The 72089-nt window shown below is 36.2% G+C and overlaps 1 protein-coding gene and 2 non-coding genes across 3 annotated transcripts; 1 reads left to right on the forward strand and 2 right to left on the reverse strand.

Annotated features, from left to right (window-relative positions):
* Positions 1-40974: 40974 nt before the first annotated feature.
* Positions 40975-41081, reverse strand: LOC145128097 (small nucleolar RNA R71). The gene has a single exon (XR_013716698.1). It is a non-coding gene; the product is annotated as a small nucleolar RNA R71 (small nucleolar RNA).
* A 23205-nt stretch (positions 41082-64286) lies between these two features.
* On the reverse strand, positions 64287-64393 carry LOC145128048 (small nucleolar RNA R71). Its single transcript, XR_013716650.1, has one exon. It is a non-coding gene; the product is annotated as a small nucleolar RNA R71 (small nucleolar RNA).
* An 886-nt stretch (positions 64394-65279) lies between these two features.
* LOC145127128 (uncharacterized) lies at positions 65280-67598 on the forward strand. The gene has a single exon (XM_079062381.1). It carries the CDS (start codon positions 65280-65282, stop codon positions 67596-67598), a length of 2319 nt encoding a protein of 772 aa, XP_078918507.1.
* The last annotated feature ends 4491 nt before the right edge of the window (positions 67599-72089 follow it).

The raw sequence follows: 72089 nt of genomic DNA on the forward strand, positions 1-72089 counted from the left end.
CCCATCCTTAATATCTTGCAGATATTTAGGGCAGCTTTGTTTCCAGTGGCCCTTCTGGTGGCAATAGAAGCACTCTGCTTCCTTGGGGTCAGAAGAGGGTTTAACAGAACCTGCTTTGGTTCCACTAGAAGAGGAACCATCTTGGGTTTTACCCTTTTGGTGGCTCTTAGAAGGAGCCTTCCTCTTTTTACCCTTTCCTTGGCTAATTGCCAACACAGGAGCAGCTACAGTAGAGGATGATGCAATAAATTTGTCCTTGAGGTTGCTCTCAGCAGTCCTCAGGAGCCCTTGAAGTTTACTCAGGGTGACCTCTTCCTTGTTCATATGGTAGGTCATTCTGAACTGGTTGTAGCAGGAAGGCAAGGAGTGGAGAATGATGTCGATAGCCAAATCCTCATCAAATTTAACATTAAGTTTGAGAAGACGATCAACATACCTTTGCATCCTTTGCATATGAGCGGTTAGGGATTCTCCACTCCCCACCCTAGCGGTGATCATGTTGGTAATGATCTCATAGCGCTCTTGCCTCGCGCTTTGGTGCTACATGTCCAGTAAATCTTGATGCATCTCATATGGATACATGTCCTCATAGGACTTTTGGAGTTCGAGATTTATGGTGGCCAACATGATGCAATGAACTTTCGTAGCATCACGCTCGTGGGCCTCAAAGGCAGTCATTTCTTCAGGAGTAGCAACTTCTGGGTTGATCTTTTCTAGTTTATCATCGAGGACATATTCTTTGTCCTCGTAGCGAGTTATCATGCGAATGTATCTCATCCACTCGTTGAAATTCGACCCATCAAATGTCACCTTTTGACATAGGTTCATCAACGAGAATGACCTAGAAGCGTTGTTGTTTGCGTTTTCGTTAGACATCTGAAATAGAAAGGCACAAAGTTTGATTAGAAATGAATCCCCAATTAAACACGCAAATGAGAAATTAGGACTAGGATCCAACAACATTATTTACAACTTAGAAAATGGATGTCGTAATCTAAAAGTAAATAATTTGAAGGTAAGTGAATGACGATTCACTAATTTTCGCCATGAAAAATGAAAAGAGATTAAGTTTTAAATGTATTTGAAAATTCCTAGATTTCTTGTGAGATTCATCGAACATTTCAATGGCATGTTTAAATCTCGATATGCACTTCAAATTTGCGACTGGGATGCCGAGGATCGCAAACAAGTTGTGAATAACCATGCGAATCAACATGGTGCACTCAATGTCTCTATCACCTAATCAATGTGCCGGTTAGCCACGCACGCTGCATTGATCTATGATAAACATCGAGCCACCCTTCGCCACCAATGTCAATCCCAAATTAGTATGCCAGTTAGCCACGCACGCTCCACTAACGTTTGACAAGGGTACAAAGTGTAATTCCATGGAATAGCATCATTTTCACATTTTACCCTAAAGTAACTAAGATTGGGAATTTATAAAACATTGTAGTTACTTTATTATTTCCATTATACTTATAATGAGGCATTAAGTGCCCTATCCTATCCGTTCAACTAACGACTCTCCACCAGTCAAGCAAGCGGTGGGTGTGAGTGTACACCCATTAAGCGCCATTTTATAGGCAGCAACCTTATACCCACCTTATAGACCGGCTTCGTGAATGAGACCTACTAGCGATAAGACTAGCTTATTCTTATACATATATAATAATTAATCTTATAATAGCATAATTGTATAAGGGTGTATTTTAAACATTTCAATATACTAGTGTTTCAATCATATTTAAAATTTTCGAAAATTTAACTTTTTAATTTTAAACTTTTAAACATCAAAACTTTGATTTAATAATTATCCAAAATTAAACAATTAATTTAAACTATTAAATCTTGAAGGATTATCTTTAAATTAAACAATTAATTTATCGTAATCCCATTATCCCCTAGATTTCGAAAATTATGGAAAGGGATAATTCAAAATCTTTAATTATCTAGTTTAAACAATTAAATTGATAATTACAAAGATGGCATTATCCAAATCCCTAAAATTTTGGGATCTTATCTTGGGGACATGTGATTTTCGAAAACCCTAGGGTTTCTTAACCCTAATTTCAAAAATATGGAGGCAAAGGAAAAAAGGTTTAAGAACCCTATCAAAAAATCGCCAACTAGGGTTTTGCAACCCTAATTGCGAAAATTACCAAGCCTTAGGGTTTACTAGCTATAAACCCTAATTTGTCAAGTTCATATTATGTATCAAATTCAATTGAAAACAAAACCAAAGGCTCTGATACCACTGATAGGTTTTATACAAACAATCCTATGTGTGCATGCAACCCTAATTGGATCTATGTTTTCACTATAAGACATACAACTTTATGAACACATAAGGAACCCTAGCATACTTCTACTATTTTCGTAAATCATATAGAAGAGTAGAATACATACCTTTGTTGTTATATTGCAATAACAACTAATTTCCTTGATCTCTTAGACTTTTGGAAGCAAGTACCACAAATGTAGTACCTCTAATGGCTCACAAACACCAAGAAGCAAGAAGGCAATTATGAGAGAGGAGGGAGGATACTAATTTTCGGCCCTAGGGTTTCTCTTGGAAGCAAGTGGCCGAAAATTGCAAGCAAGGGTCTCTATTTATACTGTAGGCTGCTAGGGTTTCAGTCTAAACCCTAATGGATAGCTTAGCCACCAAGCAGCCCACGGAACCTTCTGGAATAAGGCCTTGGATGAAAATATGATGATCCTTCATCATAATTTCGTTCTTCCTTAGTCCATTAGGTTTCCCAGCCCAAAACTCAGCTATCACACATTTGACAGTTTAAGCCCCTTTATTTAATTAATCTCTTTTAGTCACCAAATTAATTCTTAATTAATTTATGACTAATACTAATTAAACAAATATGATTTCTCCTTTAATATATTATTCTTATAATATATTAATAAACCATAATATCCTCTCTCTCTCTCTCCTTAAATTACCTTATCAAGTTGCTTTGGTGAAGGCAACCCAAAAGGACCATGCACAATCGGGTCAAGTACATACCAAATATAGTTATGGACTTAGACACTAATCCAACAACCAAATTGTACGTTGCGCGTACACAGGTTGAGCCCTGATGCCTCGGACCTCGAGTACACCCTGTGCACATCCGAAGTACGCCCGATGTAAGGGGCCTAAGCTGACTCGGCTAAGTTGACTCGGTTGGGTTGACTCGGTTGACTTGTTGATTTTGACTAATTTTGACCATGGGTAGTTTTGGAAAAACTTTATTAATTTTGAATGGTAAATGTTTACTATTTAGGAGTCGGGTTGAGCCTGTTGTCGAAGCCGAAGTTTATTTAGATTGCATTCAAATTTAAAGGTGAGTCTTCCTCACTATACCCGTGGGTCGAAGGCACCAATGCCGACCCACTAGATTATTTATCCTGGTTAGGATGGGAGTATGCTAGTTTGTAGCTGAATAGTAGACCTGCATGATTATATGTATTCGATGGCTCTGTGTTCATGTTTATCTGTTACATATGTAAACATATTATATTGGGTTGAGGTTGTACTGCTTTGTAATGTAGCCAACAAACCTGCAGCAATCCATACCTTTGCTAAGGACCTTGTAGGGGTATCCTAAACATAGGTTGTGGGCTCTATGGAAATCCAGATTTGAGCTAAGGGCCCGAATGGCATGCCAGAATCATACTGTGGTCTTGAGGAGATTTTTAGACCTATGATGAGGACCTTGTAAGGATATTCCAAACATTGGATGTGGACCCAGTATATGTTGTTATTGTTGGATTAATGTCTAAGTCCATAACTATATTTGGTATGTACTTGACCCGACCCGGCATGGTCCATTTGGGTTGCACTTCACCGGTACAATTTATATGGATAGTCTTTTGAGAATAGTATATTTATGATTTATATTAATATATTATAAGTTCTAATATATTAATATGGAATCATATTATTTAATTAGTATTGATCAAGAATTAATTTTTTAAGTGATCAAAAAGAACTAATTAAATATGGACTCTTATATATCTGGAATGGGCCAAGTTCATTTAGGTTGGGCTAAGCTTTCATGGATGGTCCATGGAGCTTTTAACCCATGGATCCTATGTAAATGAAAGGTCCTGGGTATTAGGGTTTACATGGATGTAACCCTAATCCTCCATAATATATAAAGGGGTCCTTGGCTCACAAAATTGGCAGAAGTGTGTGAAAATAAGAGTGGGCCGATTTTAGTGTGCATACATATTCTCTCAAGTTCTTCCAAGGTGTTTTGGTGATTTGTGATTCCATTTGAGGCTTCCACACTATTGGGGCTAAGCTCCTAAAGCTTGAAGACATCAAGCTACATCAAAAGGTATGTCATCTAACTAGAACTTTGTAGTATAGGTGCTTCATAATATGCTAGTTTGGATGAAACCTTGGAATAGTTAATATTTCCATGTATAATAGAGAAAACATAGATCCAAGGTTTATAGGGTTGCATGTACACCATAGGAGTGTTAGAATGCTGAAAACCCAACAGTGGTATCAGAGCCATGGGTTGTTTTCTGTTATATTGATGCAAATGTTTTATTTTCAAGTTAGAAAAAAAAGGAAAAAAACATGACGTTTGTCAAATTTTAAGATAATTACTTGTTTTGTGAAAAACGAATTATTTGTAAAATTTAAATCATTTGTTATATGAGTTGAATTAGGTCAAATTTAGTAAAAGATAAAATGATATGATTATTTTATTAGTTTTAAAAGTTTGATCTAAATGTTTTAAGGAGTTACATATTTTGTCATAAAATTTTGGAGCTCAAAAGTTTTTTTTAAAGTTATGATCTTAAGGGTTTTTGAAACTTCCATAAGTTATGCATATGAAAGTTTTTTTTTAAAAAAAAAATTTGATTCAAAGTTTTTATGGAGTTACAAAATTTGGTGTTAATGTTTTAAAGAATTCCATAACTTGTTCTTAAGTTATGGAACATGGAAAGTTTCATCATAAAACACCATTAATTCCATAAGTTATGGAATCCAAAGGTTTTTAAGAATTCCAAAACTTGCCCTCAAGTTTTGGAATTTGAGAAAACTTTTTTATGAAAAAAAGAATTGAATTCTAAAACTCTTGGGTTCATAACTTAAACAATTAATTAAATGGTTTTAATTTTGAGTTTAATAATTGGAATTATGATGTTTTGTTGAATAGTTCAAATTAACTCTTATTGACTTTATTAATAGTTAATTAAAGCGTTTAATTAAAAGAGTATTATTAATCCATAAATATATGGTTTGAGTTTAATTAAATTAAAAGTCTAGTTTAATTAATAGATTAAACCACCAAGTATTTTAAATGTCTAAAATACACCCTTATACTATTATAATATTAAAAGTTTAATATATTATATGTATAAGAGCAAGTCGTCTTACCATTAGTAGGCCTCATTCACGAAGCCGGTCTATAAGGGGGGTATAAGGTTACTGCCTATAAAATGGCAGTTTAATGGGTGTCCACTCTCACTCACCGCTTCCTTGACCAGTGGAGGGTCGTTAGCCGAACAGGTAGGACAAGGACTATAATTCTCCCTTCATTATAAGTATAATGATAAATACTAAGTAACTAAACACTTATAAATTCCCAATCTTAGTTACTTAGGAAAATGTGAATAAGGTGCTAATCCATGAAATTACATTTTGCACTTTGTTTAAGCTGTTAGTGGAGCGTGTGTAGTTAACCGGCACACTAACCTGGACTTAACAAGGTAGGCAAAGGGTAACTTAATGTTTATCATAGTATCGTTGGAGCGTGTGTGGTTAACCGGCACATCGATTGAGGGGTAAATATTAAGGGTACCAAGTATATTTGCATGGTTACTTCACACCTTGTTTTGTGATCCTTGGCATCCCAGTCACAAAACCTGAAGGGCACACTCGAGATTGAAACATGCCATTAAAAAGTTCAATGAATCTTAAAAGAATCTACGAGTTTCAAAACCAATTAAAACCTAATAATACATTTCGTTTATCTTGGTGGAAATTGGTGAATCGTCATTCACCTACCTTCAAATATTTTATAGCTTGGATTACGGCATCCCTCTTCCAAGTTATAAAATAGTTTGTTGGGTCCTAGCCTTAATATATCATATTGGGTGTTATATTAAGGACTTAAATCAACTTTACGTGAATTTCTCCCATTGTTGATGTCTGGTTTAGACAACAATGATCTTCCCAAACCAAGCTTTCCTAATGAATATGACTTCCCGAGTTTGGCTCATGGAAGTCATACTTCTCTTCCTCCACCTCCTCCAATTATTCTCCCTAACCCACAAGTTCAAGGTCACTCAAGCCCTAATGGAAAGCAAGGTCTATGTGTGATCACATCTTAGAGATGAAGTCACATATTGACAAGCCGGGAGAGTTGGGTGTCAAAGTCTTGAGAAAGTTAGATGTTTAATTACTTTCTAAGTCACATAGTGAGTTCCTTTGGGACTACTATGAAACAGACTACGACATGAACCTTAATAATCATATTTATTTGCTTGGTGCTGCTGAATCAGCAATGATTTGGAACGATAGTAAAGCAAATTTGATTAGAAGATCAACTTCCCAAAAACTTTATGGACAGTGACAATGGTGACACTGGAAATCCAGAAAAAGCATTCTCTTCCCAATGGAAAGGGATTGGACATAGTCAACCCGGTTGACCAAATGGTAAAGAGAAAGGCTAAGTCTGAGATAGTCCCATTACCAAAGGGTCCATATGTTTATTTTGCCAAAGGAAGGGGCGTTGATTGCAAAGCTGCCAAATTTACCTAAGGATGTTAAAGTCAATAAGTTTGACTCCACATCAGGTAGAGCCCATTATCTAACTCTGTTAAGTTCTATTCTGAGATCCTCATTACATGATGTGACTAGGTCACATGTTGATGTTTTAAGAATCAAAGAATAGAGAGAAATCTTAAAGGAAGTATATGATGATTCTGATCGCGAAGGTGGATTTCGATCGCATCAGAATTTTGAGCAGTTGCTTAAGAAGTTATGATATATTGCTAAGGAATAGATAAGAACAATTTTCCATGTGGATTGTAAGGATAAGTTTTTCCGCAAAGTTTTAAAATAAAAGAAAATTGTTTAATTTTATTTATTTGAAGTATCCTTGCAATGGCATTTGTGGAAAATTGTTGCTTATATGATTCCACTGACAGCAATATTGGAAAATGGAATTGATTCTTTCATTTGTGGTAGTGTCTAAATTTACCAAATCAGGAAAGTTCCTCATCGCCCAAGTTTCAATTGGACCGAAACTTGGAATCATGCAAGTGGAATAGTATGATGAATGAGAACTTTCAAGCATTGGAAAATCAAGACTAATTACTTATTCACATGGATGTGTGAGTCAAGTGAAGGACTAAAGGGATCGAGTACACATTCTTGTGCACTGGTCATGTCCACCACAAAGCTCGTTAAGACTATTTGATTTACTAAATTTTAGTAAATATGGTTGTACTTACAAGTTTAAGTATAATTCTGAAACGTTGGAAAAGTGTCAATGTATGGCAGAACGAATGGGAAGAATCAAATTAGGCAGAAAGATAAAAGTTTCTCAAATCTGAAAAGATGGGAGAGTACTTTAGTATCATGTTTGTGATCATCTTAATGACTTAGAAATCATATCACAATTAGTCCTCTAAAGGTCATCTTAGTGCATTCTTATGACTAAGAAGAGGAGTCATGAATTGCTGAAATGGTTAGATCAGGAAGATGAGTCATACTTCGTTCCAAAACAATTCTTAGAGTCATACTCCAAGATTGTAACTTGAGTGACATATCTTAAAGAAAGGTTTAAAACACTTGTCAAATGTAAGAGTAAAAGTGTCCTACTCTTGTACATTTGAAATTGGTAAGTTGTGATGTTTTGGATAAAACAAAGACCAACTAAGGCCAATTGTGTGAAGTGTTTGTCTTGATAAAGAATCCGCACTATCTCTTGAATATTTGGCAAGATAGTCTTATATGTCAAGAGGATAGTGGGAGTCTTAAAGATCCTAAAAAGAATTTCAAGAACTAATCAAGAATAAAACCTGAGGTTCTTCACTAGCACACGACTTGAGGTTTATAACCTATCGTGTTGACATATTCTGTGCCCATTCCAGTTAAAGTTGGCTTTGCATAGGAGTTCTGAAAGTTCTCAATTGGTTGCATAACAACTTGGAAGCAATGGCAGGCCCTGTACTGCCAGGTGGCAAAAAGTTAAGATTGCATAAGTTCAGTCCATATGAGTTTGGATTTGTCATTATCCTTGTCTTGTGACTATGGTTTTGACGATTTACATGAATCATATGGATAGGGAACACATACACCATAAAATCTTAGGGTCATAAGGTTTCTCTCCGATTCATGAAAATGATGGTGAGGAAACACTTCCACCAAGTAGATTTGAAGCAGATGGCAAAAGGTCTAAACAATTGAGACTATGATTACGGCATCCCTTTTCATAGTTCTGAAATTGTTTAGACACACATGCATGCTATCTAAGGAAAGGTGTATGATTTTGATAAAGTTTTATCAAAGCATCTCATATCAGAAATCTGAACTTTGGTAAGAAAGTCAATAAAGTATTGATTTCTAGAAGTCCAGCTGATTTCTGAGTACATGTCAAAGCTAGTGGGAGCATAAGTGTTATGCTAATAATCATCATGTAAGTGGGAGCATGATAATTATTGTTAGTGTTGCAAGTTAGCAATGTTAATTATAGAAAACAAAAGTTTCAATTTGTGAGGCTGCAGGGATTGAAAAAGTTGTTTTGCTATAATTAAGGGAGAGGATATACTTCATTTTAGTTCTAAAGGCTTAGATTGAGACCTTAATCATCTTTAGTCAAGAATATATATATATATATATATATATATATATATATATATATATATATGAATTTCATGTTGGATTGGTTCAACTTAAGGAAATTCTATATATTGTGTTCTCAAAATTCGATTATGATTACGGCATCCCTCTTCATAGTCAAATTTTGAAAACATGGCAAATAAAAATATTGTTGCAAAAGACTGGTCTAGAATCATGTCTTTATGTGAGACATCATGAATCGTGTACCATTTGCTTTGGGTACATGATCAATTGCATGTGCTATAATATTTGTCATTTCTAAATTTTTCCAAATGCCCAGAGGCATTAAGAAGGGAAAAGGTCTAGAATTGGATATGACTAAAATGATTAAGCAATTGTCGAGGACAATCTGAGGTTTACCAAAGATTGGTTGCTCAGGGACAGTTGGAAGTATATTGCTAATATTGGAAGGACCATATTGACATATTCTGAAAAGAGGCATCTTTTATTCAGAAATGATAGTCAAAATGAGAATATGGAGTTGTCTCCATAGGTGGAAGTTATCTGTGTAAGATTAGAAAACTTAATGCAAGAAGCATGTCCAAAGCAATGTACTTTGAATATGAGACTTAGTTTCCATGGAGTTGATCTCCATTGGAATACCTTATAATGACTGTTGACAAGTCTTTATGACTTTGTACATATTCATTACAGGAGGGTCAGTGCATATAAGTTTAAAATCTAAACAGATTTCGATAAATGATAGGAATTTGAAATTCTCACATTTTTCGATAAGGATTTGAGAGTGTGAAATTAGAATCATTGAAATTATGTTCAATTGGTTTATTTCACAAAGTAAGGATCATAGACAAACATAGAGTGCATACTTGGTGTATGGCAAAGCTATTGTTTAAGAAAAACATAGTGTACATGCTTGGAGCATGGGACAACTAGTGTTTTTAATTCAAGTATAAAGTTGATAAAACCGAAACAATGAATAATGAGTAATCAGTATGGTGATAAATAAAAGTGTTTATTTATATTCATAGGGTTTGATACCATATTTGATTCATTTATTCTTGTGTTTCACTTTGCATGTTTTGACTTCCAGAATAACTAAGTCGCTCTTCCTGAATGATTAAGTTATTCAAACCATCCACAGTCGGTCATATGTTGGAAGTAGATATGAATCAAGACTGTCATGGGTTGGTTTGTAGAGGTCCAAGTTGGTGGACAAAGTGGTGCTACAACACTCATGAGTGCTCATATGTTCTGAGTATTGGATTCAACCCGCGCTGATTTGAATCACTTCATGGATTTTATCATGAGTGATCATGAGACGATAATATCTTATATTCTTCAAACCTAGAGATATGAGTTGTTACTATGAGTTGGTTATACATTGATTGCACGAAAACGCATTTGGTAACTCGATGTTATAAAACGTGCCTTTGTGTATGATTCAACAAGTAGTAGAACAAGCCATATGAGTCGAAGTTTATCCATTCCTTTTACCTTCGGGATAAAAGCGATATCTGTGGGCCCCTCGATGATTTAGCGATGACACATGTGAGTGCTTGGCCAAGCCAGGACTGATTTGATTTGTTCAATCAGTCAGTCATCATAAATCGAAAATCGGGAAACAACAAATGGACAGAGAGAATGATTATAATCCATGTCTCAGTCCATATGATATCTAGAATGGAGGAATATATGATCCCTTATCTAATGGACAAGTCATTGACAAGGTCAGAGTTCGTCAGCGGCTTTAAGAGCTACGATTTCCAGTTAGCTTTTGAAGTCATACTCAATAATAGTTTTAGACTTATCCAAGTGGGAGACTGTTGGATTAATGTCTAAGTCCATAACTATATTTGGTATGTACTTGACCCGACCCGGCATGGTCCATTTGGGTTGCACTTCACCGGCACAATTTATATGGATAGTCTTTTGAGAATAGTATATTTATGATTTATATTAATATATTATAAGTTATAATATATTAATATGGAATCATATTATTTAATTAGTATTGATCAAGAATTAATTTTTTAAGTGATCAAAAAGAACTAATTAAATATGGACTCTTATATATATGGAATGGGCCAAGTTCATTTAGGTTGGGCTAAACTTTCATGGATGGTCCATGGAGCTTTTAACCCATGGATCCTATGTAAATGAAAGGTCATGGGTATTAGGGTTTACATGGATGTAACCCTAATCCTCCATAATATATAAAGGGGTCCTTGGCTCACAAAATTGGCAGAAATGTGTGAAAATAAGAGTGGGCCGATTTTAGTGTGCATACATATTCTCTCAAGTTCTTCCAAGGTGTTTTGGTGATTTTTGATTCCATTTGAGGCTTCGACACTATTGGGGCTAAGCTCCTAAAGCTTGAAGACATCAAGCTACATCAAAAGGTATGTCATCTAACTAGAACTTTGTAGTATAGGTGCTTCATAATATGCTAGTTAGGATGAAACCTTGGAATAGTTAATATTTGCATGTATAATAGAGAAAACATAGATCCAAGGTTTATAGGGTTGCATGTACACCATAGGATTGTTAGAATGCTGAAAACCCAACAGTTATATGTATGTGTGTGATTGGTACTTTGGGGGATACTCACTAAGCTTTAGCTTACAGTTTTTGTTTATGGTTTTAGGTACTTCGGAGGATCATGGGAAAGCGAAGGCATGACAGGGCACAACATCCTGATTTATATCACTGGGTCTTGGGGAAACTCTAATTTTGAAATAATGCTTTTAAGACAATGACACTTTTTGTAAAAAAAACGTTGATTAATGGTTGGTATTTAAAATTTTAAATTTATTGTGATTTTTGGAGTGTCACAAGTTGGTATCAGAGCCTTGGTTTGACAGAATTGGATGAACATTCGTGTGAATCCAGACTCAAGCTAGGGAACTGCAAATGTTTTTTTTAAGCTGATTTCAAAATTGTTTTCAAAAGTAAACAAGGAAATATGCGATGTGTATGATCAGTTGGAGCAAGAAAGTAAACCCCAAGTTACCCACAGTGTTATTTAATATTATGTTTATGTTAGAACAACATGCTAGTGATAGGCTAGGCATCTTCAGGAATTGCATGATAAAATTGCCTAATATATGATGGCTGATAGCCTAGGGTTATTTCTTGTATGAAATTGGCATCATTAATGTAGTTGCTTAGTGTATGCATCATAGTTGTACATAACGAAGATCTTACAGCCTAAAAATGTTTGGTTTGGTTTTATTTGTTGTTCCTTGTTTGGTTGTGGGCTTACGGTAGAATAGAGTATTCGACTATCTATGGGATCCAGCATTACGTATGACTAGAATACACGAGTGCTATAGGGTTGGTGGAGGTTTCATGGATGGTTTTGTGTGCGAAAAACCGGCAATTTGAGGAACATTTAGCTATTCTCTAAGCAGTGAAAATAGGATGTATCTGTATTCTAGTGTATGCTATTAGGGTTGTTGTGATGATCCTTTGAGACAAATTGGAAGCACAAGACCTGTACGCGTAGGAGGGAATTTACAACCCCTAGGGTTTGGTTATTTAGAATAGCTCGTATGGTATAAAATGTGCTTTATCTGATATTTTCTGTTTTATTTTCAATATCGTGTTCACGAGGTGATCAAGATCAGGAGATGGAGCGAGTGGCCAAGATAGGCCATGGTTGACTGAGGAGGAGATTAGGACATTTATTTCTTCTGAGGTTGTGTTTTTCATTCAGGGGCAGATACCGGAGTTGTTCGGGTCTATCAAGACAGCCACGATTGAGTACTTTGATGACCATTACGCTACACTTTTGGATGTTGCTGTTGTTGTAGCTACCACGACGTTGTAGCCACTAGGGTTCGTGGAGAGCAAGCCTTCCAGTATCTAGACTTCGACAATACGAAGCCCATGATGTTCGTTGGGGTTCAGGATCTGATCGTTGCCATGAGGTGGTTATCTGATGTTGAGGGATGCTTATTTACTTGCTCCTGACCAGCTGACCAGAAGGTCAAGTGCGCCCTGAAACTTCTCTGGTTGGGGGAGAAGGATTGGTGGAGATGGGTTAGTAGCTCTTATACTCCAGAGTAGAGGGTTTCAATATCATGGGAGCAATTGTCTGAGATGTTCCGCACGAGATATGTTCCATTGGTTGAGAGAGAGAGAGAGAGAGAGAGAGAAAGAGAGGTTGGCACAAGAGTATCTGGACTTGAGGCAGGAGACCGAGTCGATGACGGAGATCACCAAGATGTTTACTGAGAGAGCACTATTTTGTCCTGATTTTGTTGCTTTTGAGCAAGCAGAACGCATCAAGAAGGAGAACTGGAAATAGGAGAGGATCACGGGCGAGATCGACAGATTTGTCACCGATAGTCAGGGATTGTTGACCCAGTGTGGTCGGGTATGGTTTCCAGTTTCTGGTGGGATCTGACAGATAGTTTTGGAGGAGGCACATAGTGTCGATTTTTGATACACCCATGAGCAAGTAAGATGTATTTGGATTTGATACTAAGGAACTGGTGGACTTGTATGAAGAGGGAGATAACTTAGTAGGTTGAGAGGTGCTTGACCTGTAGGATGGTCTAGGTCGAACATTAAAGGCCGCATGGCTAGCTGTAGCCTTTAAAAGTTCCCATGTGGAAGTGGGAACATATCATTATGGATTATATCATAAGACAATCAAGGACTACTAAGGGTTTTCATTTTTTTTGGGTTATCATGGATCGATTGACCAAGAGTGCCCACTTTTTGGCCATCTGGGAGAGCTCCTCGATCGAGAAGTTAGCCGATGTGTATGTTCGTGACATTGTTTCTCGTCATGGGGTTCCAGTATCCATTATATCAAATCGAGATGTTTGGTTCACTTCACAATTTTGGCAGAAGTTCCATGAAAAATTGGGTATGAGGCTGCATTTTAGCACTGCTTATCATCCGCACACTGACGACCAGAGTGAGTGGACCATCCAACCTTGAGGATATGTTACGAGCATGTGTCATAGATTTTGGCGGGAGTTGGGATTCCTACTTACCTCTTGTAGCGTATTCCTACAACAAAAATTATCACTCTAGCATTGGTGCACCGCCTTATGAGCTTCTGTATGGTCAGAGATGTCGTACCCCAGTTTGTTGGGAGGAGGTTGGTCACCGAGTCATGGGGAGGACTGAGGTAGTCCTCTAGACCACAGACCTCATCCTGCAAATTAGGTAGAGATTATAGACAACTCAGAATTGACAGAAGAGCTACGCCGATTGGCATCGATCATAGTTAGAGTTCCAGGTTGGCGATATGGTGCTACTGAAGGTCTCACCCTGGAAGGGTGTGATACGCTTCAAGAAGAGGGGAAAATTGGACTATTTTGGGTGATTTCCAGTGTTGACAAGGTAGCGTATAGGATGGATCTACCCGAGGAGCTGAGTTATATCCACAACACTTTCCATGTTTTGCAGTTGCGGAAGTGCATGTTAGACGATGAGGTAGTGATCCCTTTGGATGATATTCTAGTCGATGAGCGCATGAATTATATGGAGAGGATGGTGGCAGTGGTGGACAGAAGATGAATATCTTACATAACAAGGAGATACCTTTGGTAAAGGTTCAGTGGCAACATCGGAGAGGCTCCGAGTGGACCTGGGATCTGGAGGCTGAGATGCAGGAACATTATCGTAAGTTAATTGCATCATCGGACTTCGAGGACGAAGTCTAGTTCAAGTGGAGGAGAATTATAACATCCCAATGATGAGGTAACTTCAATTTTGATCCAATGTTTAAAGAGATATTACATTTTGGCCCTTGTGCATGAGAAAGGTTGCAAAATGGACCATAATGCCATTTTTGTAATTTGGGTTGAGACTTAGTACGTTGGGCGTATGCCTCGTATGCAAGGCGTACATGCCTGGGCTTTGTACGATGGTCGTACGTGTGAGGATTTCAAACCCTAAATTTTAAGGTTTGAACCATTTTAAACAACTTTATATCCCTAAGACCTTCACCCACATCATCCTACATCTTAGAAAACGTCCCTCTAGCTAACCCTAAGTGAGAAGAGTGCATTTTGAGCTCATTTGTGTGTGTTTATGGCATTCTTGAAGAAGAAGAAGAACGTGGTAGAAGGACATTGGAGCTTGGAAGAAGCTTGGATTTCGGATTCTCTCCTTGCTGGCAACCTCCAGGAGGTAAAAACCTCCTAGCTTGATCATCTTATCTTATAGATCTAGCCATTTCATCATTTAAGGCATTTTTGGTCCCAACTATGGTGATTCTTGAGCATGACATGCTCTTGATCGAATGCGTCGTCCTTTCAGACCCAATGAGGGGTCTTGAGTCATAAGAATGAGATCTTGATGCTTAGTTCTTCCCCATGCAAGCTCTAGAAGGCCTTTAGGTGTTAAGAAGTTAAGTTGGTAGGCATTAAGCACTTACTGGGCATGAAAAGTCATAAAGTTGGACATTTTATGACTCTGAGTGGTATTTTGGCCTTAGATCTATATTCGAATGTAAAAAGTCAAAGTATTAAGCTCTTAAGTGGTTAAGAAGGAAGACTTCTACGTACGCTGGGCGTACAAAATGGTACACCGTGCGTATGCAGGTTGAACCTGGATGCCTCAGACCTCGAGTAAGCCCCGCGTACATCTGAAGTACACCCCGTGTACGAGGTCTGAGCAGACTCGGTTGAGTTGACTTGGTTGGGATGACTCAGCTTTGTTGACTCAGTTGACTTGTTGATTTTGACCAAGGATATTTTGGGAAAAATGTTATTAATTTAAAATGGGAAATGTTTGACGTTTAGGAGTTGGGTTGAGCCAGTTGTTGGAGTCGAAGTTTATTCAGACTGCATTCAGATTGAGAGGTGAGTCTTCCTCACTGTACCTATAGGTCAAAAGCACCAATGTCGGCCCACTATATTAATTATGCTAGTTAGGATGTATTATGCTAGTGTGTAGATAATTAGTAGATCTACATGATTATCTATATTGGATGGGTATGTGCTCATGTTTATCTATTACATATGTCGACATATTGTGTTGGTTAGAGGTTGTACTGCTTTGTACTGTAGCCAATAAACCTGCGGCAATCTTGACTTATCTTGAGGACCTTGTAGGGGTATTCTAGACATAGGTTGTGGGCTCGGAAGCAATTCAAAAATGAGATGAGGGACCGAATGGCATGCCAGACTCATACTGTGGGATCACTGGTAATCCAGACCTATGTTGAGGGCCTTGTAGGTGTATTTCAGCAAAGGTTGTGTACCCAATATATGCTATTATATGTATGTGTGTGATTGGTACTTTGGGGGAAACTCACTAAGCTTTTGCTTACAATTTTATTTTATGTTTTTAGGTGCTTCAGAGGATCGTGGTATGGCGAAGGCGTGATCGTGCACAACATCCTAATTTATGTCACTGGGCCTTGAGAATACTCGAATTTTGAAATAATGCTTTTGAGACAATGACATTTTTTGTAAACAATGTTGATTAATGGTTGGTTTTGAAAATTTTAAATTTATTGTGATTTTTGGAGTGTTACATATGATAAACCATAAATCATGAAATCTTAACAAAGATTACATAATAGAAGTAGAAAACGACCAGTTAGAAAGTACCTTAGAAATACTCACTAATTGCATTCTCACACTGAATAACCACGTCTTTCATGTCAACCTAATACCTATGACCATCGTAAGTTTCGATGTAATCATCAGAATGAATTGGTTATTACTGCATCGAGTGGAGATCTTATGTTACAAAAAGGTCGTTCGACTACCTTTTCCCAACAATGAAGCTCTTGTGATTTACGAAGATAAATTAGGAAATAATCTAAGAGTCATCTCTTGCATGAAGGCAAAAAAGTGTTTGTAGAAGAGATGCTTCGCTTTCTTTGCCCACACGGTGGATATTCAAGGCAAGGGTAAGGAAATCAAAGGCATTCAGCAAGTATGTAACTACCTGGACATAAATCGACATGATCCCAGGTGCAGCACCAGTGGCAAGATCTCCTTATCGTATGGCTCCGTCGGAAATGCAAGAACTATCCAGTCAACTTCAAGAACTACTTGAAAAAGGCTTTATCCGGCCAAGCTTCTCTCCATGGGGAGCTTCGAGATTGTTGGTCAAAAGGAAGGATGGAGATTTCAGGATGTGGATCGACTATCGAGAGTTTAACAAAATCACCATCAAAAACTGATATTCACTCCCGAGTGTCAATTACCTATTCGACCAGTTACAAGGATCCTGCTACAACTCGAAGATCCATCTATGATCCGGCTACCATGAACTTAGAGTTCAAGAGGAAAATGTTCCAAAAACGACATTCCATACTCGATATGGTCACTACGATTTTTCGTTTATGCCATTTGGAATGACAAATGCACCAGCCATATTCATGGACCTTATGAATCCGGTGTCTAAACCCCACTTGGATAAATTCGTGATCGTTTTCATCGATGACATATTGATAGATTCATGAACCAAGGAAGTGCCAACACTTGCGTTTAATTCTAGAACTGTTAAGAAAAGAGAAACTTTATGCAAAGTTTTCTAAATGTGAGTTATGGATTAACAAAGTACATTTCCTCGGCCATATGGTCAGCAGTAAAGGGATTCATATTGATCCCAAAAAGATTGAAGAAGATAATGATTGGAAAGAACCAACGACACCAACCGAAGTATGCTAATTCTTAGGGCTGACAGGCTACTATTGGAGATTCATCGAGAACTTCTCCAAGATAGCCAATCCTCTCACCCTGCTAACCCAGAAAGGTTCGAATGGGGGGACAACCAAGAGTCTGCCTTCTAGAAATTGAAGCAATTGTTGTACATGTTTGATTAGGTGTCTAAGCCGATAATTATAATTGGTATAAACTTGAATTGATGGTAGCACAGTCCTTTTGGGTCACCTTCCAACCTGGCAATTGAATAGGATAACTTTTGGAGAGAGAATAATCATTTATTAATTTATTACTTGGTTAATAACTTACTTAGAAATCAAAATAAATGATTTTTTAATGTATTATGGAAATAATATACATATTATAAATCATACTGTTTTGATGAATATTTAATCAGAAATTATTTTGGAATTAATTTTGGGTTAAAGGAATTAATTAAAACAACAGGGACTAAATGTGAAAATGTTCAATAGTTGAGCATTGGGCTATTCTAGAACCTCCCATATATGGGGGAACGAAATCTAAAGTGTCTCTATGGTTTTCTTGGGATCTAAGGGTGCCTTGGATGCCTTGGGGAGGAAGTGAAGGGATTAGGGTTATATTGGAGATACCTGCCTTATCCAATACCTTCCTAACACCTATATAAACCATCCTTAGGGTTGAATTTTGTGAATGACTTTTTTCTAAGTGCCTTGGCCAAAATTCTTCTCTATTCCCTCTCTCTCTCTCTCTATAGTTTTCAATGGTTTCTAGGGTTTGTTTGTGAACCATTAGAGGCGCGATACTTGTGGCACATGCTACCAAAGGTCTTTCAAGCAAGGATTCAAGATTGTTTACAATAATAATCTTAATAGTATGTATCATAACCCTTCTTATGTGATTTTCGATTATACTATAGAGATCTACGGTTTACACTTGGTTTCTTATATTGTATGTTCAATTAGAGAGAACATATATCTTCATTAGGGTTGCATTCACACATAGGATTGTATGTTATGCTCAAAACCCATCAGTGGTATCAGAGCCTAGGTTTAATTTTATATTCATGTAGTATTCATAATTAGGGTTTAAAGTGAGGCAAAATGTAGCCGTCAAACATTGTGACGTTTCTTATGTAGAGTAAGATTCTTTAGTTTATTCTGAAAGTGTAATTTATTCCTCGTGTTTTGAATAAATCGAGTGATCATTCGACATATCTTCTTTATTGTGTGTGTTCTTATTTTCCGCATCTTGTTCTTCAAATTACAATTAGGGTTTTAATCCCAACAAGTGGTATTAGAGCGGGTCTTTGAAGATCTATTGATTTTTGAAGTATCGGTTCTTGGTTTGATGATTTTCTGCACAAGTTATTGGTGTTTTGGCGTCTTGTAATCAACATTTTGTTCAAGCAACTGTTCATGGAGATTTATGTTTTATGTTACTGTTCATCTGGTATTTCTTTCAATCCGATTTGTTTTTCTGTTCAAAATTTTTATTAGATCTGGTCATTAGTTTGTTGTCGGAAGTTCTGTTCCCTTGATTTAGCCCATTGATTTGTTTCTTGAACTATTCTTGAGGCCAGTTTCTTCCTTCTACTGTTCATGCGTTTTGAGCCAACTTTTATTAATCTCTGTTCATTAGATTACACCCATATGTCGTTCTTAAAATCGCTTGTTATGTATCACACCATCGACACTTCTTGTGGTTTAATTTAATAATCGATTTGGTGATTGAATACGTTTGAGATTTGTCCTTTGACGATTGATGATTGTTTCTTGTTATCATTGATTGTGTTTTGGATCCAAAATTGTTCTTTGATGTTATGGAATCTTATTCTAGACAAATCAATATTTATTTTGAGAATCGGTGATGAATAGACGATGAATAGTGGGTGTTTGATCTGATGATTAATATGTAGAAGATAGTTTTTGATGTTCTTGAGTATCTGGTAACGTTGAAGAACTTATGATGAATGGATGAAGAACTGGAAAATCATCGTTGAATCGGTGTGTTTAATCTGAAATATCGATTGGAATAATGGTTCAGTTGTTTATCGATTGTGGTGAAATTGATGGTTGGCTTCCGATTCAAACTCAATGGGTCAAACGAAAAAGTCAAAATCAGAATCGCGACTTTAATCAGAACGAATGAAATCAAACTGGTATGTGTCGAGGATATGTTCACAATTGTCAAGTCAAGCAAAAGGTCAAAATTAAAATTGTGTATCTCATGATATGAATGATCTCATTGCGAACAAACGAAATCGGTTTGAATATCCTTACCTGCAAACAAATCAAATCTCAACTGGGTTGAACAATGGTTAAAAACGAAAAGTCAAAATTTGACTGTGATTCGCATCGGGGTTGTGAACGACTGATTTGGAGCGAAAGGTCGAGAAATATGGGTTCACACTCGCTTTCACCCACGATCGTTCGGAGTTTGATACTTTGGATTCGTGTTTGACATTGGTTCACAACGAACATCTATGAAATTGATTCGGAACGAATTGGTTGACCAATGAAAGTCAAAATTGGTTCACATGCGAACGTTTGATTTGGGTGTGTAATCGTCTGATTCGGAACGAAAGGCGGGTTGGACTCGGATAAGGACTCGAGATCCTATGCTCGGAACGAATGGGTTGATCAGTTTAATGAAATTCATTGGGATTAGATTTTTGGTTTTCGTTTGCAAACATACGTTTGAGTCGCCATTGAAAGACTGGAGCATGATGCAGTCGTGTTCTTTTGATCAAACGACTAAATGGGGATGATGACTCAAGTTATATTTTTGGCCCCTTCAACTTCCACGATTTGACAGTTCTGGTTCCTGTATTTTTCATAACTTGGCAGTTTTGGACCATTTCCAGAAACTGTTACAAAGGAAGGGGAATATGATGCAGATTTATTATTTTAATCCCCTAACTTTCAGCAATGTGACGGTTTCAGCCCATTTTTCGAAAAGCTTGCAAATTTAAGGGTTGGTCAACAGTTTTGGATTTTTTAATGCACATATTATTTCGTGAACAGAAAAGTAAGGATTCCATCAAGTCTTGGCGGTTCGGAAAGTCGTTTTTCGCAATAACGTCAAATTTTTTCGACTCTTTCGGATTTTAAACTTCATTGTTTATATCAATTTGTTGCGGGGGAGCATAGTAAGTTTTTATCCATTCAAGATCATTCTCATGACCATTTAAAGGCTTTATAATCACATTTTTTATTATAAATCGGGGGAGAATTTGGTATGGCCATCCGAAATTGGATGTGTGACTTTTCAAATTTGAAGATTTTTGATAAAGCTTGTGGTAGAATTATGAAGGTAGCTTTTACAGTAGCAGTTCTTCATCGAGCTCTTCTAAAGCTTTTACAGAGAAGTAGCCTTTACAGTAGCAGTTCTTCATCGAGCTCTTCTAAGGCCTTGATATATCTCCGACTTCTTGTATTTTCTCGATCAAGTGGCGCTACGAATCTTAAAATTTTGGTTGTTACATGATATTTTTTGATCGCTTATATCATTAGCTTATTTGAAGATGATTGTGACTTGGAGGGGGAGTTCTTCAAAGACAAGAAGTGATTCGGTTTCTTAATTCTGAAATGGGTTTTTATGGCGGGTTTGGCTTTATTGAAGATCTTTGGGATTAATTAAAGAACCCTAGTATTTTGAAAAGTTTAAAATACATCCTTATGGGTTTTATTAATAATTTAATTAAGTGTTTAATTAAAGGATAATTAATAAATCCACAAACAGGTTTAAATTTAATTAAATTAAAAGGTTTAATTTATTAAAATATTAAACCCTTGTGATTTTAAAATGTTTAAAACACACCTTATACTATGTATATATAGTTAAACGAAATTAATATATATTATATGTATAAGAAAATTCAGTCGAACAGCTAGTACGCCTCATTCACGAAGCCGATCTATAAGCGGGGTATAAGGATACTGCCTATAGTATGGTAGTTGAATGGGTGTCCACTCTTACCCACCGCTATCTTGTATGGTGGAGGGTCGTTAGCCGAACGGGTTCGATTGGACAAATTAAATCTCATTAATAAGTATAATGTGATATAAAGTAACTAAACCATTTTCTAAAATCCCATTCTTAGTTACTTTAGGAAAAATTTGAATTTGTATGGTAATCCATGAAATTGCACATTGCACCTTATTGGTCGTTAGTGGAGCGTGTGTGGTTAACCGGCATACAAATATGGGACTAATATTAATGACAATGGGTGTCTCGTAAATTATCATTGATTAATGGAGCGTGTGTGGCTAATCGGCACATTAATTATATGATAAATGAGATCGAGAGTACCAAGCTAATTTGCATGGTTATTCACATCTCGTTTGTGAGCCTCGACATCCCAGTCACAAAGTGAGAGCATAATCGAGATTAAACATGCCATTGAATAGTTCAATGAATCTCAAAGATCTAGGAGTTTCAATAAGATTGAAATTGGTAAAAGCTTTACCTACCTAAAATAGATTCAAATTTGATTACGGTATCCCTCTTCAAAGTTCGAATCGAAAATAAGGATCCTAGCCTTAATTTAAATTTATGGTTTAGTAATTAAGGATTAAAATCAAGTAACTTGAATTCTCTTTTCTCCTATTATAAATGTCAAGTTCTGAAAACAATGCTCTTCCTCGTTCTTCTTGAAATGTTTTTCCTTCTGAAGATGATCTTCCACATGTTGATCAAGGTGAAAGAATGTTCCCTTCTTCAAACAATGGTGGAACTCGAGATGACGTTTCTCCAACTCTTCCTCCTCCTCTTCCAATGACTCTCACTAAGTCATGTCTTCTTCAAGTTGTAAAGTACAAAGTTACTCAAGCCCTGTTGGCATGTAAACATCAAGATGGAAAGTTTGTTTTTGCGCTTGTTCTGAAAATGAAATCGCACATTGACATATTTGGGATGATGGGTGTCGTTTTCCCAAGGAAGCTAGTCATTGACTTGGTTCTTCTTTTGTTTCCTGAGTCATATAGTCAGTTCACCAAAAACTATTATATGAGGGACCATGATGTGACCTTAATTGATCTAACATATATGCTGATTGCTGCTGAAGCAGAAATGCTTAAGAGCACAAGTCAATAAAATATGTTTGAAGGATCTATCTCCCAAATTTCCATAGACATTGACAATGGCAATATTGGTATTCCAGAAAACTTTTCTCTTCCCAATGGAAAGGAATCGACCAAGGTCAAACTATTTGACCATATGGTAAAGAGAAAGGCTAGTTCTTAGATAGTCCTATGTGCTATTCCTGAAAGGTCCATATGTTTCTATTGCCAATTGAAGGGGCATTGGATGCGAAGCTGCCAAGACGACCTGAAAGATCTTAAAGATATTAAAGTCAATTCATGTGACTCTACTTCAGGTACATCCACTATCTAATTCCATTAAGTTCCTATTTGTAGATTCTTAATACATGATGTGATAGTCACATTTTGATGTTTTGCAGGATCTAAGAGAAAGAAAGAAGCTTAAGAAGAGAAAGCTAATTTTGATCGTGAGAGATGGATTTCGGTCACATGGTTGTGTTTATAACATTAAGCATAACTCTAACACCTTTGAAAAGTTTCAAAAAGTGGCACAACGAATAAGAAGAATCTGTTAGGCAGAAAGATAAAAGTTTCGCCAATTTGAAAGGAAAGTAGAGTACTTTAGTATCGTGTTTTGTGATTATCTTAATGATTCTGGAACTATGTCTCAATTGATCCTTGAGGAACATCTTAGTATAATTTGTTGACTAAGAAGAGGAATCAGATATTGTTGAAATGGTTCAATCAAGAGATGAGTCATACTTCATTTCTAATCAAGTTTTAGAGTCATTCTCTTGTAACTACAAATTATATCTTGAAGCTTATTCTATACTAAGTAGGTTTAAAACACCTCATGAAATGTGTAGTAGTAATGTTTTCTTACTCTGGCACATTTGGAATTGGTAGTTCCGTTGTTTTGGTGAAAACAAAGGATGAACTTGTTGGATTAATGTCTAAGTCCATAACTATAATTGGTAAGATTTGACCCGACCCAGCATGGTCCATTTGGGTTGCATGGCATCATGCATTTGGATAGACTATAATGAGAGAAATAACACTTAAGGTTGGTTAATATATTATAAGTTCTAATATATTAATAAGGTTATTTAATTAGTATTGATCAAGAATTAATTTGGAATTAATTAAGTGATCAAAAGGAGACTAATTAAATATATGGGTTGATTGTGTAAATCATTCATTCTTATATATGTGGGCTTGTGATCCAAGATTCCTTATGTTGGACTAAGTCCATGGGGTGACCCATGGATACATGGAGGTTAAAATCCATGGAGCATAAGGAATGGGTAAAGTTATGAGTTACATGGTGTAACCCTAATAGCCACCATATAAAAGAATCCCATGGCTCAAGAAATCGTGCACTAATGTGTGAATATGAGGGCTAGACGATTTCAAGGAGTGTTCCATTTCTCTCAAGTCATTCCATGTGCATTTGGTGTTGTGTGAAACATTTGAGGTGTCACACTTGGGGCACTAGGCACTCAAGCTTCATGGAGACAAGCTACATCAAACAAAGGTATGTATTCTATCCATTTGATTACCCAAGTATCAAGTATTGTATGCTAGATAGGGTAATACCTTGGAAAGTTCATAATTGCATGTATAATAGAGAAAACATAGATCCAAGGTATTTAGAGTTGCATGTACACTTAGGAGTGTTAGAATGCTCAAAACTCATCAGTGGTATCAGAGACTGGTTTAGTTTCTTGTTATACTTGCAAAAGTAGCTGAAAAATCGAATTTTGGAACCCCTGACAGCATATATTCAACTGTTTTGGCTAGAAATGGACTAGGAACATTACCCTTAGATGTTTTTGGACTTATAAACTAGTTTTTGATGTGGTAATGTTCATGCTAATCCAATTTCAGAGATAATTGTCAATAGATTCATGTTTTGTATTAGTTTAAAAGTTATGCTAATTACTTGAAAAAAAATTGATGTGAATTATCTTTGTTCATATGAGTTTCTTAGATTAATAGAAAAGTTAATTGATTATGTGTTTTCAATCCATTTTAATCTAAGAGTTGATTCTAAAATGTGTTTTTGTAACTTGTCCTCAAGTTATATGAAAAGTCACATTTAAGTTTCATAAAACTCATAAAAAGTTGGCAATGGTTACAAAAATGAAGAGTCTTGTCCTCATTAAATGGTTTTATGACTCCATAACTTGTCCTCAAGTTATGGAGGTTCAAGAGTCACTTCATTAAATGATAAAATGTGTAACCTTAATTAGTTCCATAAGTTACACAAATAAAGAAAAGTTACATTCTTTTATTAGTTTAAAGTCTTCCATAACTTGTCCTCAAGTTATGGAACTTGAAGAGTTTTTTTAATTAAAACTACTTTAAACACATAAGTTATGGAATTAATTAGTTTTGAATATTTTCAAAACATTCCCTCAAGTTTTGGAATTTGTAAAGTTTTCCCCATGAATACTTTAATTCCAAGTTAGCCCTTAGAATTTTAAAAGTTAAAATTCAACCCTTATACTTTATAGTATTATAAGTTAATAATAAATATATGTATAAGAGCAAGTCAGTCTTACCGTTAGTAGGCCTCATTCACGAAGCCGGTCTATAAGGGGGGTATAAGGTTACTGACTATAAAATGACAGTTTAATGGGTGTCCACTCTCACCCACCGCTTCCTTGACTGGTGGAGGGTCGTTAGCCGAACGGGTAGGACAAGGACTATAATTCTCCCTTCATTAAAAGTATTAATGATAAATACTAAGTAACTAAACACTTATAAATTCCCAATCTTAGTTACTTAGGAAAATGTGAATAAGGTGCTAATCCATGAAATTACACTTTTCACTTTGTTTAAACCGTTTGTAGAGCGTGTGTGGTTAACCGGCACACTAACCTGGATTTAACAAAGTAGGCAAAGGGTAACTTAATATTTATCATAGTATCGGTGGAGCTCGTGTGGTTAACCGGCACATCGATTGAGGGGTAAATATTAAGGGTACCAAGTATATTTGCATGGTTACTTCACACCTTGTTTTGTAATCCTCGGCATCCCAGTCACAAAACCTGAAGGGCACACTCGAGATTGAAACATGCCATTGAAAAGTTCAATGAATCTCAAAAGATCTAGGAGTTTCAAATCCAATTAAAAACCTAATTACATTATTTCGTTTTTCATGGTGGAAATTGGTAAATCGTCATTTACCTACCTTCAACTATTTTATAACTCGGATTACGGCATCCCTCTTCCAGTTATAAATAGGTTGTTGGATCCTAGCCTTAATATTTCATATTGGGTGTTATATTAAGGACTTTAGATCAACTATCTTGAATATCTACCAAAAGATGTCTAGTTCAGACAAATATGATCTTCCCAAATCTCTTGGAACTTTACTTCCTCCACCTCCTCCAATTATTCTCCCTAACCCACAAGTTCAAGGTCACTCAAGCCCTAATGGCAAGCAAGGTCTATGTGTGATCACATCTTAGAGATGAAGTCACATATTGACAAGCTGGGAGAGTTGGGTGTCAAAGTCTTGAGAAAGTTGGATGTTCAATCACTTTCTAAGTCACATAGTGAGTTCCTTTGGGACTACTATGAAACAGACTATGACATGAACCTTAATGATCATATCTATTTGCTTGGTGCTGCTGAATCAGCAATGATTTGGAACGATAGTAAAGCAAATTTTATTAGAAGATCAACTTCCCAAAAACTTTATGGACAGTGACAATGGTGACACTGGAAATCCAGAAAAAGCATTTTCTTCCCAATGGAAAGGGATTGGCCATAGTCAACCCGGTTGACCAAATGGTAGAGAGAAAGGCTAAGTCTGAGATAGTCCCATTACCAAAGGGTCCATATGTTTATTTTTCCAAAGGAAGGGGCGTTGATTGCAAAGCTGCCAAATTTACCTAAGGATGTTAAAGTCAATAAGTTTGACTCTACATCAGGTAGAGCCCATTATCTAACTCTGTTAAGTTCTATTCTGAGATCCTCATTACATGATGTGACTGGGTCACATGTTGATGTTTTAAGAATCAAAGAATAGAGAGAAATCTTAAAGGAAGTATATGCTGATTCTGATCGCGAAGGTGGATTTCGATCGCATCAGAATTTTGAGCAGTTGCTTAAGAAGTTATGATATATTGCTAAGGAATAGATAACAACAATTTTCCATGTGGATTGTAAGGATAAGTTTTTCCGCAAAGTTTTAAAATAAAAGAAAATTGTTTAATTTTATTTATTTGAAGTATCCTTACAATGGCATTTGTGGAAAATTGTTGCTTATATGATTCCACTGACAGCAATATTGGAAAATGGATTTGATTCTTTCATTTGTGGTAGTGTCTAAATTTACCAAATCAGGAAAGTTCCTCATCGCCCAAGTTTCAATTGGACTGAAACTTGGAATCATGCAAGTTGAATAGTATGATAAATGAGAACTTTCAAGCATTGGAAAATCAAGACTAATTACTTGTTCACATGGATGTGTGAGTCAAGTGAAGGACTAAAGGGATCGAGTACACATTCTTGTGTACTGGTCATGTCCACCACAAAGCTCGTTAAGACTATTTGATTTACTAAAGTTTAGTAAATATGGTTATACTTACAAGTTTAAGTATAATTCTGAAACATTGGAAAAGTCTCAATGTATGGCAGAACGAATGAGAAGAATCAAATTAGGCAGAAAGATAAAAGTTTTCTCAAATCTGAAAAGATGGGAGAGTACTTTAGTATCATGTTTTGTAATCATCTTAATGATTTAAGAACCACATCACAATTGGTCTTCTAAGGACATCTTAGTGCATTCTTATGACTAAAAAGAGGAGTCATGAATTGTTGAAATGGTTAAATCAAGAAGATGAGTCATATTTCATTCCAAAACAATTCTTAGAGTCATACTCCAAGACTATAAGTTGAGTGACATATATTAAATAAAGGTTTAAAAACACTTGTCAAATGTAAGAGTAAAAGTGTCCTACTCTTGTACATTTGAAATTGGTAAGTTGTGATGTTTTGGATAAAACAAAGACCAACTAAGGCCAATTGTGTGAAGTGTTTGTCTTGATAAAGAATCCGCACTATCTCTTGAATATTTGGTAAGATAGTCTTATATGTCAAGAGGACAGTGGGAGTCTTAAAGATCCTAAAAAGAATTTCAAGAACTAATCAAGAATAAAACCTGAGGTTCTTCACTAGCACACGACTTGAGGTTTATAACCTATCATGTTGACATATTATGTGCCCATTCCAGTTAAAGTTGGCTTTGCATAGGAGTTCTGAAAGTTCTCAATTGGTTGCATAAGAACTTGGAAGCAATGGCAGACCCTGTACTGCCAGGTGGCAAGAAGTTAAGATTGCATAAGTTCAGTCCATATGAGTTTGGATTTGTCATTATCCTTGTCTTGTGACTATGGTTTTGACGATTCACATGGATAAGAACACATACACCATAAAATCTAAGGGTCATAAGGTTTCTCTCCGATTCATGAAAATGATGGTGAGGAAACACATCCACCAAGTAGATTTGAAGCAGATGGAAAAAGGTCTAAACAATTGAGACTATGATTACGACATCCCTTTTCATAGTTCTGAAATTGTTTAGATACACATGCATGTTATCTAAGGAAAGGTGTATGATTTTGATAAAGTTTTATCAAAGCATCTCGTATCAGAAATCTGAACTTTGGTAAGAAAGTTAATAAAGTATTGATTTCTAGAAGTCCAGCTGATTTCTGAGTACATGTCAAAGCTAGTGGGAGCATAAGTGTTATGCTAATAATCATCATGTTAGTGGGAGCATGATAATTATGATAAGTATTACAAGTTAGCAATGTTAATTATAGAAAACAAAGGTTTCAATTCGTGAAGTTGCAGGGGTTGAAAAAGTTGTTTTGCTATAATTAAGGGAGAGGATATACTTCATTTCAGTTCTAAAGGCTTAGATTGAGACCTTAATCATCTTTAGTCAAGAATATAGATACGAATTTCATGTTGGATTGGTTCAACTTAAGGAAATTCTATATATTTCGTTCTCAAAATTCGATTATGATTACGGCATCCCTCTTCATAATCAAATTTTGAAAACATGGCAAATAAAAATATTGTAGCAAAAGACTGGTCTAGAATCATGTCTTTATGTGAGACATCATGAATCGTGTCCCATTTGCTTTGGGTACAGGATCGATTGCATGTGCTATAATATTTGTCCTTTCTAAAATTTTCCAAATGCCTGGGGCATTAAGAAGGGAAAAGGTCTAGAATTGGATATGACTAAGAGGATTAAGCAATTGTCGAGGACAATCTAAGGTTTACCAAAGATTGGTTGCTCAAGGACAGTTGGAAGTATAATGTTAATATTGGAAGGACCATATTGACATATTCTGAAAAAAGAGGCATCTCTTGTTCAAAAGTGATAGTCAAAATGAGAATATGGAGTTGTCTCCATAGGTGGAAGTTATATGTGTAAGATTAGAAAACTTAATGCAAGAAGCATGTTCAGAGCAATGTACTTTGAATATGAGACTTAGTTTCCATGGAGTGGATCTCCATTGGAATACCTCATAATGACTGTTGACAAGTCTTTGTGACTTTGTACATATTCATTACAAGAGGTCAGTGCATATAAGTTTAAAATCTAAAAAAAATGTCGATAAATGATAGGAATTTGGAATTCTTACATTTTTTGATAAGGATTTGGGAGTGTGAAAAGAGAATCATTGAAAGTATGTTCAATCGATATAGTTCACAAAGTAAGGATCATAGACAAACATAGAGTGCATACTTGGTGTATGGCAAAGCTATTGTTTAAGAAAAAACATAGTGTACATGCTTGGAGCATGGGACAACTAGTGTTTTTAATTCAAGTATAAAGTTGCAAAAACCGAAACAATGAATAATGAGTAATCAGTATGGTGATAAATAAAAGTGTTTATTTATATTCATAGGGTTTGATACCATATTTGATTCATTTATTCTTGTGTTTCTCTTTGCATTTTTTGACTTCCAGAATAACTAAGTCGCTCTTCCTGAATGATTAAGTTATTCAAACCATCCACAGTCGGTCATATGTTGGAAGTAGATATGAATCAAGACTGTCATGGGTTGGCTTGTAGAGGTCCAAGTTGGCGGACAAAGTTGTGCTACAACACTCATGAGTGCTCATAAGTTCTGAGTACTGGATTCAACCCGCGCTCATTTGAATCACTTCATGGATTTTATCACGAGTGATCATGAGACGATAATATCTTATATTCTTCAAACCTAGAGATATGAGTTGTTACTATGAGTTGGTTGTACATTGATTGCACGAAAACGCATTCGGTAACTCGATGTTATAAAACGTGCCTTTGTGTATGATTCAACAAGTAGTAGAACAAGCCATATGAGTCAAAGTTTATCCATTCCTTTTACCTTCGGGATAAAAGCGATATCTGTGGGCCCCTCGATGATTTAAAGATGATACATGTGAGTGCTTGGCCAAGACACGACTGATTTGATTTGTTCAATTAGTCAGTCATCATGAATCGGAAATCGGGAAACAACAAATGGACAGAGAGAATGATTGATAATCCATGTCTCAGTCCATATGATATCTAGAATGGAGGAATATATGATCCCTTATCAAATGGACAAGTCATTGACAAAGGTCAGAGTTCATCGACAAGGTCAGAGTTCGACAAAAGCTTTTGAGAGCTACGATTGCTGATCGGTTCCTGAAGTCATACGCAATAATAGTTTTAGACTTATCCAAGTGGGAGACTGTTGGATTAATGTCTAAGTCCATAACTATAATTGGTAAGACTTGACCCGACCCGGCATGGTCCATTTGGGTTGCATGGCATCATGCATTTGGATAGACTATAATGAGAGAAATAACACTTAAGTTTGGTTAATATATTATAAGTTCTAATATATTAATAAAGTTATTTAATTAGTATTGATCAATAATTAATTTGGAATTAATTAAGTGATCAAAAGGAGACTAATTAAATATATGGGTTGATTGTGTAAATCATTCATTCTTATATATGTGGGCTTGTGATCCAAGATTCCTTATGTTGGACTAGGTCCATGGGGTGACCCATGGATACTCCATGGAGGTGAAAATCCATGGAGCATAAGGAATGGGTAAAGTTATGAGTTACATGGTGTAACCCTAATAGCCACCATATAAAAGAATCCCATGGCTCAAGAAATCGTGCACTAATGTGTGAATATGAGGGCTAGACGATTTCAAGGAGTGTTCCATTTCTCTCAAGTCATTCCATGTGCATTTGGTGTTGTGTGAACCATTTGAGGTGTCACACTTGGGGCACTAGGCACTCAAGCTTCATGGAGACAAGCTACATCAAACAAAGGTATGTATTCTATCCATTTGATTACCCAAGTATCAAGTATTGTATGCTAGATAGGGTAATACCTTGGAAAGTTCATAATTGCATGTATAATAGAGAAAACATAGATCCAAGGTATTTAGAGTTGCATGTACACTTAGGAGTGTTAGAATGCTCAAAACTCATCAGAACTAAGACCAATTCAATGAGGTGTTTCTTGAAATTAATCCATACTAACTTTTGTATATTTGTTTTTGCTTATCAAGGAATGTTACTTAAAAGAAAAAACTTATATGTCAAGAAGTCAGTGAGAGTCTTATTGATCTTAAAGAGTTTTAGGAGTCAATCAAGAATAAACCTTTTAGTTATCACAAGCGCACGACTTGAGTTTGATAACCTATCGTGTTCAGTTGACACATTCTTGTTTCTGTGCACCTTCCAGTTGAGTTGGTAAAGCTTATGAGTTCTATGGTTCTTATGTTACTGCAATAGGCAGAGCACGTTGATCAATGATAGTACATTGGTCAATGGAAATGAACTGCTTAAACAACATGGAAGCACTGGTAGGCCCTTGTGCTACTAGAGAGCGAGAAATTAAGAATAAGCAAAGTTCAGTCCATGAAAGGAAAACTAAATTTGATTTTGGTTTGGTCCTCAACCTTGTCTTGTGACTGTAGGTTGGAAATGATGAATCATATGGATAGGGAACACATACACCATAAAATCTAAGTGGCAAAAGGTTTCGCTCTAATTCATGAAAATGATTATGAGGAAACACTTTCGCTAGTAGATTTTAAATATGATTAATATTATTATGGTTAGTAGTTGTGATAATTGCGTTCTCAAATTCGCATATGATTACGACGTCGCTTTTCATAGTTCGAATTATGAGAAATGGCAACAAATAGTTTGAATGTTCAGGACTTATAACATAAGTTCTAAAAGGGTTTAAACACACACATTCTATCAAATGAAAGTGTATGAGCTTGAGAAGTCTAGATGAAGACTTATCGAAGCATCACATATCAGAAATCTGCACTTAAGTAAGAAAGTTAGATAGTATTGATTTCTAGAAGTCCAATTGATTTATGGGTATATTTCAAAGCTAGTGGGAGCATAATTGTTATGCAAATGAAATCATAATTGTTATGTTATGCTAAGTATTGCAGGTTGGCAATACTAGTAGTAGGAAACAAAGATTTCAAATTTGCAAATTGCAAGTATGGGAATTGTTTCGCTATAAAATGATTTAGGGGAGAAGGCACTTATATTTCATTTCAAATCAAAAAGTTTAGATGGAAAGAAGTTAGTCATGGACATATATGAATATCGTTTTCAAATGATTCAACATGGGAAATTCAATATATGGAAATATTATAGCAAGAGTCTGATCAGATATCAGGTTTTTGTGTAAGACATTATGTATCGAATCCCATATGCTTCAGATATAGGATTAATTGTATATGCTATAATACTTACTTGTTTTGATTTTCCAAATGCCTAGGGCATTAAGAGGGAGAAGGACTAGAACTGCATGTGACTAAAGTTGGTAAACCACTATTAAAGGACAATTTGAGGTTCGTTAAAGAGTGGTTGCTAGTGGATAGTTGAAGGTATAGTAATATTTGGATGGACCATACTGACATAATTCTGAGTGGAGGTGGTTTTTATTCAGAATTGACTCTTGTTCAGATTTCATAGTCATATGGAATATAGATATGTTTCCATAGTAGGAGTTGGTTATTTAGAATCTACATGTGAGTTAAAAAAATTTAATGCAAGGAAGGTGTTCAAGGAGTGTATCTTGAAACTTCATTTCCATTGAATTGCTTTAGTAACAAAACTCCAATGGATTATTTTGTAAAATAGTTGGCTAAGTCTCTGTGACTTAGAAGCCTCGACATCACAAAAGAATCATTTCATGAAAAGTTGAACTCTAACACATTTTGTAGTAATAAAATTTGAAATTGTGAAATGAGCATCATTGGGATATTATCCAACTGATCTGTTCATAAAGGAAGGACAATAGAGAGAAATAGTATGCATGTTGTGACAACCCGGAATTTCAATCTTGTACCAATCATTCAATCCAATCAAAGTTAGACTTGTTCTTGCTAACTTTTGGCCTTGTTTAGAGTCCGTCTGATCATTCTGAACTAATTCATTAAAGGATTGAGTAAATGGAAGTGCCAACTGAAGTTATAACCCATCAAACTAGCCATAAACCCTCAAAAGAGGTGTTTACGGCCAAGACCATTGGGTTTATGGCCGTAAACACCATGGTAGCCGTAAACACCATAGTATATAGGTGGCACTTAGTCATTTTTCATTCATTCTTCACCTTCCAAGCTAGAGAAATCGGATTCTCGCTCAAGTATCATCCAAATTTTCCTCTTGATCTTCAACTTTGTAAGTGTTTCTTGCCTTGATTAGTTGATATCCTTCATCATCTAGTAATCTTACATGATTTCATCCATGAAATCATCCCTTTTTCATAGATCTTCAAGCATTCTTCATTTCACCAAGAACACCAAGAACACACACTAGTGTTCTTGGGTCGTGAACTCCCTTTCAAGCCCCTATATTGTAAGTACTCTTACACTAGCTTGTTATATGCTTGATTCACTAGATAAACAACTAGAAAACATCAAGAAAAACCCAAGAACATGTGTAGTTTACGGCTAACGCAATCTCCTTGGGCCGTAAACTCACATAAGTGGTGCATTTGTGCTACCACTCCTTCCTAAGGCTTAGATATGAACCCAAAATACTTCCCCTTGATTTGTAAGACCATATAACACCAGAAATGAAGGACTAAAGGGTGTTTACGGCCAAGGAAATCTCCCTTGGCCGTAAACTCTACTAAATGGTGCAAAGTTGTCACAAACACCTTCCTAAGCCATGAATCTAGGACTAGAATACTACCAAGAAGAGTATGGGACCTTAAACATGAAAAATGGTACAAGTTACTATGAGTTTACGGCCGTAAACTCATAGGGCCGTAAACCCTTGGCCGTAAACTCATGAGGTAGTACAATTTGGGCCATAAACTCCTTTGTGAGGTCCTACAACCCTTAGATGCAACCCTTTGTACTCCTAGCACTTGAATCAAAGTGTTTTCCATGTCCTAGGGTGTCCTTACTTGCTTAATTAGTGATTATATAACTAATTACATACATATATGTGTCCTTATATGTTAAATAGGATCTGTGTGTGTGCTCAAGTCTTCACTTGACACTTAGCATCCTATACCATCCGTTCATCCAAACCACTCACTACAGGTGAGTTCATACCCCTTAATCAACCTTTTAAATGCTTTTTAAATGTTCTTATGGGGGGAATACAAGTTGAAACATTATAGTTATTATATAAATCACATGTGAGTAATAACTATCAAACAAATGGATCTTACTACACTGTTAGCCGTTTTGTCAAACAAATGGATCTTACTACTCTGTTAGTTGTTTTACCAAACAAATGGATTTTACTACTCTGTTAGCTGTTCTACCAAACAAATGGATTTTCTTACTTTTCAAATAGTGTTATCAAACAAACTACTTCAAAATGTTTACCAAACTCTTTTACATGTTAAACTCTTTATCAAACTTGTTTCTATATTCCAAACTGCTTTCAAATTGTTTTATGAAATAACATCAAGTCTTCAATACTTATTTAAACTCTTCAAAAGGTTTACAAAACTTCTTTGTCTTTTAAACTTATATGATGTCAAATGCATATCTATATAAATATAGTTATATAAGTAAGATTGAAAGGACTTAGGGTATCAGATGTTTGTCCAAAGGTCGTTTAAATCTTAGTTATATATTATGTATATGTATATAGATATAAAGGTTCCTTCATTCAGTTCAATGCCTTTGGGTAGCAAAGGTATACAAACATGTTCATTCATACAATCAACATTTTTAGTAAACTATAATAGGTATTGTTTAGGGTGTTACTAATACTATTACTAGAACAACAAAACATATAAAGAGTCAGTTCATACATGAGTCAATATATACTATTATGAGAAACTAGGAGAGTATACTATACATTAGTACAAAAAGAACATTTCTACATTATGACTTACTATACAAACACTGTTATACGATAAAACAATGTGACACACCATTTAAGGATACAACGACACTGTGTTGTATCAATTTGTAACCAGAGTCTCCTGGAGGGAGAGCGGGCATCTTGTGTATAGATCTATACGGGACAGACACTCCCACACCCTGACTGCTAGCTACAGTCCCAGCCGATAAGGCCAAGGGGTGACAAAATGTTACCTCATTACATATGACACCGGAGGGTCATCTTTTATTCAGTCGTCGATCAGCATGGTTGCATACGAGTTCACATTTAAACCTTTAATTAACTGACTTAAGATTAAAGGCAAATAGACTCTCCGAGGCGTATTGTTCATTTAATACCATCTGGAGTCTCATTTCATTTCTTTAGACTCTCCGAGGCGTATTGTTCATTTAATACCACCTGGAGTCTGCATTTCATTTCTTTAGACTCCCCGAGGTGTACCGTACATTTAGTATTACCTGGAGTCTGTATTTTATCACTTTATAACCAGCAGTGTCACTGCTGAGGTAAAACATTATTTTCCCTATTACGTTTACTTTGTGATTGATATTTGCATAATTAGCCATACTTTTAGTATAGATTTTTATCAATTATTAGCTAATTATTTGCATATTATAGTCAAAAGGTACTTAATAATGTTTGAATTATATTTTCAGTCCAGAAGTCGTGCTCGGAAGCTAAAGGAAGCAGGAGACATGAACGGAAGCTCGGGAATGGAAGAGAGAAGAAAAAGGCTTAATTCTGAAGCTACTCGGCGAGTAGGGTCGTCTACTCGACTAGTAGACACGAAGGTTCGCGAAGAAATACAAGAAGTCCTAGCCGCATACAGATTCAACAAAGGAACTCGTCCAGTCAGTTATCTACTGGACGAGTAGCCCCTGTTTTGAGAAAATTATAAATAGACTTCATAAACCTGAATTGAGGGCTCTCTAGATTTTTTTGGTAGAACACTTGGCGACCAAGAAAGTCCCTGGAGCTCTGGAAAACGATTGAAGAACCCTAATCCTTCATTCTTAAGAGATTAAGGCACTTTAGGTTTAATTTTCCATTCTTCTTTTGAATTGAATTGTGTTAGGATTATTGGAATTTGTTTTTAAGCTTTCACACACTGAATTCATGAACTAATTTCGTTAGTTTCTGTTTGGGGAAGACAAATTTGCTCCTATGGTTTAATTTACTCTTTTGATTAATTGTTTATTGGTGATATTGTTGAATTAAGCTTGTTAAAGACCCTTATGCATTAACCACAACTATTTTATGTTAATTGCTAAGTGATTAAGCTGCATGAACATCTCTTAATTGCTTATCTCATATAATCTATGTGAACACAATACTATATGCCTAGGAATAATGAAAATGAAACTAGGATTAATTCGAGAATAGGTAAATTAATGTGTGAGCTTGTTTGATACATCATTAACAAGAGGTTAATTGAATCACCAATTCTAATTAGCTAACTACAAGTCTTATTTAACCCGAATAGTCAACCTAGGAAATCTATTAGTTTAATCAACTGGCCATTGTTTGAATTGGTATGTTTTCTAAGGATTAGTAATAGCGAATGTGAATCTAATCACTAGAATCGGTAACCAATAACAATTAATCTAGTATATTATCATAAACATTAACTATAGGAGTAAATGAGTTGAACCTAAACAGAAACCTTTCTTTGACCATTGAATTTAGTTTGTTTTTACGTGTTTTCAGCTTTTAATTGAATAGTTAAGTTTTAGTTAAGTTTCTAGTCTTGCAAAACTAGAGAAACCCCTACTTTCTATTACTTGTTTTTAGTTAATTCTAGTTTTTAGTTTTAATTTTCCGTTCCCTGAGTTCGATACCCTATTTAGTTAACTACACCATAATTGATAAGTCCACTGCCTTTGTGTGTCAATTTTATAATTAAAAGTAGGATTAAAACTTGTTGAGTTTACACACACCAAGTTTTTGGCGCCGTTGCCAGGGAACGGTTCAAAAATTAGCACTAATTTCTAGTTTTATCGATCCTTTGTGTGAGATTTATCTTGCACAAAGTTATTGTTTAGGTAATTTAGTTGATAGGATTAAAACTAGTTGAGTTTACACACACCAAGTTTTTCGGCGTCGTTGCCGGGGATTAAAGTAGGATTAGTATTCATAGTTTTCTGTTTTAGAAATTTAATTAGATTTTTTTTTCTGTTTCTGCCTTAAACTCGCGGAGTGCAATCGACGCTACTCGGCGAGTCCATCACTGATTCACAGTTTTTATTTTAGTTTCTTTTTGTTCTTTTTACGCGTTTTTCTTACTTTAATTGCAGTTGTTACATGACCTGAGGATCCAATACGTCTTTGGTTCCTCCACTTGAAGACCCGGAGTCCGCTCTAAGAAAGAACAAAGGAAAAGCCGTTGGAGAATCCGCTTCTTCAAAGAACTCACCTTTGAAGAATCTCAAATCCGTTTTTAGCAAGAAAAAGAGCAGCAAATCAGGAGCATCCAACACCTCTTCCTTGGCAAACGAAGACCCAATCAAGGAAGACATCGTGAACGAGTGTGAAGGAGAAGAAAGCGAATTTGAAGAAGGTAGTGATCTAGAAGGTAACTTTGACAACACCATAGCGAACATTGATGAAGTTCCTATGGGCGAATGGAAGAAGAGGATATGGGATGATACCGGCCCGGGACTTGTGCAACCCGCAATTCCCGCGACTGCCACTTTTGAGCTTAAGGGTCACATTCTTGCTCAACTCAAGGAGATCCCCTTCTATGGAAAAGACCACGAAGATGCCTATAAACATTTGGATGAAGTCAATGATGTAGCTGATTATTTTAATGTTCCAAATGTGCCTCGCGAAACCCAGCTGCTTCGTATGCTTCCAGTTACATTCAAAGGTGCTGCAAAGGATTGGCTCAAGTCACTCCCTCCCGGATCCATCACTACATGGGCTAAGATGAAGGAAGAATTTATTGACCAATTTTGTCACAACTAGGAATTTTGATGCTTTGTAACTACAACAATTATATCAATTGAGAACTAACAATGTGAAAGCATGTATGATGCTTATTCAATAACAACAAAACTCCCATCAAACACTTTATTCAAGCACTACAAATGGTCAACAAAGAATTAGAAGCCTAGAAATCCCGGTTTAAGTCCATTTTGGATAAGGATCTTCTTATTGGGCCTAATGGACCAACAAGCTTCCAATTTAACTATCTTCAACATAAAACTCTCAAATGGGCCCTAATTGGACCCATATACATGAAACTTAATATTTTGGGCCTTATAAGCCTAAAATTAACTAGGTTATCTTTAATGGGCCTTCTTGGGCCATAACAAATCTAATTACCCCTAATGGGCCATAAAAATCATTCCTTGATTTATTTTGGGCCGAAAATCACCTAATTGGATCAATATATGGGCTTAAGCATTGAAGGGCCCAATCTCTCTTCTTTCTTCTCCCCTTCTCGGCCCAAACTACACAATAGGAGGAAGGGTTGACTTTTATACTTGCCACCTCACCATTATACGTGGGACATCCATGCAAATATCCCATGTTTCCAAGTAACCATCTTATCAACACTCTCTCTTCTCCTCTCTCTTTTTCTCTCGGCCAAAACCAACTCAAACACACACACACTCTCAAAAATCTCTCTCATACACAAAAGAAACACTCATTCTTCATCATCAAATTTTCGAGAATTTGAAGCATCCCAAGGAGATTATTCCACAAAAATCATCATTCTTGGTAAGTCTTTACTTAAATCCATGATCTAACTACTTCATTTCATCAAAAATCTCTTCTAAATATATTCAAACTCGTGATCTTGCATCTTAGAACACATCTAAGCCAAAGATCCTCCAAGAAGCTTACTAGGGCGAGATTTGCATCAAACTTCTTCATTTCTTCCTTCTAAACCGAAAACAACAAGCAAAGGTGAGCTTCATACCCCTCTCTTTTCGGTTTTTATATGTTTTATGGGGGAGAATACAAGAAAATGTGTAGATCTATGTGTATGTGTATGCTATGTATGATTTTATGCATGTATGTGTGATTTTATGTGTTTTTGTGATGAACATGTAACCAAAAAGGGAAGATATCTCGAGATCTAGGACATAAGAAGGAAACCAAACATGATCTAAGTTATTTTTCACTAAACAAGTCAAGAATAATAACTTACAAGATTGTGATAAACATATTTCACCACAAAACTCATTTTTGGGCTTAAATTGTCAAATACACAAAAGTTGGGTTAAAAGTTGCCAAATCACGTTTTCTAAAAGGTCAATATGGTCAAAACAGTTTCAATAATTGTTTTTGTGAATATTATGATCTTCAAAGGACTTAAAATGTAAATATTAGCTTAATGGGCTAAATTTTGGGCTATTCGGCCCAATAAGCCCAAAAATTGCAAAATTATGACCTTTAAAGGGGCTGAAGTGGTAATTTCTTCAAAACAGGGGATAAGAAGTGTAATAAAACTATTTCAGGAGTTAAAAATGCTTTTCATTTCCAAAAAGGATCAAAAATGTAAAGTTTTTGGATTTTGGGCTAAAATTGTAAAAATTGCAAAAAGTTGGGTTTTAACCAGAAAATACGATTCTGGAAGGGCTGAAACTGTCAAAAAAATAAGTTTTGAGTTAAAAATATCATTTCAACAAATCTATGATGCAAAAGTGTCAAGAAAATGTTTTAAAGGCTTAATATGTCTTTTCTTTTATATAAAGGACTAAAATTGTTATTTTTATAAAAGAAAAGGGTTGAAAAGGTCAAACCACTATTTCTAAGTAAATTAATTTATTTAAAGAGTATCGAGCCAAAAATACTAACTACGACTTACGAAAAATTGTAAGATGAATACACGCATAAATCCAAATATCGTTGTAAGCAAATCCACCGGTCTCGAGTCGATACAAAAAACAACAATCGTTCAATCGAACCCTCCAGTAGTTATACGATACCTAAGACGAGTAAACATTCGACACTTGGGCTTGAAAGTTTCAAATCATGCTTGTTTGACCTTGCAAATCCATTAACATGATCTTTGGGGCCCAAGGGAAAACCATTATATGTTATTGGGCCTCCTATGACCCAATTCCATATAAAGGGACCTTCAATGGCTTTTATGTGCTATTGGGACCTAGTGATCCGTTAGTATTGCAAGTAAGGTCAAAGTAATCAAATGCGAGATGGGCCAACGTGTTCTTCGCATCCCCGACAGCCTAAAGTAACTCACGAAAGTGGTAGGACTTCATACTCCTCTTCTCTCGGTTGCTAAGGCTTGTGAGTAATCAAAGTAAATAGACTCAGGTCGTTAATCAATAGTAATCAAGGTGGTTTGGATTAAGTGAGTAATAACGGACGACACCTCTAAGGGTCGTTTGTAGTTGGTAGTTATAACCAGTCATTATCAGGCATAGTTATAACGACTCACTAGAATTGATAATATCCGACACCACCCGAGTAATCAAGGAAGTGTAATCAAAAATCATTCGTTGTGGCGGTATAGAATTTAGTAATCAAGTATATCTTTCGTCATCGGAAAACATCGGGTTTTTCGGGGAATTCAACAACACTCGCTCGTAATCTAAATAATTGTAATACAAAACTCCCTTTTTATACACGTTATGAAATCACTCATGCATCTACTTATGGATCTTCACACTTTGATAAACTATGGTCTCTTCAGAACATATCGGATTTTCTGGGTTTTACAAACTACACAAATCATTTTTATCACAACATTGCTTATGAACTCACCAACATTTCATATGTTGATGTTTTCCAAAATAACTTTTATTCTCAGGTAACAGGTAAGCGGAAGGGTAATATCAAGTAATGTTAGGATGTTATGTTTTTGAAAACTCTCAAACAATTTATGTTATGAATGTGTAATATTTAAAACAATGTACTGTATGTAAACAATATCAGTTGTAATGTATTGATGCATGGTGATGTTTATGTTATGATTCATGTATATTCATTGTGATGGTATTCAATTTAAGTCACGCGAGCCCCCGGACGTTTCCGCCGTCTGGTTTCGGGGGTGTGACAAGTTTTGCCCACCCTCGAAAATAGCCAAGTTGAAGAAAGCTATCGCCAACTTTGAACAACAACCTGGAGAGTCCCTTTATGAGGCTTGGGAGAGATACAAAAGTCTACTAAGGAATTGCCCACATCATGATCTTACCTGCCTTATCCAATACCTTCCTAACACCTATATAAACCATCCTTAGGGTTGAATTTCATGAATGCCTTCTTTCTAAGTGCCTTGGCCAAAATTCTTCTCTATTCCCTCTCTCTCTCTCTCTCTATAGTTTTCAATGGTTTCTAGGGTTTGTTTGTGAACCATTAGAGGCGCGATACTTGTGGCACATGCTACCAAAGGTCTTTCAAGCAAGGATTCAAGATTGTTTACAATAATAATCTTAATAGTACGTATCATAACCCTTCTTATGTGATTTTCGATTATACTATAGAGATCTACGGTTTACACTTGGTTTCTTATATTGTATGTTCAATTAGAGAGAACATAGATCTTCATTAGGGTTGCATTCACACATAGGATTGTATGTTATGCTCAAAACCCATCAGTGGTATCAGAGCCTAGGTTTAATTTTATATTGAATTGATACTAATATGAACTTGAACAAGGAGAAGGAAAACACAATCTGGATTCTGTTCCGACCCCACGATGTGGTGACCTTCATTTTGCTTTACCACGACCTGGTAAGCTGTCAGACGCAAAAATTTCAGTTTTTTATATGTTTAAGATTGATTACGATAAATACCTTTTATAATATTATATAATTGTGTAAATCTAAATATTTTGAATTGTAATTTGATATCCTTATCTAAAAAGTGATAATTACTAGCCATGTTTATCTTCCAAATCTATTTTTGATAAATATTTGATGATAAATTGAATGCCAAGAAATTAGCAGATAAATATTTGTAGGGTTTCAAAGTACTCCATGGATTATGGCAATGGGCCCCCTTGATGAAGTGTAGGTTAAAAGCCCAAGACTTGTCTTTTCCCTATAAATATTCATGTAGTATTCATAATTAGGGTTTAAAGTGAGGCAAAATGTAGCCGTCAAACATTGTGACGTTTCTTATGTAAAGTAAGATTCTTTAGTTTATTTTGAAAGTGTAATTTATTCCTCGTGTTTTGAATAAATCGAGTGATCATTCGACATATCTTCTTTATTGTGTGTGTTCTTATTCTCCGTATCTTGTTCTTCAAATTACAATTAGGGTTTTAATCCCAACAAGTGGTATTAGAGCGGGTCTTTGAAGATCTATTGATTTTTGAAGTATCGGTTCTTGGTTTGATGATTTTCTGCACAAGTTATTGGTGTTTTGGCGTCTTGGAATCAACATTTTGTTCAAGCAACTGTTCATGGATATTTATGTTTTATTTTACTGTTCATCTGGTAATTCTTTCAATCCGATTTGTTTTTCTGTTCAAATTTTTTATTAGATCTGGTCATTAGTTTGTTGTCGGCAGTTCTGTTCCCTTGATTTAGCCCATTGATTTGTTTCTTGAACTATTCTTGAGGCCAGTTTCTTCCTTCTACTGTTCATGCGTTTTGAGCCAACTTTTATTAATCTCTGTTCATTAGATTACACCCATATGTCGTTCTTAAAATCGCTTGTTATGTATCACACCATCGACACTTCTTGTGGTTTAATTTAATAATCGATTTGGTGATTGAATACGTTTGAGATTTGTCCTTTGACGATTGATGATTGTTTCTTGTTATCATTGATTGTGTTTTGGATCCAAAATTGTTCTTTGATGTTATGGAATCTTATTCTAGACAAATCAATATTTATTTTGAGAATCGGTGATGAATAGACGATGAATAGTGGGTGTTTGATCTGATGATTAATATGTAGAAGATAGTTTTTGATGTTCTTGAGTATCTGGTAACGTTGAAGAACTTATGATGAATGGATGAAGAACTGGAAAATCATCGTTGAATCGGTGTGTTTAATCTGAAATATCGATTGGAATAATGGTTCAGTTGTTTATCGATTGTGGTGAAATTGATGGTTGGCTTCCGATTCAAACTCAATGGGTCAAACGAAAAAGTCAAAATCAGAATCGCGACTTTAATCGGAACGAATGAAATCAAACTGGTATGTGTCGAGGATATGTTCACAATTGTCAAGTCAAGCAAAAGGTCAAAATTAAAATTGTGTATCTCATGATATGAACGATCTCACTGCGAACAAACGAAATCGGTTTGAATGTCCTTACCTGCAAACAAATCAAATCTCAACTGGGTTGAACAATGGTTAAAAACGAAAAGTCAAAATTTGACTGTGATTCGCATCGGGGTTGTGAACGACTGATTTGGAGCGAAAGGTCGAGAAATATGGGTTCACACTCGCTTTCACCCACGATCGTTTGGAGTTTGATACTTTGGATTCGTGTTTGACATTGGTTCACAGCGAACATCTATGAAATTGATTCGGAACGAATTGGTTGACCAATGAAAGTCAAAATTGGTTCACATGCGAACGTTCGATTTGGGTGTGTAATCGTCTGATTCGGAACGAAAGGCGGGTTGGACTCGGATAAGGACTCGAGATCCTATGCTCGGAACGAATGGGTTGATCAGTTTAATGAAATTAATTGGGATTAGATTTTTGGTTTTCGTTTGCAAACATACGTTTGAGTCGCCATTGAAAGACTGGAGCATGATGCAGTCGTGTTCTTTTGATCAAACGACTAAATGGGGATGATGACTCAAGTTATATTTTTTGCCCCTTCAACTTCCACGATTTGACAATTCTGGTTCCTGTATTTTTCATAACTTGGCAGTTTTGGACCATTTCCAGAAACTGTTACAAATGAAGGGGAATATGATGCATATTTATTATTTTAATCCCCTAACTTTCAGCAATGTGACGGTTTCAGCCCATTTTTCGAAAAGCTTGCAAATTTAAGGGTTGGTCAACAGTTTTGGATTTTTTAATGCACATATTATTTCATGAACAGAAAATTAAGGATTCCATCAAGTCTTGGCGGTTCGGAAAGTCGTTTTTCACAATAACGTCAAATTTTTTCGACTCTTTCGGATTTTAAACTTCATTGTTTATATCAATTTGTTGCGGGGGAGCATAGTAAGTTTTTATCCATTCAAGATCATTATCATGACCATTTAAAGGCTTTATAATCACATTTTTTATTATAAATCGGGGGAGAATTTGGTATGGCCATTCGAAATTGGATGTGTGACTTTTCAAATTTGAAGATTTTTGATAATGCTTGTGGTACAATTATGAAGGTAGCTTTTACAGTAGCAGTTCTTCATCGAGCTCTTCTAAAGCTTTTACAGAGAAGTAGTCTTTACAGTAGCAGTTCTTCATCGAGCTCTTCTAAGGCCTTGATATATCTCCGACTTCTTGTATTTTCTCGATCAAGTGGCGCTACGAATCTTAAAATTTTGGTTGTTACATGATATTTTTTGATCGCTTATATTATTAGCTTATTTGAAGATCATTGTGACTTGGAGGGGGAGTTCTTCAAAGACAAGAAGTGATTCGGTTTCTTAATTCTGAAATGGGTTTTTATGGCGGGTTTGGCTTTATTGAAGATCTTTGGGATTAATTAAAGAACCCTAGTATTTTGAAAAGTTTAAAATACATCCTTATGGGTTTTATTAATAATTTAATTAAGTGTTTAATTAAAGGATAATTAATAAATCCACAAACAGGTTTAAATTTAATTAAATTAAAAGGTTTAATTTATTAAAATATTAAACCCTTGTGATTTTAAAATGTTTAAAACACTCCTTATACTATGTATATATAGTTAAACGAAATTAATATATATTATATGTATAAGAAAATTCAGTCGAACCACTAGTACGCCTCATTCACGAAGCCGATCTATAAGCGGGGTATAAGGATACTGCCTATAGTATGGAAGTTGAATGGGTGTCCACTCTTACCCACCGCTATCTTGTATGGTGGAGGGTCGTTAGCCGAACGGGTTCGATTGGACAAATTAAATCTCATTAATAAGTATAATGTGATATAAAGTAACTAAACCATTTTCTAAAATCCCATTCTTAGTTACTTTAGGAAAAATTTGAATTTGTATGGTAATCCATGAAATTGCACATTGCACCTTATTGGTCATTAGTGGAGCGTGTGTGGTTAACCGGCATACAAATATGGGACTAATATTAATGACAATGGATGTCTCGTAAATTATCATTGATTAATGGAGCGTGTGTGGCTAATCGGCACATTAATTATATGATAAATGAGATCGAGAGTACCAAGCTAATTTGCATGGTTATTCACATCTCGTTTGTGAGCCTCGACATCCCAGTCACAAAGTGAGAGCATAATCGAGATTAAACATGCCATTGAATAGTTCAATGAATCTCAAAGATCTAGGAGTTTCAATAAGATTGAAATTGGTAAAAGCTTTACCTACCTAAAATAGATTCAAATTTGATTACGGTATCCCTCTTCAAAGTTCGAATCGAAAATCAGGATCCTAGCCTTAATTTAAATTTATGGTTTAGTAATTAAGGATTAAAATCAAGTAACTTGAATTCTCTTTTCTCCTATTATAAATGTCAAGTTCTGAAAACAATGCTCTTCCTCGTTCTTCTTGAAATGTTTTTCCTTCTGAAGATGATCTTCCACATGTTGATCAAGGTGAAAGAATGTTCCCTTCTTCAAACAATGGTGGAACTCGAGATGACGTTTCTCCAACTCTTCCTCCTCCTCTTCCAATGACTCTCACTAAGTCATGTCTTCTTCAAGTTGTAAAGTACGAAGTTACTCAAGCCCTGTTGGCATGTAAACATCAAGATGGAAAGTTTGTTTTTGCGCTTGTTTTGAAAATGAAATCGCACATTGACATATTTGGGATGATGGGTGTCGTTTTCCCAAGGAAGCTAGTCATTGACTTGGTTCTTCTTTTGTTTCCTGAGTCATATAGTCAGTTCACCAAAAACTATTATATGAGGGACCATGATGTGACCTTAATTGATCTAACATATATGCTGATTGCTGCTGAAGCAGAAATGCTTAAGAGCACAAGTCAATAAAATATGTTTGAAGGATCTATCTCCCAAATTTCCATAGACATTGACAATGGCAATATTGGTATTCCAGAAAACTTTTCTCTTCCCAATGGAAAGGAATCGACCAAGGTCAAACTATTTGACCATATGGTAAAGAGAAAGGCTAGTTCTTAGATAGTCCTATGTGCTATTCCTGAAAGGTCCATATGTTTCTATTGCCAATTGAAGGGGCATTGGATGCGAAGCTGCCAAGACGACCTGAAAGATCTTAAAGATATTAAAGTCAATTCATGTGACTCTACTTCAGGTACATCCACTATCTAATTCTATTAAGTTCCTATTTATAGATTCTTAATACATGATGTGATAGTCACATTTTGATGTTTTGCAGGATCTAAGAGAAAGAAAGAAACTTAAGAAGAGAAAGCTAATTTTGATCGTGAGAGATGGATTTCGGTCACATGGTTGTGTTTATAACATTAAGCATAACTCTAACACCTTTGAAAAGTTTCAAAAAGTGGCACAACGAATAAGAAGAATCTGTTAGGCAGAAAGATAAAAGTTTCGCCAATTTGAAAGGAAAGTAGAGTACTTTAGTATCGTGTTTTGTGATTATCTTAATGATTCTGGAACTATGTCTCAATTGATCCTTGAGGAACATCTTAGTACAATTTGTTGAAATGGTTCAATCAAGAGATGAGTCATACTTCATTTCTAACCAAGTTTTAGAGTCATTCTCTTGTAACTACAAATTATATCTTGAAGCTTATTCTATACTAAGTAGGTTTAAAACACCTCATGAAATGTGTAGTAGTAATGTTTTCTTACTCTGGCACATTTGGAATTGGTAGTTCCGTTGTTTTGGTGAAAACAAAGGATGAACTTGTTGGATTAATGTCTATGTCCATAACTATAATTGGTAAGACTTTACCCGACCCGGCATGGTCCATTTGGGTTGCATGGCATCATGCATTTGGATAGACTATAATGAGAGAAATAACACTTAAGGTTGGTTAATATATTATAAGTTCTAATATATTAATAAGGTTATTTAATTAGTATTGATCAAGAATTAATTTGGAATTAATTAAGTGATCAAAAGGAGACTAATTAAATATATGGGTTGATTGTGTAAATCATTCATTCTTATATATGTGGGCTTGTGATCCAAGATTCCTTATGTTGGACTAAGTCCATGGGGTGACCCATGGATACTCCATGGAGGTTAAAATCCATGGAGCATAAGGAATGGGTAAAGTTATGAGTTACATGGTGTAACCCTAATAGCCACCATATAAAAGAATTTCATGGCTCAAGAAATCGTGCACTAATGTGTGAATATGAGGGCTAGACGATTTCAAGGAGTGTTCCATTTCTCTCAAGTCATTCCATGTGCATTTGGTGTTGTGTGAACCATTTGAGGTGTCACACTTGGGGCACTAGGCACTCAAGCTTCATGGAGACAAGCTACGTCAAACAAAGGTATGTATTCTATCCATTTGATTACCCAAGTATCAAGTATTGTATGATAGATAGGGTAATACCTTGGAAAGTTCATAATTGCATGTATAATAGAGAAAACATAGATCCAAGGTATTTAGAGTTGCATGTACACTTAGGAGTGTTAGAATGCTCAAAACTCATCAGTGGTATCAGAGACTGGTTTGTTTTCTTGTTATACTTGCAAAATTAGCTGAAAAATCGAATTTTGGAACCCCTGACAGCATATATTCGACTGTTTTGGCTAGAAATGGACTAGGAACATTACCCTTAGATGTTTTTGGACTTATAAACTTGTTTTTGATGTGGTAATGTTCATGCTAATCTAATTTCAAAGATAATTGTCAATAGATTCATGTTTTGTATTAGTTTAAAAGTTATGCTAATTACTTGAAAAAAAATTTGATGTGAATTATCTTTGTTCATATGAGTTTCTTAGATTAATACAAAAGTTAATTGATTATGTGTTTTCAATCCATTTTAATCTAAGAGTTGATTCTAAAATGTGTTTTTGTAACTTGTCCTCAAGTTATATGAAAAGTCACTTTTAAGTTTCATAAAACTCATCAAAAGTTGGCAATGGTTACAAAAATGAAGAGTCTTGTCCTCATTAAATGGTTTTATGACTCCATAACTTGTCCTCAAGTTATGGAGGTTCAAGAGTCACTTCATTAAATGATAAAATGTGTAACCTTAATTAGTTCCATAAGTTACAAAAATAAAGAAAAGTTACATTCTTTTATTAGTTTAAAGTCTTCCATAACTTGTCCTCAAGTTATGGAACTTGAAGAGTTTTTTTAATTAAAACTACTTTAAACACATAAGTTATGGAATTAATTAGTTTTGAATATTTTCAAAACATTCCCTCAAGTTTTGGAATTTGTAAAGTTTTCCCCATGAATATTTTAATTCCAAGTTAGCCCTTAGAATTTTAAAAGTTAAAATTCAACCCTTATACTTTATAGTATTATAAGTTAATAATAAATATATGTATAAGAGCAAGTCAGTCTTACCGTTAGTAGGCCTCATTCACGAAGCCGGTCTATAAGGGGGGTATAAGGTTACTGCCTATAAAATGGCAGTTTAATGGGTGTCCACTCTCACCCACCGCTTCCTTGACTGGTGGAGGGTCGTTAGCCGAACGGGTAGGACAAGGACTATAATTCTCCCTTCATTAAAAGTATTAATGATAAATACTAAGTAACTAAACACTTATAAATTCCCAATCTTAGTTACTTAGGAAAATGTGAATAAGGTGCTAATCCATGAAATTACACTTTGCACTTTGTTTAAACCGTTAGTGGAGCGTGTGTGGTTAACCGGCACACTAACCTGGATTTAACAAAGTAGGCAAAGGGTAACTTAATATTTATCATAGTATCGGTGGAGCTCGTGTGGTTAACCGGCACATCGATTGAGGGGTAAATATTAAGGGTACCAAGTATATTTGCATGGTTACTTCACACCTTGTTTTGTGATCCTCGGCATCCCAGTCACAAAACCTGAAGGGCACACTCGAGATTGAAACATGCCATTGAAAAGTTCAATGAATCTCAAAAGATCTAGGAGTTTCAAATCCAATTAAAAACCTAATTACATTATTTCGTTTTTCATGGTGGAAATTGGTAAATCGTCATTTACCTACCTTCAACTATTTTATAACTCGGATTACGGCATCCCTCTTCCAGTTATAAATAGGTTGTTGGATCCTAGCCTTAATATTTCATATTGGGTGTTATATTAAGGACTTTAGATCAACTATCTTGAATATCTCCCAAAAGATGTCTAGTTCAGACATCTATGATCTTCCCAAATCTCTTGGAACTTTACTTCCTCCACCTCCTCCAATTATTCTCCCTAACCCACAAGTTCAAGGTCACTCAAGCCCTAATGGCAAGCAAGGTCTATGTGTGATCACATCTTAGAGATGAAGTCACATATTGACAAGCTGGGAGAGTTGGGTGTCAAAGTCTTGAGAAAGTTGGATGTTCAATCACTTTCTAAGTCACATAGTGAGTTCCTTTGGGACTACTATGAAACAGACTATGACATGAACCTTAATGATCATATCTATTTGCTTGGTGCTGCTGAATCAGCAATGATTTGGAACGATAGTAAAGCAAATTTTATTAGAAGATCAACTTCCCAAAAACTTTATGGACAGTGACAATGGTGACACTGGAAATCCAGAAAAAGCATTTTCTTCCCAATGGAAAGGGATTGGCCATAGTCAACCCGGTTGACCAAATGGTAAAGACAAAAGCTAAGTCTGAGATCATCCCATTACCAAAGGGTCCATATGTTTATTTTGCCAAAGGAAGGGGCGTTGATTGCAAAGCTGCCAAATTTACCTAAGGATGTTAAAGTCAATAAGTTTGACTCTACATCAGGTAGAGCCCATTATCTAACTCTGTTAAGTTCGATTCTAAGATCCTCATTACATGATGTGACTGGGTCACATGTTGATGTTTTAAGAATCAAAGAATAGAGAGAAATCTTAAAGGAAGTATATGATGATTCTGATCGCGAAGGTGGATTTCGATCGCATCAGAATTTTGAGCAGTTGCTTAAGAAGTTATGATATATTGCTAAGGAATAGATTAGAACAATTTTCCATGTGGATTGTAAGGATAAGTTTTTCCGCAAAGTTTTAAAATAAAAGAAAATTGTTTAATTTTATTTATTTGAAGTATCCTTGCAATGGCATTTGTGGAAAATTGTTGCTTATATGATTCCACTGACAACAATATTGGAAAATGGAATTGATTCTTTCATTTGTGGTAGTGTCTAAATTTACCAAATCAGGAAAGTTCCTCATCGCCCAAGTTTCAATTGGACTGAAACTTGGAATCATGCAAGTTGAATAGTATGATGAATGAGAACTTTCAAGAATTGGAAAATCAAGACTAATTACTTGTTCACATGGATGTGTGAGTCAAGTGAAGGACTAAAGGAATCGAGTACACATTCTTGTGTACTGGTCATGTCCACCACAAAGTTCGTTAAGACTATTTGATTTACTAAAGTTTAGTAAATATGGTTATACTTACAAGTTTAAGTATAATTCTGAAACATTGGAAAAGTCTCAATGTATGGCAGAACGAATGAGAAGAATCAAATTAGGCAGAAAGATAAAAGTTTTCTCAAATCTAAAAAGATGGGAGAGTACTTTAGTATCATGTTTTGTGATCATCTTAATGATTTAAGAACCACATCACAATTGGTCTTCTAAGGACATCTTAGTGCATTCTTATGACTAAAAAGAGGAGTCATGAATTGTTGAAATGGTTAAATCAAGAAGATGAGTCATATTTCATTCCAAAACAATTCTTAGAGTCATACTCCAAGACTATAAGTTGAGTGACATATCTTAAATAAAGGTTTAAAAACACTTGTCAAATGTAAGAGTAAAAGTGTCCTACTCTTGTACATTTGAAATTGGTAAGTTGTGATGTTTTGGATAAAACAAAGACCAACTAAGGCCAATTGTGTGAAGTGTTTATCTTGATAAAGAATCCGCACTATCTCTTGAATATTTGGGCAAGATAGTCTTATATGTCAAGAGGACAGTGGGAGTCTTAAAGATCCTAGCACACGACTTGAGGTTTATAACCTATCATGTTGACATATTTTGTGCCCATTCCAGTTAAAGTTGGCTTTGCATAGGAGTTCTGAAAGTTCTCAATTGGTTGCATAACAACTTGGAAGCAATGGAAGGCCCTGTACTGCCAGGTGGCAAGAAGTTAAGATTGCATAAGTTCAGTCCATATGAGTTTGGATTTGTCATTATCCTTGTCTTGTGACTATGGTTTTGACGATTCACATGGATAAGAACACATACACCATAAAATCTAAGGGTCATAAGGTTTCTCTCCGATTCATGAAAATGATGGTGAGGAAACACGTCCACCAAGTAGATTTGAACCAGATGGCAAAAGGTCTAAACAATTGAGACTATGATTACGACATCCCTTTTCATTGTTCTGAAATTGTTTAGATACACATGCATGCTATCTAAGGAAAGGTGTATGATTTTGATAAAGTTTTATCAAAGCATCTCGTATCAGAAATCTGAACTTTGATAAGAAAGTCAATAAAGTATTGATTTCTAGAAGTCCATCTGATTTCTGAGTACATGTCAAAGCTAGTGGGAGCATAAGTGTTATGCTAATAATCATCATGTTAGTGGGAGCATGATAATTATGATAAGTATTGCAAGTTAGCAATGTTAATTATAGAAAACAAAAGTTTCAATTTGTGAAGTTGCAGGGGTTGAAAAAGTTGTTTTGCTATAATTAAGGGAGAGGATATACTTCATTTCAGTTCTAAAGGCTTAGATTGAGACCTTAATCATCTTTAGTCAAGAATATAGATACGAATTTCATGTTGGATTGGTTCAACTTAAGGAAATTCTATATATTGCGTTCTCAAAATTCGATTATGATTACGGCATCCCTCTTCATAATCAAATTTTGAAAACATGGCAAATAAAAATATTGTAGCAAAAGACTGGTCTAGAATCATGTCTTTATGTGAGACATCATGAATCGTGTCTCATTTGCTTTGGGTACAGGATCGATTGCATGTGCTATAATATTTGTCCTTTCTAAAATTTTCCAAATGTCTGGGGCATTAAGAAGGGAAAAGGTCTAGAATTGGATATGACTAAGAGGATTAAGCAATTGTCGAGGACAATCTAAGGTTTACCAAAGATTGGTTGCTCAAGGATAGTTGGAAGTATACTGTTAATATTGGAAGGACCATATTGACATATTCTGAAAAAAGAGGCATCTCTTGTTCAAAAGTGATAGTCAAAATGAGAATATGGAGTTGTCTCCATAGGTGGAAGTTATCTGTGTAAGATTAGAAAACTTAATGCAGGAAGCATGTTCAGAGCAATGTACTTTGAATATGAGACTTAGTTTCCATGGAGTGGATCTCCATTGGAATACCTCATAATGACTGTTGACAAGTCTTTGTGACTTTGTACATATTCATTACAAGAGGTTAGTGCATATAAGTTTAAAATCTAAAAAAAATGTCGATAAATGATAGGAATTTGGAATTCTTACATTTTTTGATAAGGATTTGGGAGTGTGAAAAGAGAATCATTGAAAGTATGTTCAATCGATATAGTTCACAAAGTAAGGATCATAGACAAACATAGAGTTCATACTTGGTGTATGGCAAAGCTATTGTTTAAGAAAAAACATAGTGTACATGCTTGGAGCATGGGACAACTAGTGTTTTTAATTCAAGTATAAAGTTGCTAAAACCGAAACAATGAATAATGAGTAATCAGTATGGTGATAAATAAAAGTGTTTATTTATATTCATAGGGTTTGATACCATATTTGATTCATTTAGTCTTGTGTTTCTCTTTGCATTTTTTAACTTCCAGAATAACTAAGTCGCTCTTCCTGAATGATTAAGTTATTCAAACCATCCACAGTCGGTCATATGTTGGAAGTAGATATGAATCAAGACTGTCATGGGTTGGCTTGTAGAGGTCCAAGTTGGCGGACAAAGTTGTGCTACAACACTCATGAGTGGTCATAAGTTCTGAGTACTGGATTCAACCCGCGCTCATTTGAATCACTTCATGGATTTTAGCACGAGTGATCATGAGACGATAATATCTTATATTCTTCAAACCTATAGATATGAGTTGTTACTATGAGTTGGTTGTACATTGATTGCACGAAAACGCATTCGGTAACTCGATGTTATAAAACGTGCCTTTGTGTATGATTCAACAAGTAGTAGAACAAGCCATATGAGTCAAAGTTTATCCATTCCTTTTACCTTCGGGATAAAATCGATATATGTGGGCCCCTCGATGATTTATAGATGATACATGTGAGTGCTTGGCCAAGCCACGACTGATTTGATTTGTTCCATCAGTCAGTCATCATGAATCGGAAATCGGGAAACAACAAATGGACAGAGAGAATGATTGATAATCCATGTCTCAGTCCATATGATATCTAGAATGGAGGAATATATGATCCCTTATCTAATGGACAAGTCATTGACAAAGGTCAGAGTTCATCGACAAGGTCAGAGTTCGACAGAAGCTTTTGAGAGCTACGATTGCTGATCGGTTCCTGAAGTCATACGCAATAATAGTTTTAGACTTATCCAAGTGGGAGACTGTTGGATTAATGTCCAAGTCCATAACTATAATTGGTAAGACTTGACCCGACCCGGCATGGTCCATTTGGGTTGCATGGCATCATGCATTTGGATAGACTATAATGAGATAAATAACACTTAAGTTTGGTTAATATATTATAAGTTCTAATATATTAATAAGGTTATTTAATTAGTATTGATCAAGAATTAATTTGGAATTAATTAAGTGATCAAAAGGAGACTAATTAAATATATGGGTTGATTGTGTAAATCATTCATTCTTATATATGTAGGCTTGTGATCCAAGATTCCTTATGTTGGACTAAGTCCATGGGGTGACCCATGGATACTCCATGGAGGTGAAAATCCATGGAGCATAAGGAATGGGTAAAGTTATGAGTTACATGGTGTAACCCTAATAGCCACCATATAAAAGAATCCCATGGCTCAAGAAATCATGCACTAATGTGTGAATATGAGGGCTAGACGATTTCAAGGAGTGTTCCATTTCTCTCAAGTCATTCCATGTGCATTTGGTGTTGTGTGAACCATTTGAGGTGTCACACTTGGGGCACTAGGCACTCAAGCTTCATGGAGACAAGCTACATCAAACAAAGGTATGTATTCTATCCATTTGATTACCCAAGTATCAAGTATTATATGCTAGATAGGGTAATACCTTGGAAAGTTCATAATTGCATGTATAATAGAGAAAACATAGATCCTAGGTATTTAGAGTTGCATGTACACTTAGGAGTGTTAGAATGCTCAAAACTCATCAGAACTAAGACCAATTCAATGAGGTGTTTCTTGAAATGAATCCATACTAACTTTTGTATATTTGTTTTTGCTTATCAAGGAATGTTACTTAAAAGAAAAAAACTTATATGTCAAGAAGTCAGTGAGAGTCTTATTGATTTTAAAGAGTTTTAGGAGTCAATCAAGTATAAACCTTTTAGTTATCACTAGCGCACGACTTGAGGTTGATAACTTATCGTGTTCAGTTGACACATTCTTGTTTCTGTGCACCTTCCAGTTGAGTTGGTAAAGCTTATGAGTTCTATGGTTCTTATGTTACTGCAATAGGCAGAGCACGTTGATCAATGATAGTACATTGGTCAATGGAAATGAACTGCTTAAAAAACATGGAAGCACTGGTAGGGCCTTGTGCTACTAGAGAGCGAGAAATTAAGAATAAGCAAAGTTCAGTCTTGTGACTGTAGGTTGGAAATGATGAATCATATGGATAGGGAACACATACACCATAAAATCTAAATGGCAAAAGGTTTCGCTCTAATTCATGAAAATGATTATGAGGAAACACTTTCGCTAGTAGATTTTAAATATGATTAATATTATTATGGTTAGTAGTTGTGATAATTGCGTTCTCAAATTCGCATATGATTACGACGTCGCTTTTCATAGTTCGAATTATGAGAAATGACAACAAATAGTTTGAACGTTCAGGACTTATAACATAAGTTCTAAAAGGGTTTAAACACACACATTCTATCAAATGAAAGTGTATGAGCTTGAGAAGTCTAGATGAAGACTTATCGAAGCATCACATATCAGAAATCTGCACTTTAGTAAGAAAGTTAGATAGTATTGATTTCTAGAAGTCCAATTGATTTATGGGTATATTTCAAAGCTAGTGGGAGCATAATTGTTATGCAAATGAAATCATAATTGTTATGTTATGCTAAGTATTGCAGGTTGGCAATACTAGTAGTAGGAAACAAAGATTTCAAATTTGCAAATTGCAAGTATGGGAATTGTTTCGCTATAAAATGATTTAGGGGAGAAGGCACTTATATTTCATTTCAAATCAAAAAGTTTAGATGGAAAGAAGTTAGTCATGGACATATATGAATATCGTTTTCAAATGATTCAACATGGGAAATTCAATATATGGAAATATTATAGCAAGAGTCTGATCAGATATCAGGTTTTTGTGTAAGACATTATGTATCGAATCCCATATGCTTCAGATATAGGATTAATTGTATATGCTATAATACTTACTTGTTCTGATTTTCCAAATGCCTAGGGCATTAAGAGGGAGAAGGACTAGAACTGCATGTGACTACAGTTGTTAAACCACTATTAAAGGACAATTTGAGGTTCGTTAAAGAGTGGTTGCTTGTGGATAGTTGAAGGTATAGTAATATTTGGATGGACCATACTGACATAATTCTGAGTGGAGGTGGTTTTTATTCAGAATTGACTCTTGTTCAGATTTCATAGTCATATGGAATATAGATATGTTTCCATAGTAGGAGTTGGTTATTTAGAATCTACATGTGAGTTAAAAAATTTAATACAAGGAAGGTGTTCAAGGACTGTATCTTGAAACTTCATTTCCATTGAATTGCTTTAGTAACAAAGCTCCAATGGATTATTTTGTAAAATAGTTGGCTAAGTCTCTGTGACTTAGAAGCCTCGACATCACAAAAAAATCATTTCATGAAAAGTTGAACTCTAACACATTTTGTAGTAATAAAATTTAAAATTGTGAAATGAGCATCATTGGGATATTATCCAACTGATCTGTTCATAAAGGAAGGACAATAGAGAGAAATATTATGCATGTTGTGACAACCCGGAATTTCAATCTTGTACCAATCATTCAATCCAATCAAAGTTAGACTTGTTCTTGCTAACTTTTGGCCTTGTTTAGAGTCCGTCTGATCATTCTGAACTAATTCATTAAAGGATTGAGTAAATGGAAGTGCCAACTGAAGTTATAACCCATCAAACTAGCCATAAACCCTCAAAAGAGGTGTTTACGGCAGGACCATTGGGTTTACGGCCGTAAACACCATGGTGGCCGTAAACACCATAGTATATAGGTGGCACTTAGTCATTTTTCATTCATTCTTCACCTTCCAAGCTAGAGAAATCGGATTCTCTCTCAAGTATCATCCAAATTTTCCTCTTGATCTTCAACTTTGTTAGTGTTTCTTGCCTTGATTAGTTGATATCCTTCATCATCTAGTAATCTTACATGATTTCATCCATGAAATCATCCCTTTTTCATAGATCTTCAAGCATTATTCATTTCACCAAGAACACCAAGAACACACACTAGTGTTCTTGGGTCGTGAACTCCTTTTCAAGCCCCTATATTGTAAGTACTCTTACACTAGCTTGTTATATGCTTGATTCACTAGATAAACAACTAGAAAACATCAAGAAAAACCCAAGAACATGTGTAGTTTACGGCTAACGCAATCTCCTTGGGCCGTAAACTCACATAAGTGGTGCATTTGTGCTACCACTCCTTCCTAAGGCTTAGATATGAACCCAAAATACTTCCCCTTGATTTGTAAGACCATATAACACCAGAAATGAAGGACTAAAGGGTGTTTACGGCCAAGGCAATCTCCCTTGGCCGTAAACTCTACTAAATGGTGCAAAGTTGTTACAAACACCTTCCTAAGCCATGAATCTAGGACTAGAATACTACCAAGAAGAGTATAGGACCTTAAACATGAAAAATGGTACAAGTTACTATGAGTTTATGGCCGTAAACTCATAGGGCCGTAAACCCTTGGCCGTAAACTCATGAGGTAGTACCATTTGGGCCATAAACTCCTTTGTGAGGTCCTACAACCCTTAGATGCAACCCTTTGTACTCCTAGCACTTGAATCAAAGTGTTTTCCATGTCCTAGGGTGTCCTTACTTGCTTAATTAGTGATTATATAACTAATTACATACATATATGTGTCCTTATATGTTAAATAGGATCTGTGTGTGTGCTCAAGTCTTCACTTGACACTTAGCATCCTATACCATCCATTCATCCAAACCACTCACTACAGGTGAGTTCATACCCCTTAATCAACCTTTTAAATGCTTTTTAAATGTTCTTATGGGGGGAATACAAGTTGAAACATTATAGTTATTATATAAATCACATGTGATTAATAAATATCAAACAAATGGATCTTACTACACTCTTAGCCGTTTTGTCAAACAAATGGATCTTACTACTCTGTTAGTTGTTTTACCAAACAAATGGATTTTACTACTATGTTAGCTGTTCTACCAAACAAATGGATTTTCTTACTTTTCAAATAGTGTTATCAAACAAACTACTTCAAAATGTTTACCAAAGTCTTTTACATGTTAAACTCTTTATCAAACTTGTTTCTATATTCCAAACTGCTTTCAAATTGTTTTATGAAATAACATCAAGTCTTCAATACTTATTTAAACTCTTCAAAAGGTTTTACAAAACTTCTTTGTCTTTTAAACTTATATGATGTCAAATGCATATCTATATAGATATAGTTATATAAGTAAGATTGAAAGGACTTAGGGTATCAGATGTTTGTCCAAAGGTCGTTTAAATCTTAGTTATATATTATGTATATGTATATAGATATAAAGGTTCCTTCATTTAGCTCAATGCCTTTGGGTAGCAAAGGTATACAAACATGTTCATTCATAGAATCAACATTTTTAGTAAACTATAATAGGTATTGTTTAGGGTGTTGCTAATACTATTACTAGAACAACAAAACATATAAAGAGTCAGTTCATACATGAGTCAATATATACTATTATGAGAAACTAGGAGAGTATACTATACATTAGTACAAAAAGAACATTTCTACATTATGACTTACTATACAAACACTGTTATACGATAAAACAATGTGACACACCATTTAAGGATACAACGACACTGTGTTGTATCAATTTGTAACCAGAGTCTCCTGGAGGGAGAGCGGGCATCTTGTGTATAGATCTATACGGGACAGACACTCCCACACCCTGACTGCTAGCTACAGTCCCAGCCGATAAGGCCAAGGGGTGACAAAATGTTACCTCATTACATATGACACCGGAGGGTCATCTTTTATTCAGTCGTCGATCAGCATGGTTACATACGAGTTCACATTTAAACCTTTAATTAACTGACTTAAGATTAAAGGTAAATAGACTCTCCGAGGCGTATTGTTCATTTAATACCATCTGGAGTCTGCATTTCATTTCTTTAGACTCTCCGAGGCGTATTGTTCATTTAATACCACCTGGAGTCTGCATTTCATTTCTTTAGACTCCCCGAGGTGTACTGTACATTTCGTATTACCTGGAGTCTGTATTTTATCACTTTATAACCAGCAGTGTCACTGCTGAGGTAAAACATTATTTTCCCTATTACGTTTACTTTGTGATTGATATTTGCATAATTAGCCATACTTTTAGTATAGATTTTTATCAATTATTAGCTAATTATTTGCATATTATAGTCAAAAGGTACTTAATAATGTTTGAAATATATTTTCAGTCCAGAAGTCGTGCTCGGAAGCTAAAGGAAGCAGGAGACATGAACGGAAGCTCGGGAATGGAAGAGAGAAGAAAAAGGCTTAATTCTGAAGCTACTCGGCGAGTAGGGTCGTCTACTCGACTAGTAGACACGAAGGTTCGCGAAGAAATACAAGAAGTCCTAGCCGCATACAGATTCAACAAAGGAACTCGTCCAGTCAGTTATCTACTGGACGAGTAGCCCCTGTTTTGAGAAAATTATAAATAGACTTCATAAACCTGAATTGAGGGCTCTCTAGAATTTTTTGGTAGAACACTTGGCGACCAAGAAAGTCCCTGGAGCTCTGGAAAACGATTGAAGAACCCTAATCCTTCATTCTTAAGAGATTAAGGCACTTTAGGTTTAATTTTCCACTCTTCTTTTGAATTGAATTGTGTTAGAATTATTGGAATTTGTTTTTAAGCTTTCACACACTGAATTCATGAACTAATTTCGTTAGTTTCTGTTTGGGGAAGACAAATTTGCTCCTATGGTTTAATTTACTCTTTTGATTAATTGTTTATTGGTGATATTGTTGAATTAAGCTTGTTAAAGACCCTTATGCATTAACCACAACTATTTTATGTTAATTGCTAAGTGATTAAGCTGCATGAACATCTCTTAATTGCTTATCTCATATAATCTATGTGAACACAATACTATATGCCTAGGAATAATGAAAATGAAACTAGGATTAATTCGAGAATAGGTAAATTAATGTGTGAGCTTGTTTAATACATCATTAACAAGAGGTTAATTGAATCACCAATTCTAATTAGCTAACTACAAGTCTTATTTAACCCGAATAGTCAACCTAGGAAATCTATTAGTTTAATCAACTGGCCATTATTTGAATTGGTATGTTTTCTAAGGATTAGTAATAGCGAATGTGAATCTAATCACTAGAATCGGTAACCAATAACAATTAATCTAGTATATTATCATAAACATTAACTATAGGAGTAAATGAGTTGAACCTAAACATAAACCTTTCTTTGACCATTGAATTTAGTTTGTTTTTACGTGTTTTCAGCTTTTAATTGAATAGTTAAGTTTTAGTTAAGTTTCTAGTCTTGCAAAACTAGAGAAACCCCTACTTTCTATTACTTGTTCTTAGTTAATTCTAGTTTTTAGTTTTAATTTTCCGTTCCCTGAGTTCGATACCCTATTTAGTTAACTACACCACAATTGATAGGTCCACTGCCTTTGTGTGTCAATTTTATAATTAAAAGTAGGATTAAAACTTGTTGAGTTTACACACACCAAGTTTTTGGCGCCGTTGCCGGGGAACGGTTCAAAAATTAGCACTAATTTCTAGTTTTATCGATCCTTTGTGTGAGATTTATCTTGCACAAAGTTATTTTTTAGGTAATTTAGTTGATAGGATTAAAACTAGTTGAGTTTACACACACCAAGTTTTTCGGCGTCGTTGCCGGGGATTAAAGTAGGATTAGTATTCATAGTTTTCTGTTTTAGAAATTTAATTAGATTTTTTTTTCTGTTTCTGCCTTAAACTCGCGGAGTGCAATCGACGCTACTCGGCGAGTCCATCACTGATTCACAGTTTTTATTTTAGTTTCTTTTTGTTCTTTTTACGCGTTTTTCTTACTTTAATTGCAGTTGTTACATGACCTGAGGATCCAATACGTCTTTGGTTCCTCCACTTGAAGACCCGGAGTCCGCTCTAAGAAAGAACAAAGGAAAAGCCGTTGGAGAATCCGCTTCTTCAAAGAACTCACCTTTGAAGAATCTCAAATCCGTTTTTAGCAAGAAAAAGAGCAGCAAATCAGGAGCATCCAGCACCTCTTCCTTGGCAAACGAAGACCCAATCAAGGAAGACATCGTGAACGAGTCCGAAGGAGAAGAAAGCGAATTTGAAGAAGGTAGTGATCTAGAAGGTAACTTTGACAACACCATAGCGAACATTGATGAAGTTCCCATGGGCGAATGGAAGAAGAGGATATGGGATGATACCGGCCCGGGACTTGTGCAACCCGCAATTCCCGCGACTGACACTTTTGAGCTTAAGGGTCACATTCTTGCTCAACTCAAGGAGATCCCCTTCTATGGAAAAGACCACGAAGATGCCTATAAACATTTGGATGAAGTCAATGATGTAGCTGATTATTTTAATGTTCCAAATGTGCCTCGCGAAACCCAGCTGCTTCGTATGCTTCCAGTTACATTCAAAGGTGCTGCAAAGGATTGGCTCAAGTCACTCCCTCCCGGATCCATCACTACATGGGCTAAGATGAAGGAAGAATTTATTGACCAATTTTGTCACAACTAGGAATTTTGATGCTTTGTAACTACAACAATTATATCAATTGAGAACTAACAATGTGAAAGCATGTATGATGCTTATTCAATAACAACAAAACTCCCATCAAACACTTTATTCAAGCACTACAAATGGTCAACAAAGAATTAGAAGCCTAGAAATCCCGGTTTAAGTCCATTTTGGATAAGGATCTTCTTATTGGGCCTAATGGACCAACAAGCTTCCAATTTAACTATCTTGAACATAAAACTCTCAAATGGGCCCTAATTGGACCCATATACATGAAACTTAATATTTTGGGCCTTATAAGCCTAAAATTAACTAGGTTATCTTTAATGGGCCTTCTTGGGCCATAACAAATCTAATTACCCCTAATGGGCCATAAAAATCATTCCTTGATTTATTTTGGGCCGAAAATCACCTAATTGGATCAATATATGGGCTTAAGCATTGAATGGCCCAATCTCTCTTCTTTCTTCTCCCCTTCTCGGCCCAAACTACACAATAGGAGGAAGGGTTGACTTTTATACTTGCCACCTCACCATTATACGTGGGACATCCATGCAAATATCCCATGTTTCCAAGTAACCATCTCATCAACACTCTCTCTTCTCCTCTCTCTTTTTCTCTCGGCCAAAACCAACTTAAACACACACACACACTCAAAAATCTCTCTCATACACAAAAGAAACACTCCTTCTTCATCATCAAATTTTCGAGAATTTGAAGCATCCCAAGGAGATTATTCCACAAAAATCATCATTCTTGGTAAGTCTTTACTTAAATCCATGATCTAACTACTTCATTTCATCAAAAATCTCTTCTAAATATATTCAAACTCGTGATCTTGCATCTTAGAACACATCTAAGCCAAAGATCCTCCAAGAAGCTTACTAGGCCGAGATTTGCATCAAACTTCTTCATTTCTTCCTTCTAAACCGAAAACAACAAGCAAATGTAAGCTTCATACCCCTCTCTTTTCGGTTTTTATATGTTTTATGGGGGAGAATACAAGAAAATGTGTAGATCTATGTGTATGTGTATGCTATGTATGATTTTATGCATGTATGTGTGATTTTATGTGTTTTTGTGATGAACATGTAACCAAAAAGGGAAGATATCTCGAGATCTAGGACATAAGAAGGAAACCAAACATGATCTAAGTTATTTTTCACTAAACAAGTCAAGAATAATAACTTACAAGATTGTGATAAACATATTTCACCACAAAACTCATTTTTGGGCTTAAATTGTCAAATACACAAAAGTTGGGTTAAAAGTTGCCAAATCACGTTTTCTAAAAGGTCAATATGGTCAAAACAGTTTCAATAATTGTTTTTGTGAATATTATGATCTTCAAAGGACTTAAAATGTAAATATTAGCTTAATGGGCTAAATTTTGGGCTATTCGGCCCAATAAGCCCAAAAATTACGAAATTATGACCTTTAAAGGGGCTGAAGTGGTAATTTCTTCAAAACAGGGGATAAGAAGTGTAATAAAACTATTTCAGGAGTTAAAAACGCTTTTCATTTCCAAAAAGGATCAAAAATGTAAAGTTTTTGGATTTTGGGCTAAAATTGTAAAAATTGCAAAACGTTGGGTTTTAACCAGAAAATACGATTCTGGAAGGGCTGAAACTGTCAACAAAATAAGTTTTGAGTTAAAAATATCATTTCAACAAATCTATGATGCAAAAGTGTCAAGAAAATGTTTTAAAGGCTTAATATGTCTTTTCTTTTATATAAAGGACTAAAATTGTTATTTTTATAAAAGAAAAGGGTTGAAAAGGTCAAACCACTATTTCTAAGTAAATTAATTTATTTAAAGAGTATCGAGCCAAAAATACTAACTACGACTTACGAAAAATTGTAAGATGAATACACACATAAATCCAAATATCGTTGTAAGCAAATCCACCGGTCTCGAGTCGATACAAAAAACAACAATCGTTCAATCGAACCCTCCAGTAGTTATGCGATACCTAAGACGAGTAAACATTCGACACTTGGGCTTGAAAGTTTCAAATCATGCTTGTTTGACCTTGCAAATCCATTAACATGATCTTTGGGGCCCAAGGGAAAACCATTATATGTTATTGGGCCTCCTATGACCCAATTCCATATAAAGGGACCTTCAATGGCTTTTATGTGCTATTGGGACCTAGTGGTCCGTTAGTATTGCAAGTAAGGTCAAAGTAATCAAATGCGAGATGGGCCAACGTGTTCTTCGCATCCCCGACAGCCTAAAGTAACTCACGAAAGTGGTAGGACTTCATACTCCTCTTCTCTCGGTTGCTAAGGCTTGTGAGTAATCAAAGTAAATAGACTCAGGTCGTTAATCAATAGTAATCAAGGTGGTTTGGATTAAGTGAGTAATAACGGATGACACCTCTAAGGGTTGTTTGTAGTTGGTAGTTATAACCAGTCATTATCAGGCATAGTTATAACGACTCACTAGAATTGATAATATCCGACACCACCCGAGTAATCAAGGAAGAGTAATCAAAAATCATTCGTTGTGGCGGTATAGAATTTAGTAATAAAGTATATCTTTCGTCATCAGAAAACATCGGGTTTTTCGGGGAATTCAACAACACTCGCTCGTAATCTAAATAATTGTAATACAAAACTCCCTTTTTATACACGTTATGAAATCACTCATGCATCTACTTATGGATCTTCACACTTTGATAAACTATGGTCTCTTCAGAACATATCGGATTTTCTGGGTTTTACAAACTACACAAATCATTTTTATCACAACATTGCTTATGAACTCACCAACATTTCATATGTTGACGTTTTCCAAAATAACTTTTATTCTCAGGTAACAGGTAAGCGGAAGGGTAATATCAAGTAATGTTAGGATGTTATGTTTTTGAAAACTCTCAAACAATTTATGTTATGAATGTGTAATATTTAAAACAATGTACTGGATGTAAACAATATCAGTTGTAATGTATTGATGCATGGTGATGTTTATGTTATGATTCATGTAGATTCATTGTGATGGTATTCAATTTAAGTCACGCGAGCCCCCAGACGTTTCCGCCATCTGGTTTCGGGGGTGTGACAAGTTTTGCCCACCCTCGAAAATAGCCAAGTTGAAGAAAGCGATCGCCAACTTTGAACAACAACCTGGAGAGTCCCTTTATGAGGCATGGGAGAGATACAAAAGTCTACTAAGGAATTGCCCACATCATGATCTTAATAGCCAACAAGAAGTCTCCATTTTCTATGATGGAGTCAATGTAACAACTAGGCAACTCCTTGACTCGCAAGGACCCCTCACAAAGAAGGCACCCCCGGTGATCAAAGAACTGATTGAAGAATTCTCTAAGCATTCTAGAGAATACCACAATCCAAGGAATGATATGACCAAGGGATCGGCTTACGCAACTTCTGAAGATTTGTCGGCAGTTATGGCAATGTTGAAAACCATGGATAGAAGGATGGATAAAATGGATCAAACAATCCGTGCTATTCGGGTAGGATGTGAAAATTGCAATGGGCCTCATCTAACTAGAGATTGTGACTTGGACGAGAACGGGAATAAGAAAGTGCAAGTATGTTATTCTAGTGGTGATAGGTTCGATGACGATTGGCGAAAACCTAAGAAAGAATGGCTCCCTTATGATGAGTACAAGAAAGCGAGGGAGGAGAAATTTAGACAAAAGGCAAGGGGTTATTACCAAAAGGGGGAGCCGGTACAAGAAAAGAAACCAAATCTAGAAGAAATGCTCACTAAATTTGTAGCTGCATCCGAAAAAAGACACAATGACCACGATGCTGCAATACAAGATACAAGAACAATATTAAGGAATCAGCAAGCATCTATTCACAACATTGAGAAGCAGCTGGGGCAACTTCCCCAACAAATGAATCAAAGAGCACCAGGAGAACTTCCTAGTAACACCGAAAACAATCCAAAAGGCGCACATATAAACATTGTCACAACTAGGAGTGGGAAGATTATAACCCCTCTGGCCCCTATTTAGAACCAAGATCCGAAGCCGGTGCAAGAGAAGGAGGCAGAAGAGCAGAATCAAGATCAAACCCAGCTGAACCCAGACCCTACTCGCCGAGTCCACGATATGGACTCGACGAGTCCGACATCTGATAAAAAAAATGCACCTCCTGTTAAGCCATATCAGCCTCCACTGCCATATCCAGCCCGCGCTAGACAAGAGAAGAATGAAGAAGACTACCAGAAGTTTCTAGAACACATAAAGGCTCTTCAAATTAATTTACCATTCATAGAAGCGGTTGCTCAAATGCCAAAATACGCCAAATTTCTCAAGGATCTTCTAACTAATAGAAGGAAGATGGAAGAAGTGAAGAAGGTGGTCCTAAACGAGAACTACTCAGCTGCTATGTTGAACAAACTTCCTAAGAAGAAAGGAGATCCGGGAAGTTTAACATTGCCCTGCCAATTTGGAAACTTGGCCACCATTTACGCACTAGCTGATTCAGGGGCAAGTGTAAATCTCATGCCTTACTCGTTTTTCAAAAAGTTAGATCTCCCCGAGCCAAGACCCATTCGTATGGCAATCCACCTAGCAAACAAGACGGTTATATTTCCTAGAGGAATTTGTGAAGATCTTTTGGTAAAGGTGGACAAGTTCGTGTTCCCCGCGGACTTTATAGTTCTAGACATGGAAGCGGATCCCCAAGTCCCGATCATATTAGGAAGACCTTTTCTTAATACGGCAAGTGTTATCGTCGACATGCGAGATTCTAAACTTACCCTTCGGGTAGGAGATGAATCAGTCACATTTGGAGTTGATCAAGCCATGAAGCATGCAAGGAGTAGTGATGACACGGCATTTTCAATTGACATGTTGGAAGAATTGTTGGAAGATTGGAAAGAAGAAAAACCAAGCAAATCCACCTTATCATTTGAAGAAGAGTTTGATGCTGAAAGAGACCTGATGGAGTTAGAAAGACTGCTCGAGGAAGCTGAGTACGACGATCTGATCAGAAGTGCAGGAAGACCGACTCGCCGAGTAGCCTCGATCGACTCGGCGAGTCCATTTGAAGAAACTCGAACAGTCGCGAATAATACACCGGACTCGACGAGTCCCCTTACTGGACTCGGCGTGTTCAACATTCAGAACACAAAAACTGAGCTCAAGGCACTACCAGATCACTTGGAATACGCATTTCTTGAAGATGGCCAGCAAAAACCTTTAATTATAGTTGCAGATTTGGCTAAACATGAGAATGAGAGCCTTGTGGGTGTACTAAAGAAGAGGCAAGGTGCTATAGCATGGAACATAACCGACATAAAGGGAATTAATCCGACCTATTGTTCCCACAAAATCAACTTAGAAGATGGATCAAAAGTTGTAGTACAACGCCAAAGAAGACTCAACCCGAACATGCAAGAAGTTGTGAAAAAGGAGGTGGTGAAATTACTAGATGCCGGAATCATTTATTCCATCTCCGATAGCCCATGGGTGAGTCCGGTCCAAGTGGTTCCAAAGAAGGGAGGCATGACGGTAGTGGCTAATGAAAACAACGAATTAATTCCAACAAGGACGGTAACCGGGTGGCGAGTTTGCATCGACTATAGGAAGCTAAATGAGGATACATGCAAGGATCACTTTCCATTACCTTTTATCGATCAAATGCTTGAGAGGCTTTCCGGTCATCTTTATTATTGTTTTCTCGATGGGTTTTCGGGGTACTTTCAAATTCCAATCGATCCACAAGACCAAGAGAAGAACACTTTTACGTGCCCGAGTGGAACATTTGCATATAGACGCATGCCTTTTGGGTTGTGCAATGCACCAGCTACTTTCCAAAGGTGCATGATGGCTATCTTTCATGATATGATCGAAAAGTTTATGGAGGTTTTTATGGATGACTTCTCAGTTTTTGGGTCCTCTTTTGAAGATTGCTTGTCCAACATGGATCTAATGCTAGCAAGATGTCAGAAGACCAACCTGGTTCTCAATTGGGAGAAGTGTCATTTTATGGTGAAGGAAGGCATTGTGTTGGGTCACAAGATCTCTAAGAAGGGGATAGAGGTGGATAGAGCAAAGGTTGATACGATAGCCAATTTACCACCTCCATCAAATGTCAAGGGAGTAAGAAGCTTTCTAGGGCATGCGGGATTTTATCGCCGATTTATTAAAGATTTTTCAAAGATTGTTAGGCCCTTGACTCAATTACTCTTGAAGGACGCCCCTTTTTATTTTTCCAAGGAATGTCATGTGGCATTTCATTTGCTAAAGGAAAAATTAACCACCACTCCTATCATGATAGCACCAAATTGGAATTTTCCTTTCGAGCTAATGTGTGATGCTAGTGATTATGCTGTGGGTGCTGTTTTAGGGCAAAGGGTTGATAAACATTTTCAACCAATTTACTACGCAAGCAAGACATTGAATCCTACCCAAGAGAACTAAAATACTACCGAGAAGGAGCTGTTAGCGGTGGTATACGCTTTTGACAAGTTTTGGCCATACTTAGTCTTATCCAAGACAATCGTTTTTACCGATCACTCCGCGTTGAAGTATCTATTTACCAAGCAAGATGCGAAGCCTAGATTGATACGTTGGGTCCTACTTCTACAAGAGTTTGATATCGAAATACGCGATAAAAAGGGGATGGAAAACGTAGTTGCCGATCATTTATCAAGATTAGAGAACCCACTTTTGGAGAAGTTAGAAGAAGATAAAATTGGGGATGCTTTTCCCGATGAGTATATCTTGGTAGTAGCGGGAGAAGTGCCATGGTTTGCGAATATAGCAAATTATTTAGCAACCAAATACATCCCAAAAGATTTGACTCGCCAACAAAAGAAGAAATTCTTTTCGGAAATTAAATACTACTTTTGGGACGAGCCATACCTTTTCCGAAGCTGCGCGGATGGAATGATACGAAGATGTGTATTCGGAAAGGAAAGTCAAGAAATTTTGACACATTGCCATAGTGGACCCGCCGGAGGACATCATGGAGCACATTACACCGCGGAGAAGATCTTTGATATTGGGTTCTATTGGCCTACAATTTTCAAGGATGTTGCTCAATATGTCAAGGAATGTGACTCATGCCAAAGAGCGGGAAATATATCATCCCGAAATGAAATGCCCCAACAAAGCATCCAAGTGTGTGAAGTATTTGATGTGTGGGGGATTGACTTCATGGGACCCTTTCCCGTGTCTAAAGGAAACAAATACATCTTGGTGGCGGTTGATTACGTATCTAAATTGGCGGAGGCACAAGCATTACCCAATAATGATGCTCGGGTGGTGGTACGATTTTTAAGGAAATTATTCTCACGATTTGGAGTTCCTAAAGCTCTCATTAGTGACCGGGGCACCCACTTGCCAATGATCAATTAGCTAAGGTGTTGAAAAAATATGGTGTTCACCATAGATTTTCAACATCCTATCACCCTCAAACGAGTGGGCAAACTGAAGTTACAAATAGGGCGTTGAAGAGAATACTAGAAAGATCGGTTGGAAGTAATAGAAAAGAGTGGTCGGATAAGCTTGATGATGCACTTTGGGCTTTCCGAACATCCTTTAAAACACCTATTGGAACTACACCATATAGGCTTGTTTATGGAAAAAATTGTCACTTACCGGTTGAAATAGAGCATAAGGCTTATTGGGCATTAAAGGTGTGCAATTTTGATTTGGCTGAATTTAGAACTAACCGGTTAATGCAAATGAATGCCTTGGAAGAGCTTAGGAATGAAGCTTACACTAGTTCCTTAATTTACAAAGCAAAGACCAAGAGTTGGCATGATAGAAGATTGAAGGATAATAAAGATTTTAAAGAGGGACAAAAAGTGTTACTTTTTAACTCAAGGCTCAAACTATTTCCGGGCAAGCTAAAGACACGATGGGATGGTCCGTTTATAGTAAAGAAATTTTTTCCACATGGAGCTATTGAGCTACTATCAAGAGATGGAACTCCTTTCAAGGTTAATGGTCATAGGGTAAAAAAATATGAAGAAGGAATTCCAAGGAATGAAGAACTTTAAGAAGGGCTGCTACTGGAAGGGATTACAGAAACGTAGAGCGCGAAGGAGTCCAGCTAATGACTCCTTAAAAAGAAGCGCTTCCAGGAGGCAACCCGCGTTTAAAGTTTGCTTTCTTTTCTTCTCTTTTTCGTTTTTTTTTATTTTGCTTAGGATTTGTTTTTATCAATCTTCTTCTATGTTCAAAATGATTGCTTGAGGACAAGTAATTCTCAAGTGTGGGGTGGCATACATTTCATTTTACAAACTCAAATTTTTCACAGAATGAAAAACTCGACGAGCCTATTTCAGATATCCCGAAAAATCGTTGAATCAGGCATCTACTCGCCGAGTAGGTCCGCCTACTCGACGAGTATATATATTTACCCGAAAAAAATTATTTTTATTATTTTCTGTAAAAGAGGGGTTTTTACCCTAATTTGTAAACACTCAGCTATTCAAACGAGCCGCCTCCCCATACTCGACGTGCAAACATTCTTAAGCATCCATCTTGAATTTTCTCTTCTTCTGCAATTTCAACCAACAAGGTAACAATTTTATCTCTTAATCCTTTACAAGTTTCGATATTTGGGGTAATAACACCTTTAATTTCTGGAAAATCCCGTTTTTGGGAAGACATGGATTTTAGGGTTTTGATTTTTGACAAATTAGGACGTTTTAGACGTAAATTTTTACATTCATAGACTCCTGGGACATTCCAAAGCAAACCCCTGCAACAATTTATGGATTTGGCCGGATAATTTCATCAGAACGAATTTGGACTCGAGCAGTTCATCCTACTCGCCGAGTAGTTCGTGGACTCGGCGAGTCCATGCTGCTGATGCCCAGTATTCTGCCATTTTTTATATTTTTGGTATTTTGCTTGTGGTTTTCTTATTTCTTTGCTGTGCAGGAACCATGTCTAGGAGAGGACAAAGCTCACGAGGAGGCAGTTATGGGGACATCCCATGGTTGACTTTTCCAAGCATCGCCAACATGTCTACACTCACACGAACAAAGAACAAGCTGGAGGCTTTGAGGCGGAAGGAAATATATGTTTCTAATGAATTTGACTGGTCATGGATGGGGCAAGCTGGGCTGGAAGAAGCACTAAGCCATTATTTGGTCAAGTCTTGTGAAATAAATGGGGTACAAATAATCTGTGACGGGTGGAGTCGGTTGTTTAAGCTGCAAGAGCCGGTATATCAAGAGCTTTGCTGGGAATTCTTTGCTACCATCTCTTTCCGTGGTGGTGATGACTATTATAGTCAAAACATCATTTCATTCTGCCTTGGAGGAGAGTTTCACCAGTGTAGCATGGCAGAGCTGGCATGGAGGCTGGGAATTGATGATCAGAATGAGATCATGTCCGAGAATTTTGAGTCATTTTTGGAGCAGTGCCACAAAGACTTGCCCGAGGGTGTTGTTGCCTCGACTTGGTGGAACACTATTGCCAACCAAGTCTACATCCTATCATCCGCTCAAGAGGGGATGACCCGCTCCCCGATTCATCGCCTAATACATCATCTGATCGCGAGCTCTATAAACATGTGAAAGGGTGACGATAAAGTCCCTACTCTAGACATCTTCTACATGTGGAGTATTATCACTCCTGATGTATTTTGCAATTTGCCATATTGCATGGCAAAATACTTGGCCGAGGGGGCAGTGAAAGAGCGGGTGACTTCAAAAATCAATGGTGGCATGTTTGTGACAAGGCTTGCAAGAAACTATGGTATTTTGGACTGGCAAGAGGCACGGGCATTGGCTGTGATTCCTAGTCATCCCTTCAGCATAGTATTATTTAGGAGGGCTAGGATCATTGAGGATTATGGAGGGGGCCATGTTAGCATTCCAAATGATGATGAGCCGTTGGTGCCGGAAGAACCGGGAAGGAGGGTAAGGAGAAGGAGAGAGAGGGTGCCACAAGACCCACCGGTTATTCCGGTGGATGAGGAGCACCATATGGATTGGTATAATGTGGAGCAGCGACGGTACCAAGACGATCTCGGGCGGGGCGTGAACTATGTCAACGAGTCATTTACTTATTTATTTGAGCAAATGCATTTTGCGCCAAGGCCCGGGCCCGGATTCCCGTATGTGCCCAGTTGGGATGAAAGGTTGCAAGCGAGAAGAAACCAAGCGGGCGGAAGTGGAACCGGCGGAGATGAAGACGCGGAGGAAGATTGATGCTTTATTGTGTTTTTTATGTTTAAGACTATTTATTTTTATTTGTGATTGGGTGTTGAACTTTTAGGATGTTTAAGTAGGAACTTATTTTCTTTTATTACTTGTGGTTGTTTTCTTTCAGATTGGAGGATGGGATGCATGCAAGAGTCTTAATTGTCAAGTTTAGAGTGAAGATCGGGTCTAGATGAGAATATGCATAAGTTAGGGTCGAGTCCATTTTCAAGGAGGGTCTTAAAGTGTTATTTGTTGAAGAAAAATGAAGAAAATACACTGAGTTATCATGCCCAGCCATGTCAGAAACGGAACCCAAAAGCAGAATATTTATATTTCTCACTCAGCGATGGACTCGCCGAGTGCACATTACCTACTCGACGAGTCCGAGTTAAATTTCACGATTTCTCTGCTTGATACGCTGCTGCTCGACGTGTTTCCGTATAGACTCGACTAGTCTACAGCTTTTTCATTCTCAAGGCTTATATTTTGCTCATATTCACTATGGGTCGAGCTCATATCCCTTCGAGTTTTAATTTCTGAAGATTTTCGAGTATTTTTCCTGCATTTTTGGAGCTTTCCCACACAAGATATGACACCCAAGACATGGATGAGCTGTTCCCATGTCTAAAGTCAAATGAAGATGGAGCTTTAAATGAAGAAGATCGACCTCGCCACTACTACCCCAGGGGAGTTTGTTCCAATTCTCTCTTTATGCTTTTATTATTCTTTATCATGCATAATATGC

This window comes from Lactuca virosa, chromosome 7 (genome assembly GCF_052849685.1).
Source record: "Lactuca virosa cultivar CGN04683 chromosome 7, Lactuca_virosa_CGN04683_v6, whole genome shotgun sequence".
In the NCBI taxonomy this organism is placed as follows: Eukaryota; Viridiplantae; Streptophyta; class Magnoliopsida; order Asterales; family Asteraceae; genus Lactuca; species Lactuca virosa.

What these genes read in the sequence shown, in the direction of transcription:
- LOC145127128 (XM_079062381.1), top strand. Translation starts at nt 65,280, where the DNA reads ATGGACTCGACGAGTCCGACATCTGATAAAAAAAATGCACCTCCTGTT.